The sequence below is a fragment of the Rhincodon typus genome, chromosome 34 (genome assembly GCF_021869965.1).
Source record: "Rhincodon typus isolate 14 chromosome 34, sRhiTyp1.1, whole genome shotgun sequence".
NCBI lineage: Eukaryota > Metazoa > Chordata > Chondrichthyes > Orectolobiformes > Rhincodontidae > Rhincodon > Rhincodon typus.
Window position 1 is genome coordinate 12780671 of NC_063365.1, and position 62330 is coordinate 12843000.

The following is a 62330-nucleotide window of genomic DNA, read 5'->3' on the forward strand; positions in this document are numbered from 1 at the left end:
CTCTTAACTTGTAGTTTGTTTCTTTTCCATGTTTTACTGCTATTTTTCTCAGATTTGTTTATCCTTTCATCTTCAGTTATTATCCTTGTCCGTAAACTTTAACAGCATCTGCCATATATTCTTAATAAATGATCAATACCTTGGAATTAGCCTTATCTGGAGTTACTAAACTTGCCTTATCTGGAGCATTACAGACAGTAATGGTCACCAGATTTAAGTAAGGATATAAATGCATTGGAAACAGTTCAAAGAAGGTTTAAGAAACAAATATCTGGAACGGCAGGAGATCAGAAGAGTAAGAGGTGACTTCATTGAAACAGTGCAAATCCCGAATGGTCTTGACAGGATATACGAGGAAACATCCTCTCCACGTTTGGAAGAATTGTGAACTGGAGTCACTGTTTAAAAATCAAATGTCGTCCACTTAAAATGGATAAGGATAATTTTTTATGATGATTTTGACAGCCTTTTGAACTCTCTTCTTGAAAAGATGATGGAAAGAGAGTTCTTGAATATTTTTAAGGTAGTTGTTTAAGTTGTTACTATTTTGAATATTTTTAGCCAGATAGTTGTTGAGCAAGAGGGTGAAAGGTTATTGGGAGAGGTAGGATTATGGATTTGGAGTTACAGTCAGATCGGCCGTAATCTTATTGAGTGACAGAGCAGACAGGAGGAATTGAATGTTCTTGCTCCTGATTTATATGTTCATATTACTGTTGTGATGTTTGTGTCAATCCTTCTTGCTTTGCTCCAAGTTGTCATGTAAATCTAAAGCACCCAAAATCACAAAGTAATGAGGTGGAGTGAAGCTCCTTTGATAGAGAGAATCTTGTCTATTCATTTAGTTAATTAGTTAAATAATTCACATTTTCAGTCCAAAGGTAGATGCTACGTTATTTCCACATTGCATCTGACTTGTGTGATGATACTATGGCTTTAAGAGGGACATTTTGTCATGTTTCTTTTTATGAAGAGGGACTGAGAGAGAGGTACCAAGCGGTTGCTCCAATCCAATAAACTAAACAGCTTGTAAAGCCTTGGGTTTTTTTTTAAAAAGTGGGAACAATAGAAGCAGCATGAATAGGTGGGATCAGGCTCCCCCAGAAACAGGGTTTTAGTTTAGCATTCAGTAGTTGTTGGGGATTTGAAGCTGCTGTACATCGCTCCCTTTCGCAAAACACTTGAGTTCTGTTTGCCAGATTTTGCTCTTGATGGTCTTTCCTCTTGGACTGGAGAAATATTGCACGTGAAATAACCTATTTTACTGAATTTACCTTTGCCCAGGGTGTGTTTATGGGATGTTACTATTTTGGAATGGTTGCTGTTTAGTAGCTAAACAATGTATAATTAAGTTTTTCAATAGCGTTAAGTTATTCCAATTTATTCCTTTTTGTTTCGTTTGCATTTTAACTGTCAAGTATGAATAAAGTGTGTTCTGCTTGAATTATATATGTATCACAGCACCTTACACTTGTCTGTAAATAAAATAAAAGTTAGGGTCTAGTCCATCTCCTTGATTATATTTGAAGGTTTGATCTGGTCCATAACAAGTGGACACATTGTATAATCATGCAGCAAGATGGATAAGGCTCAGAGAAGAACTGTCTATATTCATCCACAAGTAGTTTTTAAACTCATACCAATGGACATTCCAAGCATTCTTGAACTGAGTTTCAGCTGAAGCTCAAATATAGCCTTTTTTTTGTAATGTTTTTGACTAGAATCCTGCATAATATTTTTCTTTTGAAAGAAATGTCACTGGTAAAATGCGGTCAATTGAATAAGATAATTGAACTTTCTTTGGTACATTTGTATTATGAATTTTTAAGTTTTTTTTTTAAAATGCTGTTAAGATGGTTGCTGAAAATCGTACTTTTTTGGAATTTGGACTAGAGATCCTTTTCAAGTCTCTAGTGAATACCTAATTAAAAATGGACATGGGTGAGGATGCTTCAAAATGATCTGTGGAGTTCACACATCTCAATGTTTCAAGATGGACCAACACTTAGAGACTGAAGTTTCCAGGCTGCCTGATTGGGTGTTCCATAATGGGGGGGAGAAAAGGAAAAATTGAAACTCAGTTGCCACTTATCCACTTTCTGTTATCACAGGGGCCTGCCCTGATCAAAGTAGAGGAGATGAGCCTCCGAAGTAGTCCTGAAATTCAACCTATTTTCATGGAATTCACCCTTTATTATCCCAGGACCCAGTAGATTCTTCAGAGCCATCAGTTGTCATCCAGTCTAAGAATTAGTTTGAGTCAATCTGCAAGGCATCAAGCACCCAAAGTACTTAACCTATTCCAGTTTAAGAGTTCACTTGAGAACCAATTTCTTCAATTTACCCGATAACTCTCAGCCTGCTAAGAACTCTTTGCTTTACTGTGCCCTCACTTAAACTTTAAATTATCAAATCCTTTGAAGAAACCGCAAACTGTCACATGGTATTCCAGAAATCATTGTGTGGTTGAACTGTATGAAGAAGTGTACCATTGTTTTGTGTCCAGTCTTTGCAGGTATATTGTGTGAGAATGAGTGTGATTTTTTTGTTGTTAATTTGGGTTAAGTTTGTGGGAATCAATAATCTTTATTTTAAATTCACTAAAGCTTGCTGCTGATTTATCTAATTGGAATATGCATTCCAAGGCTAAGCAAAGGCACACTTCCTTCCCTACAGAAAACCAAATCTGCCCATAACCATAATAAGTTATAAAGATGATCAGTGAATGATACAAATATTCTGCCTTTAATTATCAAAAGATCTTCATTCAGGGAGTATTGTCTAAGTCTAAACCTTAGGGACAGTGTCATCTTAGAGGGAGTGCAGCAAAAGTTGATCAGACTGATTCATGGAATGGCAAGTGTGTTGTATGAAGTGAAATTGGGTCTATTGGGCATGTAGGGCTCTCATAGTGCAGTGATAGTGTCACTTCCTCTGATCCAGGAGGCGTGGTTAGTCCTGCCTGTTCCAAAAGTATGTGCTAATATCTCTGAACAGTTGAGGTATTTCTCATTAACCTGGCCTGTATTCAAAAGAATGAGAGGGCATCTAATTGAAAAATTAAACTCTGACAGGGCTGAACAGACTGGATGCAAGGATAATATTTCACTTGACCAGGCCAGCCAGACCAAGTTGTAATGATTTCAGGATATGCTATAAGCCAAAATCACATAATTGACTGCTTAACTACCAACATTGCTGATATTACCCAACATAATGGCTGCAACATCCCATTGTCTACTCTTTGTGAAACTTCAGTACTGATTCTGTAACTTTTTTAACATAAATTTTTGGATGCACCACTCCTTTTATAATCTGTGTATTGCTTTATTATTTTCTTCTTGCTTTGAGTAATTAATTAACTCACCCTTTCACTCATTCATGCCTGTTCAAATTAGTCATGATTATTGACAGTATAACCCCAACAGATAGCACAAAGAACACGCACATGCTCTGTCATGACTGACTGTTGCAGGAATGATGGAAGGAAATGGCACTGCCAAAAGTGTAAGCCATGAATGGGACGTATGATGAGGAAGGTGCCACCACATCTCCAAGTAAGTCTGCCTGGGAGCAGCAGCTGAACAATCTCCTGCTCCCATTCTCCTAATGAGCCTGACCTCCCATACCTGCGTCACAACAGGCTCCCACATTGCCTCTCCTGCTTACGCTCCAGCTCCTGGTGCCAGTTAGGACCCCAGACTCTGCGTAACCTCCCCAAACCCTCATCAGCAGCACCCAGGCTGATGATGATGTCACTGTGCACACAACACGGTGATGTCATTGATACATACAAGGATGCTTCCTGTAGCCTTTCCTATTTTGGCCATGTGAGGTCAATGGCTACATTTTTGATGCATGACCACCATCTTACTTTTGCCAAAATCACACCGTTCTTTATTAACATTGTTGTAATCAACAGAGAAGGTGAGTGATTGAAGAGGAGCCAGTTCATTCTTTCTTACCCCAGACTTGACTATTTGAGTTACCTGTCTGAAACAAGAAATTGGTGCATCTCATCCAGCAATTAATTATAACATTTTTGTTTTAATTTTAGATCTTAGTAAATTTTCTTTTGGAATTATCATATGACAGTGCCACAGTACACTACAGTATTGTAGTTCTGTAGGAGCAATGTTAAAAACTACAACTCCATTGATGTAAAAAAAGTAAGTAACTCTTGCTGCAAATCAATAGGAGCTATAATACTGCCATGCAGTTAAGTGAGGCATCCTTTTAAATCTGACTATCTTGGTGCATTTTCAGCATAATTCCACAGATGAAATAAGGAAATGGCAACAGAAAAGCCACTGAACGACTTGGGCAGTATTGGTTGGGAAAGTACATTTCATTGAAAAAAATGAGATTATAAACATTGAGAAGAAACAAAGTCTGAATTTTGCAATCAAATTTTGAGCAGTGGGATGAGAATCTCCCTAATGAGCGACAAGAAATCTAGTTGATTGCAGTTACAGCTCATTGGTATTTAATCTTGCGTCACTGATATGCAGTTTCCTATTCTCCCATGTGCCAGAGAGAAAATAGAGGACAACAATTGCCAGCATCAATTTTGGAGAGAGTACCGAGCAGCTCCAGCTTGGTGCTTGCTGCTTCAGGCCTCCATCTCGGACACGTTATGGTATTCTCCATGGGAAGCAACCACTTGCACCCATTCATCCACAGGGATTGGCACCACACACATGCCAGCCCTACTACATCATCATAGTACATCTCCAACCCATTTAGAATACAATTCTCCACTTCAGTACTGCATTTTGGAAATCACTGGCACCTTTCATTGTGATGCTGCTGCCAGGACTCTTCACATACTGGGACAAGCACTTATGGAATGAACCAAGATATATCTCGGGGCTCCTCACTTGCTATTTTAGCACTCACTCATTTTGCATTTTGTGTGAGCACAAAGCAATGCAGCTTGTCGTGGTTGTCTGCAGTGATCAATCAAGGCGTAGACATGTTCCTGATTGGCACTGTGACACAATAGTGTTCTACCTACGCCAGCAGCTTATACATGAATTTCACTGTATATGAATCAACCAAATGGCATGCCCTTGAAGGCAAAGGAGAGTAACCATCAGTCAAGTCTAAAGGAGACAGCCTTCAGTCTAGGAGTACTTGCAGAGTAAGACAAGGGCTATCTACTATCAGTCCAGGAGCTTGGACATAGTCAGTCAGCCAGCCATTAGAGGTTTCCAGGATCAGGAGGTCCATACCACCACAGTCCAAGGAGTGGACTACAGTCAGTCCAACAAGTCAGGGAGATGCACAGCTCTCAATCAGGGATCCACTCACTCATCAATCAGTGATACCTCTCTAGTTTGGTAAGTATGTGGGTCACAGTCAATCTGGTGGCTAATGTAGGCTCATTAGAACAGTTTCCAGTGGATCCTTGCACAGAAACTGTGGTCATCCCTCCGACCGCTGCAACAAGAGCTGATCCTCCAGCGATGTGGAGTTATCCCTGACTGCAAAGCTTGCAGCCATAGGTACCATACAACGGGGCAAAGACTTAGGAGAGCTGCAGTTGTTGTCTAATTTGAAATGTAACGCAAATAGGAGAAGGGCAGGGGTGTTGAACACGTCCAGAGACGGAGGTCAGAACACCATGTCATACTCTTCCACATCTCTGCACTGCAACACCTTCTTTCACTGGGTCTGAAGGGGACCATAGGGTGGACCTACAAACATCATTACAGTACATGAACAGGCCCTTCGGCCCTCCAAGCCTGCACCAACCTGCTGCCAGTCACAACTAAAACCCCCTAATCTTCTGGGGACCGTATCCCTCTATTCCCATCCTATTCATATTTGTCAAGATGCCCTTTAAAAGTCACTATAGTATCTGCTTCCACTGCCTCCCCCGGCAGCGAGTTCCAGGCACCCACCACTCTCTGTGTAAAAAAAATCTTGCCTCGTACATCGCCTTTAAACCTTGCTCCTCGCACTTAAACCCATGACCCCTGGTAACTGACTCTTCCACCCTGGGAAAAAGCTTCTGACTGTCCAGTCTATCCATGCCTTTCATAATCTTGTATATCCTCTATCAGGTCACCCCGTCAACCTCCGTCATTCCAGTGAGAGCAGCCCAAGTTTCTCCAACCTCTCGTCAGAGAATGCCCACCCTACCAGGCAACATCCTGGTAAATATTTTCTGTACCCTCTCCAAAGCCACCACATCCTTCTGGTGGAGTGGTAACCAGAATTGAACACAATATTCCAAATGCGGCCTAACTAAGGTTCTTTAAAGCTGCAACATTACCTGCCAATTTTTAAACTCAGTGCCCCGGCTGATGAAGGCAAGCATGCCATATGCCTTGTTGACTACGTTTTCCTACATTGCCACTTTCAGTGACCTGTGTACTTGTACACCCAGATCCCTCTGCCTATCAGTACTCTTAAGGGTTCTGCCATTTACTGTATATTTTCCATTTGGATTAGACCTTCCGAAATGCATTACCTCACATTTTTCCAGATTAAGCTCCATCTGCCATCTCTCTGCCTAAGTCACCAACCGATCTATATGTCTAGCTGAAGGGTCTAGGCCGGAAACGTCAGCCTTTCTGCTCCTATGATGCTGCTTGGCCTGCTGTGTTCATCCAGCTCTGCACCTTGTTGTCTTGTATCCTTTGACGGTCCTCATCATTATCCGCAATTCCACCAACCTTTAAGTCATTAGCAAACTTACTAATCAAACCAGTTACATTCTCCTCCAAATCATATATATAAGTACAAACAGCAAAGGTCCCAACACTGAGGAGCGCCACTAGTCATAGCCCTCCATTCAGAAACACACCCTTCCACTGCTACCCTCTGTCTTCTATGACCGAGCCAGTTTGTTATCCATCTTGCAAGCTCGTCTCTGACCCCGTGTGGTTTTACCTTCTGTATCAGCCTGGCATCGTGGACCTTGTCAAAGACCTTACTGAAGACCATGTAGACAACATCCACTGCCCTACCCTCATCGATCATCTTTGTCACTTCCTCAAAAATCTCAGCCAAGTTAGTGAGAAACAGGCTCCCCTTCACCAAACCACGTTGCCTCTTGCTAATACGCCCAGTGATTTCCAGATGGGAGTAAATCCTGTCTTGAAGAATCCTCTCCATAATTTCCCTACCACTGATGTAAAACTTACCGGCCTGTAATTAGCTGGATTATCCTTGCCACCCTTCTTAAACAAAGGAACAACATTGGCTATTCTCCAATCCTCTGGGACCTCCCCTGTAGCCAGTGAGGATACAAAGATTTCCCTCAAGGCCCCAGCAATTTCCTCCTTTGCCTCTCTCAGTATTCTGGGGTATATCCCATCAGGCCCTGGGGATTAGTCTACATTAATGGTTTTCAAGACCCCCAATATCTCCTCCCTTTTGATCTCAACATGACCCAAACTATCCACACACCCTTCCCCAGACCTATCATCCACCAAGTCCTTCTCTATGGTGAATACTAACACAAAGTACTAATTTAATATCTCACCCATTTCCTCTGGCTCCACACATAAATTCCCTTCCCTGTCCTTGAGTGGGCCAACCTTCTGTCTGGCTACCCTGTTGCTCTTTATATATGTATAAAAAGCCTTGGGATTTTCCTTAATCCTGTTGGCCAATGACTTTTCATGACTCCTTTTAGCCCTCCTGACTCCTTGCTTAAGTTTCTTTCGACTTTCCTTGTACTTCACCCTTGCTTCATGTGTTCCCAGCCTCCTAGCCTTGATTAATGCTTCCTTTTTATTTTTGATTAGGCTCACAATATCTCTTGTTATCCAAGGTTCCCTAAACTTGCCATACTTATCCTTCATCCTTAAAGGAATGTGCCGGTCCTGAGTTCCCAGCAACTTACACTTGAAATCTTCCCACATACCATATGTTGATTTGCCTTCAATCTACATTCTTCAGTTTCTGCCTAATATTGTTATATTTAGCCTTCACCCAATTTAGCACCTTCACCTGACAACTACGCTGATCTTTATTCATCGGTACCTTAAAGTTTACTGAATTGTGATCGCTGTTCCCGAGCTGCTCCCCTACTGAGACGTCGATCACCTGGCCAGGCTTATTCCCCAATACGAGGTCCAGTACGGCCCCTTTCCAAGTTGAACTATCTACATACCGACACATGCTTCTTACAAACTCTGCCCCATCCGAGCCCCAAGCACTAAGTGAGTCCCAGTAAATATATGGGAAGTTAAAATCCCCCATGTCAACAATCCTGTTACTTTTACATCTTGACAAAATCTGCCTACATATCTGTTCTTCTATCTCCCGCTGGCTGTTGCGAGGCCTATAGTATACCCCAAACATTGTGATTGTACTCTTCCTGTTCATGAGCTCTACCCATATTGCCTCTCTGTATGAGCCATCCAAGGTGTCCTCCCGCAGTACAGATGTGTTATTCTCCTTAACAAGTAGTGCAACTCCCCCACCCTTTTTATATCCCCCTCTATCCCCCTGAAACATCTGTATCCTGGAACATTAAGCTGCCAATCTTGTCCATCCCTTAACCAAGTCTCTGTAATAGCAACAACATCATAGTTCCAAGTACTAACCCAAGCTCTATGTTCGTCTGCCTTACCTGTTCTTGCATTGAAACAGATGCACTTCACTCCACCAGATCTGCTTTGATCAGCAACCTGCTTGGCCTGCTGTGTTCATCCAGCCCTGCAAGCCTCTCTGCTCCTATGATGCTGCTTGGCCTGCTGTGTTCATCCAGCCCTGCACCTTGTTGTCTCGGATTCTCCAGCATCTGCAGTTCCTACTATCTCTGATTCGATTTTAACCCCACCCTGCCTGCTCTTCCTTGGAGTCTTACTGGCCATATTCTCTAGTTCCCTTTCAGTCCATTCACCTTGGCATTGGTTCCCACGCCCCTGCCAAGCTAGTTTAAATCCCCCTGAGCGACACCAGCAAACCTCCCAGCCAGAATATTTGTGCCTGTCCAGTTTAGATGCAACCCATCCTCCTTGTACAGGTCCCACTGCCCTGGAAGAGATCCCAATGGCCCAGATATCTGAAACCCTCCCTCCTACACCATCTGTTTAGCCACGTGTTGAGCTGTACTATCTTCCTATCTCTAGCCTCACTGGCACGTGGCACAGGGAGTAATCCCGAGATTACAACCTTGGAGGTCCTGGTTTTTAACTTTCTACAAAATTCCCTGAACTGCTGCTACAGGACCTCATCACTCATCCTACCTATGCCGTTAGAAATAATATGTACCACAACCTCTGTCTGTTTGCCCTCTCCCTTCAGAATGCTTTCTGCCTGTTCAGAGACATCCTGGACCCTGGCACCAGGGAGGCAACACACCATCCTGGAGTCTCTTTTACATCCACAGAAGCGCCTATCTGTACGCCTAACTATAGAGTCCCCTATAACTACTGCTCCAGTGCTCTTCGTCCTTCCCTTCTTAAGAACAAAGCCAGGCGTGGTACCACCAGTCTGGCTGCTGCTGCTACTGTTACCCCCTGATAGATCATCCCCCCTAACAGCATCCAAAATGGTGTACTTGTTAGAGAGGGGGACAACCACAAGGGATTCCTGCACTGGCTGCCTGCCCCTTCTAGCAGTGACCCATCTATCTGTCTGCACCTTGGGTGTCACCACATCTCTAAAACTATTGTCTATGATGCTTTCTGCCACCCTTACGCTCCTAAGCGCATCCAATTGCTGCTCCAGCCTATCCATGTGGTCTGTGAGGAGCTGCAATTGGGTACACTTCCTGCAGATGTAGTCATCTGAGACACAGGAAGCATCACGATCTCCCATATCTCACAAGGGAAGCACTTAACCCCACTGACTGACATATCTATCCCCAAGCAATGTTTAGGAAAATTTATTAAATGCTTACCCTTACTTATCGCTGTGAATACCCGATGTAGGTCTTCCCTCACTTAGCTTCCCTGGATCACTCCTTTTCCCTTTGGTTCTGGTCCTCACAGCAGTGTCTGTGTGCTTTTTTTTTGGTTAGAGAATGAAGTAGGGATGGTAACACTGAGGAAGTGTTTAGCATTGACTGTCACTTGACAACAGCCCCTCAGCAAACCACCTTCTGAAAGCAGTGACTGCACTGATGCAGAGCTTTCCCCCACGTCAGCCAATCAGCATCACCACTCTGCTGCCCTTTTCAAGGTACTTGCCTTCACTTGAACACAGAGCGTGTCTTGATGAAGTTCACCTTCTGGAAGCAGTGACTGCACTGATGCAGATCTTCCCCACATCAGCCAAACAGCGTCACCTTTCCCATCAGTTTTCCACTTGGGTCACGTATAGATATTCGTACCATTACCATCCAGACAGAGGATGTCTCTTCTTCCTTGGAATATTTACTCTGGACAACTGAATACACACTGAGTCCACATGATGGACAGTGGGGATCCATGAGAGGTGTAGTATTGAGCTGAATAAGAACACGAGGACATTCTTCAAACAGAACAACACCTTCAGCATCCTACAGCAATGCACAGCAAAGCAACACAAGCAGAACTTCTTTGTCAACCTTGTTCAATGTAGCAATGAAGTCCTCTTTCACGGACAGTAAATGTTTTAATGTTCACGTGACCAGCCTTTTATGTCTGTTCCCAAATGCAAGTGCAGCTTAATGACTTTATATTTCTATGCAGTTTTACCCTTTCATAAAAGGTAAAGTTACATATGGATAGAAGCCTTCACCACATGTAGTATTCCCTCATTCAGTCATGACAAGGTTTCATGCTAGGGTAGGCACTATGGAAGGGATAGCTAATGTACAGGCAGAGTTAGATCTTCATGTACTACTAAGAAGGCTAGTCTCTGTTGCAGTTGCAGCTAAAATTGCATTTACTCACAGAACTGATGATGAAAAGTGAACATACATTTACAAATATGATAATATATTTACAACGATGTTTCACCCATGCCATATACGTGCTCTTGTAAGATCTCTTTCATTTCCCTCCCACTGCATCTATGTGCAATCCCAGTGCTATGGTGGAAATAGTTGAGGGAGACAGCCTTTAGTTAAGTGTTCCTGGCACAGTAAGGCAAAGTCATCATCCAGTATCGGTCCAGGAACTTGGAGGTTGCTAGCCCGCTTTCAGCAGTCAGTGTCAGGGGGTCCACATCATTTTGCTTTAGGTGGGATGTGGACCATAGTTAAGTCCTACAAGAACAGCCAGGCATTGGGTCATTTATTGATCGGGGCTTTCTGTCAAAGTCAAGTTGGGGGAGGGGGTGGACCACAGTCAGTCTTGGGTGTCAGTTCAATGAGAGTGTGAGCAAGTGGTTATCAGAGGCCACTGCTGTGGGAGGGAAGCAGGAGAAGTCAGTTGTGGGGTTTGGCGGCAATATTTTAGGATGTAGAGGAGATAACAGATTAAGCAAGTAGTGTGGTGATAAAGAGCTCCACCCTGATTTTAATGGAGGGGTGTTCATTATTATAGTCCAGCACAAATGCTGTATTCTGAGGGCTTAGGTGATATGAGCAGTTTAAACAACAAGATTAGATGGGAATGTGGAGAAGATCAAAGCTAATGGGGGCAGGGAGGGCAACCAAGAAGGGAATATAATGATTTCAACGGGTGGGGTTTCACCTAGACTGGGATGCTGACTGTGCCTCATGCCGTGATGGAATTTAGGCCTGCGTATAAGCTTAGCAGAAACTGAGACTGCTGGACCTGGCTTTCATGGCAGTCACCAATCTGTCTATGGAGGCAGCTGGATGCTGACATGACACAGGCAGCAACACACATTGATTGTCCTCCAACCTTCTCTTCAGTTTGCCCAGTGCCTCCAACATACATGCCTGCTACTCCTGTATCTGCTTATGCATTTATAGAAGTTGCTAATGACCGACACCATGAGGAATTGGAGGTGAGGGGAAGAGATAGAAGGCCACCGTCCTGACAGCAAATACAGCATAGATTTCACTGCTAACGGAGGGGAGACAAAAGAGAGAATGCGTTGCATAAGAGATATCAGAGATCAGGCAAGCCAAAGTCCTCACCTGTTTCAAGAAGACCACCATCATCCCAGGACCTAAGAAAGCATGTGGAACATGCCTTAATGTCTACCACCTAGTGGGTCTGACCTCCACAATCATGAAGTGCTTCAAGAGGCTGATCATGGCCCACATCAACTGTAACCTCCCAGCCTGCCTCGATCCTGTTCAATTTGCCGACCAATTTAACAGGTCCACAGCAGATGCCATTTTCCTAGCCCTGCACTCATCCCTGTAACATCTGGACATTAAGGACACCTACCTCAGACTCCTGCTAATTGACTATTACTCTGCCTTCAACACCATTATCCCTTCCAGACTAATCTCAAAACTCCGAGTCCTTGGTCTGAACTCCATCCTCTGCAACTGAATCCTCAGCTTTCTGACCCATAGACCATAATCAGTGAAAATAGACAACTGCACCTTCTACATGATAACACTCAACACTGGAGCCCTCCAAGGATATGTTCTCCGCCCCCTACTGCACTCGCTGTATACCCAGTACTGTGTAGCCAAATTTAGAATGAACACCATCTACAGGTTTGTTGACAATGCTGCCATAGTAGGATGGATTTCAAACAATGATGAGTCAGAAAACAGAAAGGAGATAGAGGACTTGGTGACGTGGTGAAAAGAGAACAACTTCTCTCTCAATGTCGACCAAACAAAAGAACTAATCATTGACTTAGGAAGAAAGGAGGACAACACAGCCCCATCCATATCAACAGAGCAGAGGTTAAGAGGGTTCAGAACGTCAAGTTCCTAGGAGTGACGACAGTAGGTACGACGATCAAGAAGGCACAAAAGCGCTATTTCTTCTTAGGAGGCTTACACAATTTAGCATGTCCATAAGGACTCTCAGCAACTTTTACAGATGCACTATAGAAAGCATACTGTCTGGGTGCATGATTGCCTGGTATAGCAACTGCTGTGCCCAGGACTGTAAGAAACTACAGAAGAATATGTGCACAGCCCATACCATCACCTTCCATCCATGGAGTCCATTTACACATCTTGTTGCTGCAGAAAGGCCGCCAACGATATCAAAGACCCATCCCACCCCAGTAATGTTCTCCTACAACCTCTTTTGTCTGGCAGAAGATACAGAAGCTTGAACACCTACACCAACAGGTTCAAGAACAGCTTCTTCCTTGATGTTATTAGACTGATGATTGGACTCTGTCTAACTTAAAATAATAATAATCTCGTTAATGTTGATCTTGCCTTGTGCACATCCTGTGCGGTGTAACCTGTATGCCTCACTTTGTCCAAGTTTTTTTCAACCTGTGATCTGTATGTCCCGCTTACTATACTGCCTGTACTGCTCGCAAACAAAGCTTTTCACTGTACTGAATCAATCAGTGGCAGCAATAGGTCAGCAGCACAGAAATGGGCAATGATTCTGACTTGGTTGCTGGGTAATGCAGGTTGTGACATCACCATATGAACGGTCACAGTCCTCTTCTAGGGCAAGGACCTTCTTCTCAAAAAGGGTGAGGAGATGAATGTCAGTTTGTTTTCTGCTGAATGAGAAGAATGAAGAGGTTGAATAAGATGCAAATAGCTGGAACAGCAGTTAGTGCTAGTGCAGGTGGGGTAAAGATGGTTAGGTGTTCAAGTGACTGAGCAGACAATGCAGAGGGCATGCAGAATTAGTCTGAGGGGTATGAGAGAGCAAGTGAGGAAAGATGTTGGATGTAATATTGTCAGTGATAGATCATGAGCCTTGGTGGGAGGTGGATGCAATAGCAGAGTTTTTTTTATATAACGTAGCAGAGAAATGGTGGTTCTTAGCCTCACTGAGTGCAGGATGTCGTTATCCATTGTACAGCATTATTGAGTGTTCCTCCAGACCATGGGCACCTCATTATCCCTGATGGCATCTGCAGACAAGACTGGGCAGGTCTGGTAGTGTCGTCTCCTCTGAGTAGAGCACAGCTTTTTTTGCAGTGGGTGTGAAGGGCTGAAGGGCCTACTTTTGTACCTATTTTATTTGTTCTCATGTGTTACAATATCTGACGTGTGTTGGTTTTACTGAATAGTTTTGTTTTGCTGAGGTTGCATATTTTGGGAAAAAAATGAATGTATACTGTAATGAAAATTCTATAGTTAACATTATTTATTCACATTATATCAGATGGAGTCTTCATCCCATGACAATTTTAGAAATCATATTATATTATTAAGCAGTATGTAGGTAGGAGATTTATTTGTGCATTGACACAAAAGATTTCCCAATATTAATTAAAATAATTGTAATGGATTGTCTTTGGGTACCTGATACTCGTCATTCAGAAATTGAGTTAAGGACTCCTGGCAGTGTTTCAAAATTTGCACGGTCTCTTTGGAATTAATTAATATTTTCAGGAGGTCCTCCACGCACAAGTGTTATTAAATGTGATTTTGAAATTCAGGATTTGTGTGAGAAATTATTACTTGGGAAAATTGCTGTACCCATTTTCAGAACAGGGAAGGTACTCAATGATATACAAGTAATTAAGTCATTCATCCGTCTAGAAAGTGTGGAAATGTTAAATCAAATGGAACTACTGTTTCTGTTCTTCCATACCTTAGAATCCCTACAATAAGGAAGCAGGCTATTCAGCCCATTGTGTCCACACCAACCCTCTGAAAAGCATTCACCCGGACCCATCCACCTAATCTATATGTCCCTGGATACTGTGGGCGATTTAGCATGGCCAACCCACGTAACCTGCACGACCTTGGACTGTGGGAGGAAACCAGAGCACCTGGAGGAAGCCCATGCAGACACGAGGACAATGTACAAATTCCACATGGTTGCCCGAGGCTGGAATCAAACCTGGGTCCCTGGCACTGTTAGGCAGCAGTGCTAACCACTGAGCCATCGTGCTGTGTAACAAAATGCTGGTATGCCTGCACATAATTTATTTCTAGAATGAATGTTGTGTCTGCATTGAAATATGATCAATATTTGACATCTGTGTTGGAAAAGATAGAATTCTGAGTTTATTAGTTAATTCCCCTGCAGAAACTTCTGAGGCAGCGTATTAAATCTGTGCATTTGAAATACAAATACTCAGTACAATGGATCCAGAGGATGCAGATTTCTGAGCTGAGCTGGAAAAGGGGATAATGAACAACATTCTGTGATTACTCAAGAATAGAGGGAAAATCATAGAATTTAGTGACTGGGATTAATAGATTTTATCAAAATCTAGCTTTTTTGGGTGTTCTGTTTCTTTCCTGAAACTCTCTTTTGATGTGATATCTTTCTTCTGGATGTATTTGAAGCTTTGTTGCTATCTTTTAAAAACAAGGGGCTGTGGAATTGAGTCATTTTTCAATAACTAGTCATTTTAATTTCATTACATATATGAAGAATTACAATATATTCTCTTTTAAGTGTGGTTAGTTATTCAACAGTTTCTGTGGGGAGAAAGTAATTTGACTGGACGAATGTAAGGTTTTTAGTTTTATTGTTTAATGGCTGAGGCTAATGTAAGCTTAGGGTAATGTGTGAGAATGCTTTGAGGTGGAAAGTTGTTCCTCAAAGGTACAGCTAAGTTTTAAAATAGTTCAGTTTCTCATTTAAAATATCTAACAGGCCTGTGTGTATTGATTTGAACTGTTTTCAGCTCTTAGTATCAAGATTTGGGTTACAAACAAAAATAGAAATTGTTGGGAAGGCTCAGCAGGTCTGGCAGCATTTGTGGAGAAAAAGCAGAGTTAACTTCTTGGGTCAACAGATTTTAGCATATACCAGGGTGGGAAAGAGTAAACAATAGGTTGGGATAGAGCCCAGAGAGAGAGAGAGAGAGAGAAAGAAAAACAATTGGGCAGACAAGGGGTTAAAATTGAATCAGAGAACTGCAGATGCTGGAGAATCTGAGACAACAAGGTGCAGAGCTGGATGAACACAGCAGGCCAAGCAGCATCATAGGAGCAGAAAGGCTGACATTTCGGGCGTAGACCCTTCATCAGACAAGGGAATGGGTACAGTTTAGCCTGGGAGAATAAATAGCTGTTAATGAGGACCATTAGTGGCTGACATTGGGTTGTTTGTGGTCAGAACTCATGTGATATCAAGGCCTGGAGTATGGGAGTTGGGGTAAGGACAATGGGAGAAGGTGCTCAAGTCCTAAAATTGTTGAACTCAACATTGAGTCCAGGAGGTTGAGGGTCCCCAAGTGAAGAGATGCTCTTGTACTGAGCTTTGCTGGAGCACCGTAACAATCCCGAGTCAGAGATGTTAGCCAGGGAACATAATAGTCTGTTGAAATGGCAGGCAGTTGGAAGCTTAGGGTCATTTCTGCAAAGTGGTCACCTAGTCTGCACTTTGTCTCCCAATGTAGAGGAGACCACAATGTGAGCAATAAATACAGTGGACTAGATTTGAGTAAAGTGCAGGTAAATCACTGCTTCACCTAAAAAGTGTGACTGTGACCTTGAATAGTGAGGAGGGAGGAAATAAATGGCTAGATGTTACACCTTCTGCAGTTGCAAGGGAATGTGCCACGGAGATGTGAGGAGCTGTTGGAAGTGGAGGAGGAGTGGACCAAGATGACATGGAGGGAACGGTTCCCGCAGAAGGCTGACAAGAGAGGGGAATATGTATCTGGTGGTGGCATCCTGCTAGAGATGGTGGAAATGGCAACTAGTGATCCTTTGGATGTGAATGCTGATAGGATCCACATACTGCAGTGAATCCAAGACAATGAATTGTTCATCATCTCTGTACACATTATTTTGCCAATGAAGAATATAATGCAACGCTTGAACATATCAGGGTTCAAAAACATATGAAGTTATGATTTCTGAAATGTTAGTAAGGTCTACTCTTCAGAATTGTTCGTGCAGATAAGATAATCAGAGTCTATGATGTTAAAGACAGTACAAAAATTAGTATCTTTCCAATAGAAAATTGGTTGTTAACAATTTAAAAAATGGAATTTTGTTTCTAAGGAAAGGCTTAGTTCAAATGTCAAAGGAAGTTTTAGTTTTTAAATAAATAGGAAGGATAGGTATAAGTATAGGTCAGTTATCTTAACATCTGTTAGGAAATATTAGAATCTAAGAAGTAACAGCAGAGCATTTAGAAATACGAGATATGATCAAGCTGAGTCAACATGACTTCATGAAAGCAATTATATCTGACAAATGTACTAGAATTCTTTGAGGATATAACAATCAGAACAGATAAAAGGAAAATTGTGGATATAATATGTTTGGATTTTTAGAAGGCATGTGATAGGTTACACACATTAGGCCAATTAATCAAAGCCCATGATGTTGGAGGGTGTATATTAGCATAGATGGAGGATTGGCTAACAAAGAGAAGACATAGATTTGGGATACGGAATGCATTTTCATGTTGGCAGCTTGTAATAAGTGGAGTGCCACAATTATTTACAATATATATCAATGACTTGGATTAGGAAAGTGAATGAACTATAGCCAAGTTCATGGAAGTTGTGAAAATAGGTGAGGATGGCAGAGAGATCGATATAGACAGGTTAAGCGAGCGGGCAAGAAATCTGCAGATGGAATATAATGTGGTTATGTAGTTATATAATGTGAATTTAAGTAGTTTAGCATGAAGAATAGAAGAGCTGAATATTATGTAAAATGGAGAAAGACTGCAGAAAGCTACAGAACAGTGGCATTTGGGAATTCTTGTCCACAAACAGCTAGCATCAAAGTTTAGCAGATGATAGGGAAGGTTAATGGAATTTTGATCTTTATTTCAAAGGGAATGCAGTGTAAAATGGGGAAGTATTATTAAAACCATACAAGGCACTGGTCAGACAATATCTGGAACATTTTGAACAGTTTTGGTCCTTTTATCTAAGGAAAGATGTATTGGCATTGGATGCAGTCCAGAGAAGGCTCACGCAGTTGTGATGGAGGCATTTTTGTATGAGGGGAGTTTGAGTAGATTGGGGCTCCATACTGTATTGAAGTTAGAAGAATGAGAGGCAACCTTGTCAGAGTCTTACACCAGAAAGCATAATCTCAGAATATTGGGTTGTCAGAGAATTGTGAATCTGAGGAATTTTTCACCGCAGAGGGCTGCAGAGACTGAATTTTGAAGCAAGTTCAAGGCTAAGATACATATTTTAATCAGTAAGGGAATTGAGTGTTCTGGGGAAAATGTAACAAAGAAGAGTTGAGGATTATCAGATCAGCCTTGAACACATTGTATGATGGAGCAGACTCAGTGGGCTGAGTGATCCCCTTCTGCTCCTTTGTCTTAAGATTTTATGGTGAGGAGACAGAAGAAACCTACAGAAGAATATAAACAGATTAAATGGGTGGCAAAAACTCGCCAAATGGATTTTCAATTGGGAAAATGTGAGGCTGTGCGCTTTGGCAGGAAGAATAGAAGAGCTGAATAGTATTACTTAAATGAGGAAAGACTGCAGAAAGCTGCAGCACAGAGGTATTTGAGGGTCCTAGTGCACAAATCACAAAAAGCTAACATCCAAGTCCAGCGGGTAATAGGCGAAGCAAATGGAATGTTGACCTTTTATTTTGAAGGGAATCAAGTCTAAGAATAGGGAAATCTTGCTAAAATGTTACACGGCACTGGTCAGATCAGAGCTGGACCACTGCAAAAAGTCTGGTCCCCTTATCTGAGGGAAAGATATATTGACTTTGAAGGCAGTCCAGAAAAGGTTCACTTGGTTGATTTCCTCTATGGAGGCATTTTCTTACGAGGAGGTTGAGGTAGGTTTGGTTTGTACTCATTGGAGTTTATGAAACTGAGAAGAGACCTTATTGAACCATAAAATGTTGTTAGGGGACTTGACAGGAAGGATGCAGAGAGGTTGGTTCCCTTTGTGGGAGAATCTAGGACCAGAGGCATAATCTCAGAATAAGAAATTGCCTATCTGAGACAGATTAGGAGTATTTCTTTTCTCTGAGGGTGATAAATGTGTGGAATTCTTTACTGCAGAGAGTGTAGAGGCTGGGTCATTGAGTATATTTAAGGCAAGATACACAGATTTTTAATCGGGGATGAGAATCAAGGCTTATCAGAAAAAGCCAGGAAAGTGGAGTCGAGGATGATCAGATCAGCCATGATCTCATTAAATGGCAGAGTGGAATCCATGGCCAAATGCACTACTTCTGCTCCTACATTTTATGCACTTATGAAACAAGAAGAAACAGCATCGTGGCCTCTTGAGGGTTACTATTCCAATTTGGAGAAGATAAGTCCATTATTTGACAAGTACCGTTTCTGTTGCATTTGTTTTGGTAACTTATTTGGTGAAATTGGTCTCATATTTAGTTGGACCATGAGTGTTATATTTTCAGAGTTTAACCAGAATTAAACTCAAGATTTGCAACTTGCGGTCTGGATCTAAGACTAGCGATATAGATCAGTCACCCGTTGTAGAAACCATCCCATTTTCAACATTGCAATGGAGCTGAAATTTACATTAACTACTTTAGATTAATTTTACAATGAACTGGAGTTGTAGCGTTTTAAACTTTTTTTACTTTACTGTGTTGCTTGATCCCATATTGCCCTCTTGTGGATAAATTGTTGCTGCATTTGATTTTTGATTCTGGCCCCGAATTTAAAAACTAAGCAAGAATTGTACTTGTCAAAAATAGCTGATATTTTGAAACATAATTTAGTGCAAAAAATATGGCTTTTTCACCAGTGTATTTATAAATAACTTGAAAGTTTGCTTAAAAGCAGATGTCTGATTTAAATAAAAGTTTGAAGTTGAAGTTCTGAAATGTTGCCCAGCAACCATGACGTACACAACTCAATGCCATTAGCTGCAAGGTGTGTAACCATTAACAAAATTGGTTGACCAGTTTTACCATTCCCTCTGTTTATTGTAATTTTCTGTTATTCTTAAATTTATATGATGCTGTTCATGCTCTTGGCAGTTTGCTTCTCAGACAACAGAGTAATGAGTGAGATGCAATCTTCAAATTTATGGTAGGACAAGGAATGAGATTCGTACTGAACATATTGACACTCATGGATGTTTATGAATTTTGTAAAATGGTTGAAAATGAATAGGTAAAACACGAATGCTCATGTATATGCCGTCATGACTATAATTGTTTGGTGACTGAACGTTAAAGTCAGTTCAGCATGTATTATATAAGATCCAGGTTTTATTTTAATGTAATGTTCTGTGAATTGCTTTATTTGATAATGTGTATTTATAATTGGGGTCACTTATTTATGATGACTTGCAAGTCAATTTTTTTCAATTATGACAGGCATTTCAGTAATGAAATTGAATTATTCTGAGAAAACCACAAACAGTGGTCATTATTTTAAGGGCACTCTTGTGGCCTATCTATATTTCATAGATCGTATCAACAATATTAATAGAAATGCACTTAACTGAATGTAGAACATATAAAACATTGCTATTTTTCTAATGATTTGAACATGGCTGCATAGACAAAAAGCAGAGCACTAACTCAATAAGTCAGTAATATGTCTATTTTTACTCCTGTAGGTGACATTTTTACTTGACATTTCACATTTTAAGATAGTTGTGTGTACCCTGTATGGATGCAGTTTCCTCATTGAACAAAGTACCAATCTTCAAAATAGCAAATGAAATTCACTGAACGTGAATTTCAATATTAGTTAATGGCTTCAATTATCTTATAAAGTTGAAACAATTTACAATCTTTAGACAAAACCAAAACCTTTGTATGAGGAATTGAGGTAAACTATAAAGTAGGTACAAGTCAAACACCAGTAGCCAAGCTGTGTCCTAACTGATTTATTTCATACTAAGCATTTTACTGGATGAGTGGTATTCTGTAATTGTCGTAAGTACAGGAACTATAAGTAAACAAATGTATTTCAAGAATTAACCTTATTCATCCATGTAAATATCATTAATAAAATTTATACAAAACATCGTTGGACTGTTAAAATACCATGTAATGCAATTTCAGATATTATCACTAGTATAGCATTAGACATTTCCTTTCGTTATTTAAGTGAACATGATAAATAAAGGCATAAATTTCCTTGGCGATATTTCACAGCTTCATTTGGCACAAAATGGAACTACCTCGAGGGCAACAAATCAACACTTTCTTTTAAAACATACAACAAATCCCTGGCATTCTCTTCAATTGCTTTTTTTTTTGGAAAAGCCCATGTAATTTATTTGGAATTTTACAGGATTATGCATGTACTCATTTAGTACTTTTTATGATAAAAGTTGTATAAACAATACCTTATTTAATACTATACATTAACTTAGAACACGTGAATTTATCCATAAAATACTGATACTGTCCCTGTAAATAAAATTTTAGTTAGTGGCCAAATACAGTGTTTAGTGATTAAATAAAAAATAACAATTGATAGGTTAAGCACAACCACTGGTTATTGAAACAACTGACAAGCATAACTGAAATTATCAGAAGAATACAAAATATAGTCACAATTTTACAAAGTAAAATTATATGATCTTAAATCCCAAACAAAATTTAAAATCTAGATAAATATCATAGCTCTGAAAAAGATCAAAATTTAGACATGGGTTTGATCATGTATAAAAGTTTTCAGCAGTAACATCAAAAGAGATAAGAGTAGTCTCACCTAAATATGTACAACAGGATTTCGTATGGCTTTCTGGGATCAAATTAAGTATAATTCAAGTGTTCAAAGTGAATAAACTTTTCAAACATTCTCTATTAATAGATAGTGTACATATCAATTGACTCAAATAAAAGTGGAAAAGAATTTGCACAAGATATCTGAGGTCTAATCTAACTTTTAAAAAATGTTTGTCAATGCTAACAAAAATGATCAGCATTCTTAACAAATTACACTGAATGGACAGAAAAGGCCAACTTAACCATGACAATATTAAATGGTGGAGCAGATTCTAAAGGCTAAAGGCCCTACTTCTGCTTCTATTGTCAAGTCTTATGACCCACAATAAAATGAAGGTCCAGTTTAGCCTGCTGAATTATGTTCCAAATAATGACTTGTACATACTTCATACAACCTGCTACATCAACCAAATGTATCAAATGATGACATTTGCTTTGAAAACAGCCTGTGTTTGTTGTTTGTTGCCACTATGATGTAGGCTGAGGTCTGATTCGGTATCTACCTTTTTGCAGTGCAAATAATCTGATAAATTGCATCTTAAAGACTTGGCATTTTTGTGTTAGGAAATAAACAGTAAAATAATTAACAGCAGATTAGCCAGCATTCGAATTTGTTTAAATTCAAGAAGTTTGCTTTTGGGAATAATGCAGTTATGCCTGATCTCCCTCTAATCACAAAATATAAACTGAGACTAATTCAAAGTTATAATGCACATTTTGCAAACTGTGAAGCCAAAAACAGTTGATAGCAAAACTTACAAACTGGCTCTTTGCTTACATATGTCTTGTTTTGTACATATTAAGCTGAATGTTTTTCATTTATTGGTAAAATATTATTAAGGTTAGCTATATTAAATGAAAAATTTAAAAGGGATTTGTTGTCTGACGCAGACAAGACTTAAAATGTTGCAGTTGTAAAGTGTGCTTTAAATGACATTTTTTTCAAAACTTCATCAAAACTATGGATTACAGGAATAAGAGGTAGATTGGATAATAGTATCAGATACACAAACTTTACTGCAAATAATTACGGTAACTGATCAGCTGATAATGAGACCAGTGATTTGAAATCTCCTAAATCATGTTTTTTTCAATCCACTGGATGTAGTTTGAAACTCTTGTATAAACGCCTGGTTTATTTTTTCGGGCACACCCATCTCCCCAGCTAGTTATTCCATAAAGATGCATTCGTCCATTGTTTTCACATACAAAAGGTCCCCCTGAATCTCCCTGTCATTAAACAGAGAATAAGCAGTTTGATTATTACTTCAGTCAATTAATTAAGTAAATTGCTATATTGTTGCTGCTTATATACATTGACACAGAAGATTAATTAACTTATAGTCTAGTCCAGAATCTGAGAATGAAAAGATGCATCGAATTAGCCTTACCATGTTAAACAACACAATATTCTAATGGGGAGAATACATTTGAATTATAATATTCTACAAAAGTAACATGGTTATTTTGATTTTAGTTGGTTTCATTAAATGGGTCACCCATTTTACATGACTCCCCCTTTTTTTATTCCATTGAAGTTAGAACAATTGCATTGTTTACTACTACTTGCAAAGTAAATATTGTATTTAAACACTGAATTATTTCTGACATGAAGTAAAACACTGGCTCAGATTTTATGTAAATGGTAATGATAAGACTAATTTTTTTTTGGCTATCAATATTATGGAGTAGTACAGCAATCTCTTCAGCATGCGTACTTAGGGTTAAAGACAGAAACCTGAAAGTTGCCCTACACCTGTAAAGTTTCAGCTACACCCATATCTCACTATTAATATTAAGTTATATATACAATGTGAAGTTGGAAACCTGACTACTAAACTGATTAACTGCCCAAGAAACAAGCTGGAGCATTAAAGAGTAAGTGAATATTTAATTGTGTTAAAATTACTTTGGACAACTTCACTAGCACAGATAACTTAATGTTAATTTCATTTCAGTTTTGGTGTTTAGTTCCTTCAGAAGTATGTTATGAACATACAAATTAGGAGCAAAAATAGACCTTTTAGCTTTGCCATTCAATTCAATTTGGTTGCATTTTGAATCCACATTTCCACCTGCCCCGGTAACCTTTGATTTCCTTGTATATCAAGAATCTACGTATCTGCGTTTTAAAAATATTCAATGACCTCGTTCCCACCATCATCTGAGACAGAGAGTTCCCAAGTTGCATAACAAGCAGAAAAAAAAAACTCTCTTCATCCCTGTCCTATAAGTGTGACTGCTAAGTTTTAACTTATTTTAAATATTTTAAATAATACTCTGTAGTTCTGGAATTGCCACAAGCGGAAAAATCCTTTCCACATAAACCTTTCGAGACTGTTCACTATCTTATATAGTTCAATCAAGTCACTCTTCTAAACTCCAGTCGAAGCAAGCCTAGACTGTCAAGCCTCTCCTTGATAAGTCAACTTGCTCATTCCAAGTAGTAATCTAGTAAACTTCCTCTAAACTACCTCCTATACATTTATATCTTTTTAAATAAGGAGACCAAAATTGCACAGAATATTTGATATGTGGTCTCACCAATGAAGCATAACATTCTTACTTTTAAGTTCAATTCCTCTCAGAATAAAGGACAGCATCCATTAGACTTTTCAATTACTTGCTGTAACTTCATCCTTATTTATAACTCATACTTGAACACCTAGATCCCTTTGCATTTCAGAATGCAGTAGGCATTCTCCATTTGAATCATATCCTGCTTTTTTCTGTTCTTCGTGCCAAAGTAACCAACTTCACATTTCCCCACATTGATACTCCACCTGCCAAATTTTGTCTACTCACTCACGTGATCTCAAGCCAAGCAAAGTCCTGTTCATGCATAATCTGTTTTCTGCCAGCCAGTCAATCTTCTGTCTGGGCCCATATGTTGCCCCTATATCATGAGCTCCTGCTTTGTGTAATAATTTTTTTAAATGGTAACTTATTAAATGCCTTCTGGAAGTTCAAGTATAATATAGTAGGGTTCCCTTTTACCACAGCACATGTTACTCATTCACTGAACTCTAAAAATCAGTTAAACATTTCTCTTTCACAAAAGCATGCTGATTCTTCCCAATTACCTTGAGTTTTCCAAAGACCATAAGAAATAGCAACAGGAGTAGGCCACTCAGCCCTTCGAGCCTTCAACAGGATCATAGCTTCCTCACATCCACTTGTCTGTGTTTTCCCCATAACCCTTGATTCCCCTACTGATCGAGAATCTGTCTCAAAGTTCTATATTTAATCTATTAAATACACACAAGAACTCTTTCCCCCCACAACTCTGTGGCAAGGAGTTCCAAAGACTCTTAACCCTCAGAAGAAATTCCTCCTCATCTCAGTCTTAAATCGGTACCCGTTTATTCTGAGACTATGCCCTATGGTCCTTGACTTTTCCATGAGGGGAAACATCCTCTCCACATTTACTGTCAAGCCCTTTAAGAATCTTATGTCTCAATGAGATCACATCTCGCTGCGTGGCTATAACATTCTTGATGATTGATTATCATATCTTGCCCATGACAAGTCCTATAGTTTTCTGCTTCCCTTCCTTCTTGTACTTTCAGACTGAACGAGTCTTTCTGGAATTGAGTGAATTTTGAACAAGTAACACCAACACATCTACAACATCAATAACCACCTCTCTTAATATCCTAAGATGAAGTCTGTCAGGACCTGGGAATTTGTCAGCCTATGGTTCAATCAGTTTTCTTAGTATTAGCTCCCCATTCTCACACTTTAGAGAATCAACAATCACTTACTCTCTTCCTTTTTAACTATTGATAGAATCCCTTGCTAACTGTACGTTTCCACCTAGATTCCCCTATTCATACTGTCATTTCTTTCTCCCAGTTAATCCTTCGGTAGCTTGCTGCATTCTTTATCTTCTTTCTAATTCTCTAACCTGACAGTCATCTTGTGACAATATGCTTTTTTCCTCAAGTTTGAAACCTACCTTAAATTCTTTATTTATCTTGGATGACGGGCTATGCTCTTAGACATTTTCTTTACAGCAGAACTATACTTATTCTGAGTATTCTTAACTACCTCTGCACTATTTCTCTATTGATTTACTCCCTTGCCTAGTATCCTGACTCAGCTTTCATAATCACATAGTTGCCCTTATTTAGGTTTAAAATAAAAGTCTTAAACCCACTCTTGTCTCTTTCATAGAAAGATAGATAATAGGGGCAGGATTATGCCATTTGACCCCTCAAGTCTGCTCCACCATTCCATATGATCATGGCTGATCATTCAACTCAGTTCTCACTTCCTCCCTGTACCTTCTAATCCCTTCAACACTAAGAGCTATTCCTAACTTCTTTTTGAAAACATTCAATGTTTTGGCCTCAACCACTTTTTGTGGCAGAGAATTCCACTGGCTCACCAAACTGAGTGAAAACATTTCTCCTCATCTTAGTCCTAAATGACCTACCCTTTATCCTTCGACTATGACCCCTGGTCATCAGGAACATCCTTCCAGCAAACTGAATGTAAAATTCATTCATATTGTGGTCCCTGCTACCTAGGAGTGCCTTTACACAGAACATTAATAAATCCTATGACGATACACGATACAAAATCTAGCATTAATGTTTCAGGTTCGGTGACCCTTCCTCAGAACTGATGGTGGCAGGGAAAATGTCAGTTTAAATGCATATAAACTGACGTTTTCCCAGCTACCATCAGTTCTGAGGAAAGGTCACCGGACCCGAAATGTTAACTCTGTTTTCTCCTTCACAGATGCTGCCAGACCTGCTGAACTTTTCCAGCAACTTTGTTTTTGTTCCTCATTTACAGCATTCGCAGTTCTTTTGGTTTTTACAAAATCTAGCATGTTGGTAACGTTCAAAAAGATTAAAATAAGTTCCTCTACGTTTTCAGTCTCTTATTTATCTCTGCTAATGCAGTCTTTCTTTCACAATGTTTATTGATTTTGCTTTCTGAACACGATTCAGATCTCATTTATACTCTCCAATTTAGACTTTAAATTAGCCGAAAAGCCTAATTTTTCCTGGCCTATTCAAGGTGTTTCTATGATCAGACGTTTAATTAGAGCATATCTCCACTTAAAAGCCAATAACAATGCTGCTGTCAGTACTGGGTACAACAAGTGCTCTTTTGCCGATGATTGTAAAGTCCAGCCCAACATATATATAGAAATATGTTGACAGGTTGCTGGAAGTTCTCCCAGTCTGCAGAAGTCAATATATATGCATTTACATTTAAAAATTAATTTTACAAATCCTAAGTTTAGAAAGAAATAAAGACTACGAGTGTCAAAAGCATTATATGGTACTGTTTATTTTTAAAATATATAAATTTTGTTTCCTCCGCTTTAGTGAATTTCATTAGAAAATTTCAATGGTTCTGTTTACTTACTTTACAAGCATCTTCCTTCCAGTTACGATGTGCAGCACACAACATGTTTTCTGTTAATTTCTTTCCGTAATATTCAGGAGACCTACATTTTTGCTGTGAAATCAAATTCACTCTTGCCTCCTTCAGGATTTTGGAGTAGAAGGGAGAAACTGAATTAAAACAAAAAAATGCAAAAATAAATATGTATGCTTTAAGTCTTGAGAAAGTCTGTTGGTTTGCAACACAGTTGAAGTAAAGTCCTGGAAATATTTAGGTTGACATATATAGACATGTTTTACAAAATTCATGAAACCTTTATAGAACAATCAGTTCAAATGCATCAACAGTACAAGAAGTGCAAACGGAAAAGACAGCCAAGGGTTCTGGTATATTTAGGCAAGTTACTTTCAAGGGAAAATGTAGAGTATAACCAGCCAATATATGTCTTGGATAGCAAAATAGGAAAAAACAAAAGAGCAAAAAGAGATCTGTGAAATATGTTCAAAGCAAGATTCAATTAGTAACCAGGAATAGTATGGAAATTACAGGAGGAAATTGGCCAAGTTGATATGGAAGGAAAGAGAGGTTACATGTAAAGATGATCTAGCATCATTAAATTCAAACCTAATATATTATTAAAATTATAAATGTTATGATCTCCTAACATTTAAAGAGAAATCCAAGCATCTTATTTTAACCAATAGAGTAATACTAGTTTTAACTTTATTGTATATAAAAATAGTGAACAAAATGAGTGCTATTAACAAAACAATATGGTTTAAAACTACTGATGTGACACATTAATGTTTACTTCTTAATCCCCCTAAGAATTCTCTCTTAATCTTAAAGTTGTTTACTTCCATAGGAATTACACATAGACATGTCATAGTTTCTAGCCATTGTCAGAGGTTTCATTTTGTCTTGACAGTAGATGCCTCAGTCTCTTGACTCTGTAGGAACCACTGTATTCTTTTAAGTTTCAAACCAGGCGAACTTCCAGTCTCTGATCTCAATAAAATCCAAACTTGAGATTAAGCCTCATCTGCTTTCAGTGATGAAGTTAGTTTACTTTTTGTTACTTTGCTTATAGTGCAAGCCAAGCTAACTATCATTTACTTTGGTCATCACTAATGTAAGTCTAGCTCCAAAACAAAATATTTCTCTGCAGAACCATTACTAAGGATTACAGGTATCCCGCTTCTAGCTTTTTTTAGCTCAGTAAGGCACCTGTCATTTTTACCTCATTCATTCTGACTTACACTATCATTTCTTCAGGCATTTTGATATTCTCTAAATTTTAATTAGCTTTTGATTACAAATTTAACCTACCCTGAACTTAATATTACATCTAAAATATTGACATGATTTGTGAACTAGATATTCCTTAAATAAAGCATAAGTGGTTAGCTAGGAAAGAGTTGGGCCTAATGAGAACGTAAGGGAAATCTTCATGTAAAGCTAAAGATATGGTTAATGTAGTTAAATTTTTCCTCTGCATCATAAAAGATGTGAATGGTGTGAAGTTTACACTAAAATATGAAAGAAACATTATGGACAGTATAATAGAGACAATGGACTAAGGGTTTGCACTACTCTAAGTTGTTGAATAAAAGTATATCATACAAAATTATCATACTGTAATCTTAAGTCATTGGAATTCAGTTACGAGACATTAGAAAAATTAAGACTGTTCTCCTTGGGAAAAGAGGTGAGGTAGCTGTATTAGAGTAGATAGAGAATAATAATTCTTTCTTTTGAGTTAATCAAAACCAATTTGAATATATTCAACATAATTGGCAAATTATCAAGAGGAAGATGAGAATTTTTTTTAATTCAGTTGAAACGTTGGTGGAAATTGATTCCATAAATTAAGAAAAGGATTGTTCAGGCATTTGAGGATGTGGTGGGGAAAGGGCTGTGAAAGAACATGCGAAAAAATAATGCTACTCTTTCCAAGATCAGCACAGGTGTTGCTAGAGGATTAGCCTCTTTCTTCTGTGCTGGACATGTCTACATTCTACTATAGGCTTATAGCTTGATATCTCCAAGAAATTAAAGTGGCAACAAAATTTCAATTGACATCCTGCAAGTAAGTTGCATTAAGTAGTGTTATCCCTGATGAACATATTATTTCAATCATTTAGCTTCAATCATCTGCATTTTTTTTTTTTTTACAATAGATGAAACCATAAGGAGTTTTTTTTAAGCTAAGGAGGATTGTACTTTGAAAGTAAAAAAAGCATGACAAATAAATCAGAATTTTCAACTTACATTCAATTTCCATCCCATATCCAGAAATTTCACACTGTGTGTTTTCAGGAAGTATAAGGTGTTTAGATGGCAAACAAATGGGGTGGACAAACTTAGACTCTATTGCACACATCCCATTTTGAGATTTTAACTTCAGCAGAGCTAAAAAGAAAAAAAGAAATTAATCAAAACTTTAAGTTTTTCTTGTTTAATTTCAAGAGCTCTAATTTAGATTAAGGAATCAGTTTGAGATTTGTGATCTGAATCTTATTTAAAAGCTATACTAACCTAATGCCAACAACAGATGCTAGCTTACCTATGTCATTGTCAAAGGTATCACCATTGAAACTTTCATGGCTTATTATTTTTTCCACTGCAAATGTTTGATCATTCTTACTAGTTTCATTTATTGAAGATTTCCCCAGTGTTACGTAGTACAGTGAGTGAGAAATTCTGAACAGGAAAAGAAAATGTTTTCAGAACACTTAGTAAATTTTGTGCAAAGTTATAAGCATTTTAGAAAATTGAATAATAAAGGACAATATAACACTGAATATTCTCCAACTCCTGTTTACACAAGAAATTCATGTTTGTATCAGATTTAGAAAGATCAATATTATCACTCAGTTCTTCAATCTTTGCTCATTAGAGGAGTTGCTAAAATATAATCTGTCATCAATGAACAGTTTATAAAAACATGTTTAGAAAACATTATTCTGATAGCCAACTGTTTGACTGCCTACAATGTTGCATATAGTGAGGAAACTTCAAGTGTAAAAATTGAGTAAAGTTCACAGGATAGGGATAGCAGATCCAATTTATGTTACTTTTAGCCAAATATCTAAATCAGCTTTATGAAGACAGTGAAAGAAACATGACATTCTAGTGACGGTTGAAATTAATTTTTGCTGTGACAATTCCATATGTTCGAACTCAATGGGATAATTGCCAATTTAAACTTATCGCTATTTTCTGAATGGGAGGAGGAATCAGCTTTGACTGACAGCTGATGCTAGCATCAAGTTTTATGTGCATATATTATATAATGTAACAAAAACAAAACTACTGGTAGGTAGCCAGTTTCTGTGACAAGCGTAAAAGATTTCAGGGAGAAAGATTCTGTAAAGGCTATAATATGGAATATACAAGAATCATTCATTCTGTTTAAGTCAAGTTGCAAAAAGATAACTGTCGGTTTGAACTAAATAAGCCTGATCTGAACAATGATTAGATTAAGGCATTTTAACTGTACAAACCAAATTTTATCTCATTGACACGTTAAATTTTTGAATATATTAAGAAATATGTGCAAAGAATATTTATGTTCACATGACAAGGGAAAGTTCCATTGTTCTATCCCCGAGTTCCTCCATTGTATAAGTTGATGTTGAGAAATATAAGTCAATACCAAGAAAGTTAGGTAGATCAACTGAGGAAGCAACTGATTTGCTGAATATCTTAAATATTCTCTTATATCCGAGTCACATGAGTCAGAGGTGTGGGTATGGTACTATCGCTTTGGTTCCTCAAACCACATTCTCGACTGCAATACAGGATCAAAGACGGAGAATAATATTTTCACTTTCACGTCACAAAGATATGCATAGCTGTGGGCATAAATGGTTGTGAATATAACCAACCTTGGGTCAATACAGTGTGCAGCTGTCAGAACCCAGCAAGATTGGATCAGACTTCCTCCACATTTAAAATATGGACTTTTGGATCGTCTGTCAATTAAGTAGAGTGCTGCTTGCCAAGGGTGAGATTCAATGGCAGCTTTATTTCCTCCAACAATCTTGTTAATTTTATACTCCCTCTGGCCACACTTCGACTCTATGGAGATAAATTAATGGGTTAGCTCAACTTTATTACTTAATTTAGATATGAGTTTTAATGTCCCAAACTACCAATAAGAATAGCATCAGTCCCTGCAAAAAAAGTAGAGTTGTTCACATGATTACAAGAATATTTAACATGGCAGAAAGTTGAAGGATATTTTAATTATATATAATACGCCACATGTTCTGCCAAATTAATAGTGTGGAAGAACAGGTTTTGCAAATAACACATTATGAACAAATTATTAATGAAGGTGTAAACCTGATACGTCGACTTTCCTGTTCTTCTGATGCTGCCTGACCTAGTGTGTTCCTTTAGCTTCACACATTAATTCTGACTCCAGCATCTGCAGTTCTTGCTTTTTCTGTTCATTAAATATTTTCTTGTGCAGTGGAGGCCCTTAGTTGTGTTCACAAATCAAATTTGTTGAACCAATTTATCCCAAATGCCAAGTAGATATTTTATAATCAATGTGTCAGCGATGTCATCACATTATCTGTGCAGCACGTGGGACTTAAACCTGACTCCTGTCTCAGAGGTAGGGACACCACTACTGCTCAACAAGAGCCTCCTTAAATAGCCAAATAACATTCTCGCCCAAATAGCTGGTCTATGTCAAGGTATCTCATTTCAGTTGAGTTGTAACATTTGTGCTACAATTGGTCACCTTATCCCCGTGTTCAGGAATGCAAAATAGGCTTATGTGACCACGCCTCATCACCTTCCAGAGAGCTTTAATGGAACCACATATGTTTGACTTTTTGGCATGAACATGATTGAATGTTATTATAGAACAACCTAATACTTAATTTCTGGATTTAGATATTTTCTAATCAACTTGTTGAGAGATGTTATTACACACCTCTGGAGCAAGTGGGACTTGAACTAGGGACACTATCACTGTTCAAGAGCCCTAATTTATGGGTTTACATTTAAACAATGACTAAATAAGTGCAGTAGGGAATCAATTCTTGCACAGTGGGGGAAACAGAACAATATGGCAAAAATCATATGAAATTGCACATGCACGAATCTAACAAGCAAATAGTTTTTGAAACAATTGGGCAAATGTTTACACATTGACAGTGGTTCTATTTTACATGACAGTGTGCTTTGCTGGTGAACCATATTTCTTATTCCTTAGGACCAAAAAAATGAATATTTTAGCGCAATTTAAAAAAAACAAATTGGTTAAAAATAATTTTGACTGTTTCATTGATGAAACATTAAGAAGAGGGAGCCAAGGGATGGGAAGATGGAGATGCAATAGCTGTAGTTTTTTTCTAAATTTTTAATGGCATGTGGACATCCCTGACTAGGCCAACGTTTATTGCCTCTGCTTAATTGTCCTTGGGTGGTATTGTGCGGCCTTTGCTGTTGAGCTGCCTTCTTGAATCTCCGCTGTCTTGAGGTGTAGGTTGTTCCTCACAGCACTGTGGGTGTACCTGAGTTCCAGTATTTTGATCCAGTGAAAATGGAAGATCAGGGATATAGTTTAAAGTGAAGATGGTGTGTGGCTTGGAAAGGAACTTGGCAGTGTTGGTGTTCCCATCTGCTGCCCTTGTCCTTTTAGGAGATGGAGATCGGGGATTTGGAAAGAGCTGTTGAAGATGCCTGGGCAAATAGCTGTAGTGTACCTTTTTGATGGTATATCCTACTGCTACTGTGCATCAGTGGCAAACAAAGCAAACACCAAAGGTGATGCAGCACTAATCAAGCAGGCTCTGCTTTATCCTGGGTGATCTCAAGCTTCCTTGGTGTTTGGAGCTGCACCCTTCCAGACAAGTGCGAGTATTTCATTATGTTCCTGACTTGCACATTGTGTATGGTGGATAAGCATTGGGAAAACTGAAGATGAATTACTAGCTAAAGAATTCCTAGCTTCTGACCTGCACTTGTAGCCAAGGTACTTACAAAGCTGGTCCAATTCAGTTTCTGGTCAGGAAATTGATAGTGGGTGCATAAGTAATGGTCATCTCATTGAATGTCAAGGGGAGATAGTTAGTTAGACTCTCTCTTGCTTGAGATAGTCATTGTGTAACATTTGTCTGTCATGGATGTTACTTGCTACTTGTCAGTCCAAGCCTGTTGATCAGGATTTGCTACATATGGTCAAGGTAACTTCTTCAGTATCTGAGGAGTTGTGAATGATGCTGAACATGGTGCAAGCATCCCCATTTCTGACCTTGTGATGGCGACGGGGGGCTAATTAATGATTGATGAAGAAGTTGAAAATGGTTGATCTGAGGATATTATTGTAAGTGACTTCTGCAGTGATGTCCTTGGGCTGAGATGATTGACCTTCAACAACCATTATCATCATTTTAATGCTCGGAATGTCTCCAACAGAGAATTTTCCCATGGTTCTCATGATTCCAGCTTTGCTGGGGCTTCTTAATGTGATACTATGTCAAATGCTGCCTTGGTTTTGAGGACTGTCATCCTTACCCTCACCTCGCGAGTTCAGCTCTTCTGTCCATTTTTAGATCAAGGTTACAATGAGGTCAGGAACAGAGTGGCCCTTGTGGCCCCTACCTGAGTGTCAGTGAGCAGTTTATTGCTGTGCAAGTACTGCTTGATTGCACTGTAGATGAACTATTCCAACAATTTGATGATCCAGAAAAGACCAAATAGATTGGTAACTCATTAGTTTGAATTTGTCCTAAATTTTTGTGGGCAGGAATATTTCAGCAATTATTCACGTGAACTAATAGATGCCAGTGTTTGGCTTTATGTGCAGTGAATTCTGGAGTACAAGTCTTCTGTACAGTTGCCAAATGTTGTCAGAAGCCATAGTATTTTCAGTATCCAATCATTCAGCTATTTCTTTATATCATGTGGAGTGAATCAAATTTGGCAGCTGTGATGACAATCTCATCTGTATTAAGGAGATAACAAGGTGTAGAGCTGGAGGAACGCAGCAGGCCAAGCAGCATCAGAGGAGCAGGAAAGCTGACGTTTCGGGTCTGGACCCTTCTTCAGAAATGGGGGAGGGGAATGGGATTCTGAAATAAATATTGACAGAGGGGGAGGCAGATGGAAGATGGATAATGGAGAAGATTGGTGGAGAGGAGACAGACAGGTCAAACAGGTGGGGATGGAGCCAGTAAAGGTGAGTGTAGGCAGGGAGGTAGGATGAGGATAGGTCAGTCCAGGGAGGACAGACAGGTCAAGGAGGCGGGATGAGGCTGGTAGGTAGGAGGTGGGGGTGGGGCTTGAGGTAGGAGAAGTGGATAGGTGGGAGGAAGGACGGACAGGTTAGGGAGGCAGGGACGAGTTGGGTTGGTTTTGGGATGCGGTTGGGGGACCTAACTCAACTGTATTAGTTGCCTAGAGTGATGACAAAGTATTGTATTGTCAACAAAAACAGAAAATGCTGGAAATACTCTGCAGGTCAGGCAGTACTGGGAACTAATACAGATGCTGCCTTATCTGCTGAGCTTTTAAAGCATTTTTTGTTTTTAGTTTAGATTTACAGTATCTGCTGCATTTAGCTTTTCAGTTGGTTTAGTTGTGTAGATTTTTTTATTTACAGTGTTAGTCTTAAAACTGGAAACCTCATCTAATTCCTTAAAGTTGATCACTGGGTATTCACATTTCTTGTTTAAAGTTATTGGTCACATCGGGTTGTTAACAGTGCAGTGAGGTTCAGAGAGAGAAGACGGTAGTATAAGGCTTTGATATTCATAGAACATATCATTCTTCGTGACTGTTTCAGGCTATTTGTGCTGTGGCACAGCAGAAACTTGATTCAAGATTTTAAAGCATACCTTGTGAAAAAGCTGAGTGTGTATTTAAGCGATACCAATTTGTGTAAAGGCATTAAAAAAGAAAAGGAAGTTGGAAATTGGCTAAAATGGTAGTTCTAAATAAAGAAGAGACCAAGGTTGATGCTGTTGATGGCATTTTTCAAAAGGAGAGGGAATGTACCAAAGAAAAGGAAACAACTTACAATGTTATCTGGCGTAGTAATTAAGCAAGGAAACTTAGTTGGTCAGCAGTTTAGTATAGAGGCATCAAAAATGCAGGTCAGTCTCATGGAAATTGAGAATGGAAATGCAATGAAAGAGAGATAAGAAGATTTTGGCAAAGATCTGTAGCTCGGGTTTTGGGTGAGGTTGTTGACTTGCTTGCCAAGCTGTCTTGTTCTCATTCAGACGTGTCATCACCATGCTAGGTGACATCATCAGTGGAGCCTCCGATGAAGCAATGTTATTCCACTCCATTTGGAATTTATACTGTCTGCTCCGTTATAGTGAGTAGTGTCCTTTCCGGTTTTGATCTGTATGGGTTTGTAGATGGGGTCCAATTCTATATGTTTGTTGATTGCATTACGGGTGGAGAACCATGTTTCTAGGAATTCCCATGCGTGTCTATGTTTGGCTTGGTCTACTATGGTTACCTTGTCCCAGATAAACTGATGGCCTTCATTGTCCGAGTGTACCGATGTTAAGGAGAGTTCGTCATGCCATTTTGCTGCTAGTTGATGTTCATGTATTCTGATGGCTAGTTTCCTTCCTGTCTGTCCAATGTAGTGTTTGTGGCAGTCGTTGCATTTTGTAAACGACATTGGTTCTGCATGTTGTGGGAATTATCAAATCACTGATCAAATCCTCAACTTCCACAGCAACCACCCCAACATCCACAAACAAAGCTGCATGAGAACACTATTAAAATGGGCCAGGACACAATGCAGCACTCCAGAACTATGCAGGAAAGGGGAAGAGTGCCTATATAAAATCCTCGCTATAAATGGATATCCTGCAACTTCATCTGCAGATGCCTAATAAACAGAGAAGAACAAGAGGACACAGTACGCCCTAACACACTGGCCACAATGTCCTACATCAAGAACATATCAGAACTGACAACAAGACTCCTAAGACCACTAAGAATCATGGTAGCCCACAGCCGCTCTACGACAAACACTTACAAGGACTAAAGACCCCATTCCCACAACATGCAGAACCAACGTGATTTACAATATGCCATGCAACGACTGCCACAAACATCACATCGGACAGACTGGAAGGAAACTAGGCATCAGAATACATGAACATCAACTACAGCAAAACGACATGACAAACTTTCCCTAATATCAGTAGGCTCGGACAATGAAGGCCATCAATTTAACTGGGTCGAGGTAACCATAGTAGCCCAAGCCAAACATAGACACACACGTGAATTCCTAGAAGCATGGCTCTCCACCTATAATGCAATCAACAAACGTATTGAATTGGACCCCATATACAAACCCATACAGATCAAAACCGAAAGGACACTACTCACCATAACGGACCGAACAGTATAAATTCCAAGCGGAGTAGAATAACATTGCTTCATCGAAGGCTCCACTGATGATGTCACCTAGCATGGTGACGAAACGTCTGAACGAGAACAAGCCAGCTCGGTGAGCAAGTTAACAACCTCCAAGATGAGAAGAGAAACTAGGGTGGGCTAGAGTGGGTAAGGATGATATGGAAGCTCCAGCAGAAGTCTTTGGATGGTAGTCTCAATCTTAGCATCAAAGAAGTCCATGCATTCCTCACAATTATTGTTGAAGGTGAGCGTATACAATGAAGGAGAGAGGGGTTTAAGAAATTGTTTGATTGTGGAGAAACAAAGAAAGCATATATTTGCTGTTAAGACGATTGCCAGCTAGTGAGAGGTTTGGCATAGGTGATCCAAGTCTGTTTGTTCTTGTCCGATGTGGTCTAGCCAGATGCAAATTATTGATGAAAGATATGGTCAAGTGTACAGTCCTTCAAATTGGGAGGAATGGCCGTGGCAGGGGATAAAAACAAGTGTTAGGGGCAAGGGTTTCAAAGCTAGAAAATCAGCAATTTAGTTCAGTAGATTGATATCTAGTAAAGCATCATAAATAACCAAGAACCAAAGTTTAGATTGTTGTGAGTCTGAAAGTGGAATTTCTTGGCTTAATGGAGAATTTATTCTGGGCATAGTGAAGCTCAGTGGGAAAGTTTTACTGGGTTGGATGTCCCAGGGACAGACAAGTGCAGTAAAGACAAGAATTTAAAATGAATGGTGAGAGATTTTGAGCAAGTGCATTATGAGTAAAGGTTAGGTGTTAGGAGTGAAGGACAATCAGATGAGTAGTGGGAGAAATCGATGCGTGATAGTCAACTAAGGGATACATCCAGCATCGTGCAAATGTATTCCATCCATCTTAACATACAAGTAGAATGGATTTTTTATTACTTCCTGTACTTAAATAACAGGCAGTTTGTTAATGTAAAGATTACAAGTTATTCATTTCCAGAAAATTTTTACAAATTATTTTAAATAGTTTTCCAAGAGCAATTCATGATAAAGTTTTCGCTTACCAACTTTTTCACATTTGGGGATATCACAGTATTCCCTGTACATTGAACCCTGAACATAACACCAAGGCTTTTTATCACGACCTGGATTCCTTTATAATTGAGATATTTAAACAGTCAGAACAGATTAGTAAACTGATAGTAAACAAAATGAATTTCACTTATCAGATGTAAACAAAGCAGAAAGTGAGCAACACTTAAGTCAGTAACTGACAGAAAACGATAAATTACTGTTTCTGAGGCACACCACTCATCAGAAGATACTGCAAATTCATCAGTTGTTTTCACTTTCTGCGTGAGCTACTGAACAATTCCAGATTCTTATGGTATTATTTCACATTATCAATTTTCTTTCTATCTGGAAAGATATGACCAAAAATCATCTAGACGAAAGTTTGTTAGGAATTTTTATGAGGAATATTTATTAAGTCAAAAAGTCATGGACCTAAATGTAAGCTGTTGTAAATGTTGTATTTAGATATTTATGCAAGCTCAATTACTCTCACTTAATTCTCATATTTAAGCATTTTGACAATTTGGTATGCTTTCTTACAGCTGCCCAAATAAATTGCAGATGAGAAAACAAGAAGCAGTGGTTATGTTTGACCAGCACTGTAAAATAACTAGCTATTTCAACTGTTTTAGAAATCTAGTTGTAAAAGGACATGTTACTTTATTTGGTATAATTAATAATATTGCAAACATGGCAGCTGACTTTTCACACTAACATAGAAATTTAGTTTTTAGTAAATAATTTGAATTTAGCTTTTAAAAAGTGGACCAAGAAGTCATTCATGTTCATCTGGCTGGTTACACTTCAGATTATCTCTGCCCTTATTTGAATTGTGATTTGAAATACGAGTAAGTCATTTCGGGGTGGAGGGGAGAAAAATCACCAAAGTACGAAAAGACAAAATCTACCTGCAGTAGTTGTGACTTCCAAGACCCAACTTTAATGCATTGTATCTCAGTGCATTGTATTTTCTTCTTAGAACAGCAAATGAGTCCCATGGCAAGCATTCTTTGCCAGATACTGTATAGTCCCTTGTACCCCTGTAATCTTTTCCCTTGTCATTAATGCAATGGGATTTATTGTCTAAAAAGAAAAACAAGATATTTAACTAAATAAAAGCAAAACACTAGGGTTGCTGGAGACCTGAAATACAAACCAAGCTCTCAAAAAAAAACTCAGCAGATCAAGCAGCATCACTACAAAGAAACACTTAATGTTTTGAATCCAATAAGGCATCTCTTTGCAGATATGAGTAAAATAAGATAAATTATATTTTCTTCAGAGTTAGAGCAAAGTGGATTCATGAAATGACAAGCAATAGGAAGTAGTCTAATCAGAGGTGTTGCAAAGCAATAATCCAATCTGCATTTGGCTCCCCAATATAAAGCAGGCTATATTATAAGCAAAGAATGCAGTACAACTAAATTGAAGGAAGTACAAGCGTGGTAGACTAATTAGTAAAGTTAGATCACATGGGATTCGGGGTGAGCTTGCAAATTGGATACAAAATTGGCTTCATGGTGGGAGACTGAGTGGTGGTGGTGGGGGGATTTTTTGGGACTGGAGGCCTGTGACCAGCAGTGTTCCACAGGGATCAGTACTGAGTCCACCTTTGTTTGTCATCTATATAAATCATTTGGGTGAGAATATAGGAGGCATGGTTAGTAAGTTTGCAGATGACACAAAAATTGGTGGTATATTGGTTATCGAAGATTACGAAGCGATCTTGATCAGTTGGATCAATAAGCTGAGGAGTGGCAAATGGAATTTAATTTGGATAAATGTGAGTTTTTGCATTTTGGTAAAACAAACAAGGGCAGGACTTATACAATTAATGGTAGGGGCCTGGATGGTGTTGTAGAACAGGGAGAGCTAGGGGTTCAGGTGCATAATTCGTTGAAATTTGCGTCATAGGTAGACAGGGTAGTTAAGAAGGCATATAGCAGGCTTGCCTTCATTGCTCAGACCTTTGAGTATTGGAGTTGGGATGTCATGTTGAGATTGTACAGGATGCTAGTGAGGCCTCCTCTGGGGTACTGTGTGCAGTTCTGGTCGCCCTGTTATAGGAAGGATATTATTAAACTGGAGAGGGTTCAGAAAGATTTAACAGGATGCTGCCAGGAATGGAGGGTTTGAGGTAGAAAAATAGGCTGGATAGGCTGAGATTTTTTTTTACTGGAGCGTAGGAGATTGAGGGATGACCTTTTATAAGTTTATAAAATCATAAGGGGTGTAGACAAGATGAATAGCAAAGGTCTTTTCTCTCGGGCGGGGGAGTTCAAAACTAGGGGGCTTATTTTTAAGGTGAGAGGAGAAAGTTTTTAAAAAGACATGAGGGGCAACTCTTTTTTCACATACAGTGGTTAGTGTGTAGAATCAGCTGCTAGATGAAGTGATAGATGCAGATACAGTTACAAAAGACATTTGGATAAATGCGTCCATAGGAAAGGTATGGAGGGACATAGGCCAAATGCAGGCAGGTGGGATTAGTTTAGTTTGGGAATATGGTTGGCATAGATTAGTTGGACTGAAGGGTCTGTTTCTATGTTATATAACTCCACAAGTAAATCACTGTTGAATTGGAAGTAACTTTTGAGCCATAGACGGTGAGAAGGAATGAGGTACCAAGATATCACGTTGCTTGCATTTGAAAGTTAATTTAGGCATCGAGGTAGTATCCTGCAGTGTGCTTTTGCTAAATAGGCAGAAACATTGTTTAGAATGTTTTGAATGAACACAAGAAAACCTACTTTAAAAATCTGTCAATTGTCTTAGATATATTTCATGCAAATAAAATAATGCATATGATTATTAAATTCCGATTCAAAAGAAATTGGAAACATATTTGAAAACATAGAACAAAGCAAAAGAGTAGAGGTGCGGATCTAACCAAGTAGCTCGTTAAGGAACTGACTCAGGCACAGTGGCTTGAATGGTCTTCTGTTCATGACGTTAAATGATACATTTAGCTGATCAAACTCGTGTTACTTTTCTACCTTTTAATCTTATTTAAATAATCCATTCTCCCCTGTCGTCCACACTACAACCCTGAATTTCTCTGTAATAATAACTGCAAACAGGCAATCTACCCTTAGACCGCACCAATGAGGTTTTCAACTGCTTATAAATTGTATAACTGCCTGATAATGCCAAAGCACACAGTAGGATACCGACTATCCATGACTTCCAAATGTAAGCAACTTGATATCTTGGTACCTTATTCCTTCTCACCATCTATGGCCCAAAAGTTACATCCAATTAAACTCCACCTTGAGAGCTCTCTCTCACCCTAAGAATTTGCTGTGTGCACGGCACATTATCACATTGATGCAAATGAGATTTGATATATGTTACTGTGATGTAATGTGACAAAATAGCGATATCTCAGCTGTATGCCATGTATGCACTTTTGCCTTTATTTAACAGTATGCACCATTACTAAAAAAGCTATTTCAATCGTTAATTTTCTGTCAAATACTCAACTTAAAATGATCAAAAACAAGACTAAAATGATTTGATTTTTGCATGGAATTCTGTGTTATGTAATCTTTGTTAGTTTTCTTTTTGCCCACTGTAACATTTGGGCAAATAATATAGGCTGATTTCCCACGTAGTTTAGAGCTTACATTGTCCAAGATCCCTTTTACATATTATATGTTAAGACCCTGTCTGTCAGAGACATAAAAGGTGCAATGGCATCATGTTAAAAAGGGCACTGAAGTTCTCTTGTTAAGATGTAGTTAAGATTCCTTACTCTACCCGCAACACTGAACATTGTCCCATAATCTTACTAGGTTAAATGCAAATCATGAGTTAGTTTCCTGGATAGTGACATACCTATTTCGCAGCGTTTACCCAGATATCCCTCAGGGCAACGACAGATATAATCTTTTGAATAAAGATGTTTTGCACAGCTTCCTCCATTTAGACACTTGTTTGTGGCGCATTCTATAATTATAAAAATTTGCAGTTAAAAATAGTAATCAAAATTCAATATCAGAAAAGATTTGTCATGAGTTATCACCAGAAAAAGTAAACCTTGCATTCTTAGCGTTTATGTTTTAGCTGATGGGTATTCCATCCAGGTTTTACATAAATTTAGGCACAACCAACATTCTGCTGATCATTATCTTGTCACCAAATGTCATTCACCTGTCACCCATGCTAGCTGACTCAGTGAATCATGATCTGATTTTAAAATCCTCATACTTATTTTCAAATCTCTTTGTGACCTTGCCCTCCTTGTCTCTGTAATTCTCTGCAGATTTAGAAGTCTCCTTCAAATCTGGCCTTATGCTCATCCCTGATTTCATCATTGCTTCATTAGCAGACATGCTTTTGAGCTGCCCTGGTGCAAAACACTGCAATTCCTCCCTAAATCTTTCTGCCTCTCTACCCCCACCTCCCTTCTTTAAAATACTCCATAAAACAGACCACTTAGATGAAGAATTTGAACTTCAGTGCCAAAAAAATATTTTTATAGTGCTGTTGTTAAACATCTTGGGATGGATTATGACATTAAGTATGCTATATGCTCACGATTTTTATTTACTTCGTGTTTTTAATGTGATAAAGTATCCCAAGGAATTTCAAAGAAAGCACTGTTAAACAAAATATGGCAATGAGCAACAGAATTTGGATGTGAATATAGGAGGTATGGTTAGTAAGTTTGCAGATGACACCAAAATTGGTTGTGTAGTGGACAGCAAAGAAGGTTACCTCAGAATACATGAGACCTTGATCAGATGAGCAAATAGGCCAAGGAGTGGCAGATGGAGTTAAATTTAGATAAATGTGAGGTACTGCATTTTGGCAGGGCAAATCAGGGGAGAACTTGTACACTTAGTGGTAAGGTCCTGAGCAGTGTTACCAAACAAAGAGACCTTGGGCTGAAGGTACATAGTTCCTTGAAAGCAGAGTCACAGGTAGGGTAGTGAAGAAAGTGTTTGGTAAGCTTGTCTTTAATAGTCAGTGCATTGAGTACAAGGGTTGGGAGGTCATGTTATGGCTAATCAGGACCCAGGTTAGGCCACTTTTGGAATACTGCGTTCAATTCTGGTCTCCCTGCTATAGGAACAATGTTATGAAACTTGAAAGGGTTCATATAAGATATACAAGGATGTTGCCGGGTCTGAAGAGTTTGAGCTGTAGAGGCTGAATAGGTTGGGGATCTTTTCTGTGATGTGTCAGAGGCTGAGGTGTGACCTTTATAAAAGTTTTTTAAATCATGAGGGGCATGGACAGGGTGAATAGCCAAGGTCTTTTTTCCCAGGGTAGGGGTGTCCAAAACTAGACGGCACAGGTTTAAGGCGAGAGGGGAAAGATTTAAAAGGGATCTAAAGGGCAACTTCTTCAGGCAGAGGATGGTGCGTGTATGGAATGAGCTGCCACAGGAAGTGGTGGAGGCTGGTACAATTACAACATTTAAAAGGTATCTGTATGGGTATATGAATAGGAAGGATTTAGAGGGATACAGGCCAAATGCTGGCAAATGGGACTAGATTAACGGAAAATATGTGATTGGCTTGGACAAGTTGGATCGGAGGGTCTGTTTGCATGCTGTACATCTCAATGACCCTATAATAGATGTTATGTCAGATGACCAAAAGATTAATCATCTGACATAGGTTTTATGGATCCTCTTAAAAGAGGAAAGCAAGGTTGAGAGGAAGACCTGAAATGTTAACCCTGATTTTTTCTTCACAGATGCTGCCAGACCTGCTGAGGTTTTCCAGCAACTTGTTTTTTTTCTTGAGAGGATTCTAGTTGTGGGGAAGGGATAGAGCTTTGGGCCTAAGGAAGTGATGCTATGGCAATTAATGGTAAAGTGATGAAAAGCAGGGATGCCCAAAAGGCCAAATAAGAGGAATGCAGATATCTTGGTTTTAGGGCTGGAGGAGATTACAAAGACAAAGAGTGGCAAAGCCATAGAAGGATTTGAATCAAGGATGAAATGTTAAAATGAAGATTGTGTTTGACTGAGGGCCAATGTAGGTCAATGATCAAAGGGAATAACAGGGGAATGGGGCTAGATATGACTTAAGACATGGTAACGTAGTTTTGGATGCCCTTAAGTCTGCAGGGTGGAAAACCAACCAGGAGCTAGTTTAAAAATTCAAGTCTAAATGCTATAAGAGCATAAATGATTGTTTTAGTTGTGGTTCAAGTGAGACAAAAATTAATTAGCATAGTGGCATGAAAGTGGTAATAGGGGTGTCTTGGTGATGTCACAAATGAGGTCAAAAGCTCATTTTGGAGTCAATTGTGACAATTGTGGCTTTATCGCAAACTGTTCCCAACATAATGTGTGAATTTATGAACTAATAGCAAGAAACAATGGAGTTTGCAAGAACGATTGTACCTTTTGTGCGTACATCATAACAAATTGCATTCCTTTTGCATTTACATTCCTGTATATTGTTTCTGTGAATTCGCAACCAGATGTCACCTCTTCTGCATGCGTCTGATAGGGATTAATTGAAACATTGCATTTTTAATATATCTTAAATTAATGAATTCAGCAGTTTAGCTGTGGCAAAACCACAGTTGAATTGAATATTAAAAACTCTAGTCCCACACTAGTGTTCTGGTGTTAAATAAAGGTAATTACATAAGCATGAGGACAGATTTGGCGCTAGTGGACTGGACAGAAAGCCTAATAGGTAGGACAGTTGCAGTAGAACAGGGGCAGACATTTTCTCCCAACTAAAATATTTTCTAGAGAGAAAAAAGCATCCAAGGCTAAGCAGGGGAGTTAAAGAGAACATACAGGCAAAAACTTAACTTCAAGGCATTAAATAATAATAGCTTGGATAGAGAATTGGCTAACCAATAGAAAACAGTCACAAAAAAATGTTTTTTTTCTGATTGGCAAGCTCTAACTAGTGGGGTGCCACAGGGTTTGTTCCTTAGGCCCCAGCTGTTTACAATCTATATTAATAAGTTGGATGTAGGGATAAAATGTACTATAGCCAAATTTGCAGATGACACAATGATAAGGTGGGAGTGTAAAATGCAATGAAGAAATAAGAAATTTACAAATGTGTATCAACTGATTAGGTGAATGGACCAAAATGTGGCAGATAGAGTTTAACATGGATAAATGCAACATTGTCCATTTTTGTCAGATGAATCAAAAGGCAACTTATTATCTAAATGGAGAGAAACTTCAAAATGCTTTAGTGCCGAATGATCTGGGTGTTCTTGTACATGAATCACAGACAGCCAGTATGCAGATACAACAGGTGATAAGTAGGGCAAATTGAATCTTGGCATTTATTGCTGAAAGAATGCAGTATAGAAGTAGCAAAATGTTATAGCAACTGTTCAAGACATTGGTGAGACCACATCTGGAGTACTGCGTAAATTTTATTACCCTCAGTTGAGGGAGGAAGTACCTGCATTGGAGGCAACTCAGAGAACATTCTCGACATTATCTTTTATAAAGGTTTCTGCCTATATTCATGAGAGTTGAGAAGAATGAGAGGAGATTGCCTACTCTTGCTCCTACTTATGTTCTTATTTGGAAGAGTTTTGAAGGGCTAACTACCTTAAAAATCTGAAGGTCAGTGAGATAACTTCGTAGAGGCCGATATCCCCTCACTGAGTCAATCTTTATTTACACATGAATAGTCCTTGGCTTTAGTACTGCTTCTTCAGAGTCAGCTCCGAGTGTCAGTAACTCCGATACTCCTCTTTTTATATGTCAGCCAGGAGCCCCTGACTGGACTAGATTAACAGCCGCAATCGGGGAACTCCTATACTATGATGTCCAGCTGGCTGACCTCATTACAATCATTACTTTATATCATATTTATATCATTCAGCTCTATGAGATTTGAATCAGACATTGACAGTTTAGTTGGTTTGCAAATAGGTCGTTTGCAGGGTTTTGTGATATTGATATTTCATTTTAAGAAATCAGAGGCAGTAGAGAGTGGTAGAGAAAATGTAACTTTGCCAGCTTCACCTCAGGACAGTAATGATACTAGGGAAAGCTTAAGGACATGGCAAAGGGCCTCATAACCTAATAGGTATTATGAATCTACAATCTCTGTGGTAATGGAGTAAAATACAGCAGCTAATCCATACACAGCTAGATCCCAGAAATCACTACAAAGAAAACTAGGTCATCTGCTTCACATCTCAGTTGTCCTTAAGAAAACATACTAATGTGGACTCACTTTTTTAATGAAAGGAGATTTTGCTTGTGAATGTCTGTATTGGAATGGGAGGGAAAATTTACCAGCAAATAAAAATACATGTTACTTTTGGGCTTTAATTCAATTCTCTACTTCAGCCAATGTTTAAGGCTGACTTTGTAGCTTATTCATATCTGCCCTTGACTACTGACCCTATATACTTTCCATTACCAATGCCATCTCTTTCCTTTGCATTTGTCCACTTAGCCCATCCACTGTACATGTCTACATATCACCTAACGGGATCGCTAGACTACAGTTGAGAGTGAAAGCATTGGCTGATCTTTTGTCCTGTTTAGTTAATAGGTTCATGAGATTAATTGAAGCAAACATTGTGATCATCTCACTTCAGACTACCTTTTGCTAAATTGAACATTATTGTCTGGTGAAACATGTTTCAACATGCCCCATTCTAAACACAGTGAGGGTGCCAGATGTTTTAAATGGTAGCTTACCTATTCTGCTTGAAGTATGTTTGTTATTTGTACGCAACACATTGCCCTGCAAAGACTGAAAGATAGAAAATATGGTTAATGACAAATCTCTGAGATGTGAATAAGTATTGCAGCTATTGTTCTGAATATATCACACACGTTATGAGAGAAGAAATGGCATGCTTTAAGCCAATACGTGAAAGAAAATGAGTATGAGTATTTTGTCAACTTTATATCTTACTCTGTAAAAGTAACAGCACTCCTGAAATACAGTTTACAATAAACTCCCTGCAAATTCTCTGATGACTCAGATGGCTTATCCCAGGAGTAGCTGAGGCATGTAGATCAGTAAATTCCAGGTTTAATTTTCAGTCTGAGAGAGTTTTCAGCCTTTACGAGGGGAAGCAGTAGTGTATATAGATTCAGTGCCTTTGCTTTGGGGGAACAAATTGTGTGTCAATCCAGCATCTAGTGAGGCTAGATGTGATAGATCCCAAAGTTGAATAACCTGCCAACAATCCCTATCAAAGATTAGAGGTAAATACTGACAAGTGCAGAATATATCCAGAGGGTGACTGCCATGCTAGAATTAGATACACCAAGAGAGAAAGTGAAAGATAAGAGTACAGAGACATTTAAAAACATTTACATAAAAACAAAGCCAAAGCCTCAGCAATTCTATTATAGGCCTAACTATGCTTGATAATTTTCAAAGATCTGCCTAGTAACTACTCTATTTGAGAATCGAGATCCTCTCCAACCATGTTAGTTCAAATAAGTCATTTTGCTGTTACTTGAATTCTAGTATTTGAGGTAGGAACTTCATGAGGATCCCTCGGGACTGTTCAAGATCAACATACCAACCTGATTCAATAATGAACCCTTACATGTTAGATCTGCTACTGCAGCTTTTATTGTTTCAGACAGTCCTGGAATACAATGCATACATGAGCAGCAGAAAACTTACTATGACTGTGTGCTACTATTTTTCCCAGTTGTAGTTGATAAAACGCCACTTGTGCCTGTCCCATTATTGGATGTCCCTCAGATCTGGCAATCCCAATGTAAATTAAATATAAACAATTAAGGTGCGCCCATTTTCAGAGAAATTGAACTCTTCGGATCAGCTGATCATAAACTCCACCCATATATTTTTGAATCTTTGAAGTGCAATGAAACCAATCATGTTGGTCAAAAGACATTGTGAGCATCATAATGTTACAGGATATATATATAGTGATTACATCATTTCATATCTCCCAGTTGAGTTTCTGCTTTGTGAATTGTAAAGCTAAACATTCCTATCCTGATGAACATTTCTCAATCGTAGGTTCCTTTGTCCGACTAATGGAGCCACTGATGGTGTGCACTCTATAATACTGGCATCCTTAGAATTTCAGACATCACCTACCCACTCTCATCCTTGGGGTAAATGACCCATTTATGTCTATAGTGTTCCCCTGACCCATATATCACTAAAGTCCTTCACTAGATTATGATTTCTAGCATTTGCAAGTGTTCTATTCATGATGTCCCTTTGTGTGTGTTAGGGTGATTATCTTTCTATTCTGTTTATTGTAGCTAGTCTAGTTTCAATGTTAAATTATTCATTTACAATATAAACATTCTAGTTCTCCTTTTGCCTTAACAGTGTCTTCAGCTGTAGGACACCTATAATTATTTGACTCTTAATTTCTATATCTAATCTTTTTATTACAACAACAGTGTTAAGAAGCAAATATTAGTGATCCCTCCAATATTTTCTTGAATTCAATTGCATTGAATAGACAGGAAATTGGTGGCTTTCCGCAGGAATGCAGAAATCAAAAACGACATTCTCTCTCTATTGTATTAATCCATGCACCAAGGAAAATGAACAGCATCTGTGGACTGTTAATGTACTGTTCCCACGCAAAGGAAATATGTGCTCTGAGAGTAACTATGAATAGGAATATGAGGAAAATTCTGTTCATTTCAAGATAATATTTGTAATTTATATAGTCATCTTGAATTCATAAATTTAATGCATATTCATCATGTTTGCAGATGGTCCCAAACTACGACAGACAACAGATTCTACAAAGGCAGCTCAGAAATTAGAAAATGAATTGCACAATTAACTAAAACCATGGCAACCAAATTTATGCAGAAAACATAGAGGGCTGGTAAGGAAGAAAAGGTAAATGTCATGCACATTTCATTATCGGTGATGAAGTAGCTAAAGGGAAAAAATAAGGATACGTAGGACTGTCATAGACTCAATGCTGAACATATTCAATCACAAAGTATTCAACAAAACCAAAAGATCACTGAACTAAAAACAGAATGTGGTGGAGAAACTCAATAGGTCTGGCAGTATCTATGGAGAGAGAAACAGAGTTAGCTTTTTGAGTTAAATATGACACTTCTTCAGAATTCAGTTGAACTTGGAGAATCAGTACAGACATGATGGGCTGAATGGTCTCCTTCTATGTTGTACCATTCTGTGATTCTGAGCTTTGAACGCACAAAGAATTTTTCTATGGTCTCAACTACATGAATTAGGTGGTTATAATAAGTTAACCAGAAAGCTATTTAAGGTGTTTGATATAAAATTTGCAGATTTGTTTTCTGTTAGAGAAACTGCCAATGTAGGAGAAAGTAATATTGATGTTAACATCTTAGTCATAGCAAGAATTCAGGTTTTTTAATGCCAAAACCACTGTGTAAGCAACTGAAATCCAATGCTTTGTTGCAACAAATTTGATGCAATTGACTATTAATGACAGCTTCTTTACTTGGATCATAAACCTTTGTGTTTGCCTAAGTCCTTCCGGACTGTTGAAACAGAAGTGTCAGCAATATTTCTTTCACTGTGAAGGAAACTAATAATGCTGATTATTCAAGAAAAGACTATTCAAAAATGTAACGTCTCTGAAAAGAACATTATTAGTACAGTCTTATCATATTTATTCCATTTTCTATTCTCTTACCATCTCAGTGCAAATGCTGAATAGTGACAGTAAAATCAAATGTAGGGTCTTCATTTTTTTTCTTTGACGAGAACTTGTTTTCTTGATGTATATCTGCAATAGAAAGAAACACTTGGGCTTTCAACTCATTGTACTTTTGAGCAAATGCTATTGAACAGATGAGAAAACACTACTATGTGTTTATTTGATGAAATGATTGTTTTTCTGGGCAGTTGGAACAGGGAGGTAAATTAAGAACAACCTGTAATTCAACAATTTTAACAGGTGCAAAGGTGGTATCTTCCTGTGGATTTTTTTTCGTACAGATTACATTTACAAAATGGTTGATTAAAAGCAGGCTTACAGATGTATAGGCAACTGCTGTTACAGTATAAAAAGCAAATTTTAGAATTTTACTTTTTAAAAGTTTTACTTTGAATATTTTTTAGCTCACAGGATTGTTGAGCATCTCTGTAAAACACCACTTTGAAAATATTGTTGGGCTGTTTGCATTGTTAAAATTGGTACTTATTTACTAGGTAGATTGTTGCTGCAAGCTTGTTATAACACACGTGAAATTTTTTTAAAGTTTGAAATAATTTATGTGGAACTATTACTGAAAATAGAATGCTACAAAATTCTGATCATAACTCAGCCTTTTGAAGAAATAAAGTCTTCTGGATTTCTACCAAATCACAAGATACCAAAATGATGCAAAGTTTGTCTGCTAAAAGTAAAACTCCACTGAGAGAACAGTTACATAAACCAAGACGGCTTAGTTAAAATAATTAAATTGACTGTGGAAAGTTGTTAGTTTGAAATAAAATATGCCCTGTGGCATGAAATAATTTTTGATTGAACACTCAAAGTACTGTATATAGTGGAATACTTATATCATGAAATGGTCCTTCACATTAAAAAAAGCCCAAGATTTATAAACATAACAAGGCACAAAAAACATGAAGTTTAATTTATGAGCAGCATTTGTCTTTGTCTGAGAATTCTCGGGGTGAGAAGGGTTTCATTGATACATTCTTGGCAAGTGACTAAAGTCTGTGATCCAGTTTTCAGCATTATCCTCAAATCTTCATGCCACAAAGATTTCTCAAGATATCTACATGAACTTTGATGAAAGAAATTTGTGTTCAATTTATTTCCACCTCTTTGAAGTTAATACAACATTGTTCTCATCCATGTTTGAAGTTAATGTCTTTCCCTGGTTTTGACCACTGTAGATTGACAAAGGGAAGTAACTGATATGTGTCCTGTGAGTAGCTATACAGTAGGACAGAATAAATCAAAAGATAATGACAGAATGTAAAGATGGCAGTACATTAACTGTGAGTTTATGTACATTAGGAAAGTCAAATTGGCAGAAGTAACCCCATAAGGAAGAATTCATACAGGAACAGTTTCCTAGATCAATACATTGTGAATTCAACCAGGGCTCAGGCTATTTTGGATCTGGTAATGGGTGATGAGGCAGGTTTAACACATGATCCCAGGGTAGAAATTCCCCTGGGAAACAGTGACCCTAACATGATAGAAATTAGTATTTAGTTTGAGAGTTAGAAACTTGAGTTGAAATCAACTGTGCTAAACTTAAATACGGGCAAATACAAAAGAATGAGGTCAGAGATAGTAGGAACTGCAGATGCTGGAGAATCCGAGACAACAAGGTGCAGGGCTGGATGAACACAGCAGGCCAAGCAGCATCATAGGAGCAGAGAGGCTGACGTTTCGGGCCTAGACCCTTCATCAGAAAAGGGGGAGGGGAAGGGGGTTTTGAAATAAATAGGGAGAGAGTGGGAGGCGGATAGAAGAGGGATAGAGGAGAGGATAGGTGGAGAGGAAACAAACAGGTCGAAGAGGCGGGGATGGAGCCAGTAAAGGTGAGTGTAGGTAGGGAGTTAGGAAGGGGATAGGTCAGTCCAGGGAGGACGGACAGGTCAAGGGGGCGGGATGAGGTTGGTCGGTAGGAGATGGAGCTGCGGCTTGAGGTGGGAGGAGGGGATAGGTGGGAGGAAGAACAGGTTAGGGAGGCAGGGACGAGCTGGACTGGTTTTGGGATGCGGTGGGGGGAGGGGAGATTTTGAAACTTGTGAAATCCACATTGATACCATTGGGCTGCAGGGTTCCCAAGCGGAATATGAGTTGCTGTTCCTGCAACCTTCGGGTGGCATCGTTGTGGCACTGCAGGAGGCCCAGGATGGACATGTCGTCTGAGGAATGGGAGGGGGAGTTGAAATGGTTCGCGACTGGGAGGTGCAGTTGTTTGTTGCGAACCGAGCGTAGGTGTTCTGCAAAGCTGTCCCCAAGTCTCCGCTTGGTTTCCCCGATGTAGAGGAAGCCACACCGGGTACAGTGGATGCAGTATACCACATTGGCAGATGTGCAGGTGAACATCTGCTTGATGTGGAAAGTCTTCTTGGGGCCTGGGATGGGGGTGAGGGAGGAGGTATGGGGGCAGGTGTAGCACTTCCTGCGGTTGCAGGGAAAAGTGCCGGGTGTGGTGGAGCTGGAGGGGAGTGTGGAGCGGACAAGGGAGTCACGGAGAGAGTTGTCCCTCCGGAAAGCAGATAAGGGTGGGGAGGGAAAGAATGAGGTCAGTGTTGGTTGGAGTGGACTGGGAAAGGATTTAATAGAAAAGACAATAGATGAACAAGTCCGACATTAAGAAAATAATTTATCCCCCTGAGGAAGAGGGTTCTAGGAAGGGACTAAGCCAACCATTAGGTTGAAAGTTAGGGATCATGGCAAATCAAAGTAAAAACATACAATGTGGCAAAGATTAATGGTAATTCAGAGGACTGGCAAAGTTTTAAAAGCCAACAAACAATGGCTAAAAAAGGAGAAAATAAACTTTGAGGGTAAGCAAGTAATATTAACACAAACAGTAAGAGCTACTTTCTCCCTTTGTATACAAAGGGAGAAAGAGGCAAAGTGAACAAAGGATCCTTAGAGAATGTACAAAAACAAAGTTGCTGGAAAAGCTCAGCAGGTCTGGCAGCATCTGTGAAGGAGAAAACAGAGTTAACGTTTCGGGTCCGGTGACCCGGACCCGAAACATTAACTCTGTTTTCTCCTTGAGGTGATGATTCGCATCTTACTGTATGAAAGGAAGTAGCTACAGAAAATCAGTAACTGCTATCTCTACCAAATAAGGTATGCATTTGGATGAAACATTCAGGATTGGTCACATGCACAGATAATTCCATATAAGGCATACACTTGGCACAAAGACTTGCGTAAAGAGGCTGAAGAAATCCCTTTGTTCAGCATTACTTGCACGATTCATGTTGTAAGAAGATACAGTCTGGAGGCATGGTGAAGACATCAAGCAGAGTTTGAGACTGGACAGCTGTCAACTCTCCCGGGTAATAACATTTGGATTAGTTACAGAAATCAGTGAAAGACAGTGAGAGAGATATCTCCAGTAGCTAAAAGTGTTATTTGTTTAAATACTTAATAAATTAATTGTATTTTATAGAGCACTAAGTGTCTCCATTGTACCCTCGTCCTTGTATGTACACTGTTGAGACCAACACAGTAATCTTCCAAGAACCCATAGATTTTAGAAATGTCCCAAAGGATTGGAAAACTGGCAATGCGACATCCTATTCAAAAAGGGAAGGCAACAAAAAAAAGTAACAGTTATGCAGTTAGCTTAACATCTCTCAATGGTGAAGTGTTAGAGCCCATTACAAAATGTAGGAACACAGCATTTAGAAATACAGAATTTTATCAAGTAGAATCAGCTTGGTTTCCTGAAGGGGGAATCAAGACTGATGAAGAAAAAGCAGGCTTATGGATTAGCAGATGAACTATGACCTCAATGATTGGGGGAGCAAGCTAAATTGGCTGAATGAATGACTTCTGCTCTTATGGTTTTATTATCTTAATGGAAGCAAATTACAGCAACAGCATAGAAACATGTCTTATGACCTTTATATTATCCATAATGCAGCAGTTCTAATTAAAGAAATGTATAATTTCCCATGCATAACCCTGTGAGAAAAGAACCACTTCTCCATATTGATAGGAACTGAAAAACTGGATGCTGAAATATTCTAGGTCACTTTCCCACAACTGTTCAAGGACAACCTGCATTGTACAAAACAAAGGAATAAGCTTTAATTCTCTGGTGATAATACTTGTAATCACTCATGGCTGGACCAGCATTTACTGCCAGTCCCTAGTTGCCCTTGGTAAGGTGCTGGTGAGGTGCCTTCTTGAACTGCTGCAGTCAACTCACGATGCTGTTAGGGAAGGAATTCCAGGATTTTGACTCAGCAATGGTGAAGGAAAGCAATATAGCTCAAAGTCAGGATGGTGAGTGGCTTGGAGGGAAACTTGCAGGTAGTGATGTTCCCAAGTGTCTGCTGCTCATGTCCTTCTAAATGGAATTGGTCATGGGTTTAGCAGGTGCTGTGTAAGAATCTTTTGGAAAATTTATGCAGTGCAACTGGTAAATGGTACATACTGCTGCTACTAAGGCTAAATACCTTTTAAAAATTGGAAAAGGCAAAGGAGAGGCTTATTCAAAAATTAAACGTTTAGTTCATTCACTGTCACTGGGTCAAATCCTAGAATTGCCTCCCTACTGGCATTGTTGTTCAACCACAGCAGGTGGACTGCAGCGATTCAAACTGCCAGCTCACCACCACCTTCTCAAGGGCAACTAGAGATGGACAATAAATGCTGGCCATCCAGCCACACCCACATCCCACGAATAAATAAAATCATTTGTTCATGCTTCTGGATCTAGTCGAGCAACTACTTTCACTGAGTTATTCTATCCTCAATGTCTGAAAGCATTTCACAAAAATATATCCATATTTCTGAATTATTTCATAACCGATTGAAAGCAACACTCCACAAGCAGCAATTTATTATGCTGGAGTGAGAAACCTTGGCCAAAACACCAGGAAAACTTGTTTGTTTAGGTGTTAAGATTTCAAATCATCCAAACCCTTATTCAAAAAGCATAAAATATATTGTTTAACAATTATCTAGAAGACAGCGTTCCCTCAATACTGAAACATTAAGGTGGATTACGTGCTGACTCCGGTAGAGGAATTCATTAAAGTTTCTTTCTTCAGTGAAAGTGGTAGTATTCAGTTAAACGGATACCTTATCGTTTAAAACAGGCTTCTAATCTGAAATCAAATTCCCCAAAATTATGGTGTTCACCCATGACTTAACGTCGGACAAGCTCTTCGATCAGAAGGGGTCATTAAGTCGGAGTAGGTGGTGGTGGAAGAACGCATACGAATAGAATGTAAACTGTATTAAAAACCGAGGAAAAGAACTAGATAAATCTCTTTCCAGAGGCAATTCCATCATCACAACTTCATTCTTCAACTTGTTCAAACGTTGCCTTTCTTTCAGAAACAGTTAATTCCTTTTTAGTTCAAACTTACTTACTTCAACCTAAATTAAAACGAATAAATAAAGTTCTTCACAATGATCGTTTGACTTTGCTGTGTCATTTGTGACCTGCAATTTAAATTGCACTAAATTTGAATTATCAGTTGACTGTATCTTGGAACATGTAGTTAGCCGTCTGATCCAGTCTCAGCCTCCAACCGAAAATATTTAATTCCACTACACAGCTTACACGCAGACAACAGTTATAAGATTTTCCTAAATCCCCACAGGTATTGCATGTCTTGTTGCAACGTGGTCACTACGCATCAGATGTAAGCAAACCATCTATTTTCGGGTGCACGGTCATGTTTTCCGCGCATCGGAATAATCTTATTGTGCTGAAGGATGCACATCGCTGATATTTAGTAGAAGTGACGAACGGTGTTCATATATTGTATTTTATTACATATTTTCAAACTTATAGAGAAATGGTGAAAGATCAAACCTGATAAACGGGGACGCTTGCTCTGGTTTGCTACCTTCGGCGACTGGTCCTCCGACCCGAGCTCTGTAGTGACTTGCTGACTCTGCGACACGATATAAACACTGAGCGGCGGAAGTGAACTGCAACACCTCGATTTGCTGGAAAATCCCAGACCCCAGGAAATCAGCGTACTGGTATTGATTTCATTGTTCGTTGCCTCTACAAACCACACCCCGAAACCATTATGTGAAAATACAAATCGTCAAAAATTGTTTTTCCAAAGGAAATGAACTTCAGCTTTGTTGTACATCAACATCCGAATGTCGCCAGCATTTATGAATGTGTTTAATAATATAATGAGTAATCTTTGTCATATTGATGACAAATAAAAATTTACCCAGGAATGACACTCATGCTCTTTGAAATCATGGGACATTTTACATCGTTTGTGGGCTGAGGGGAACTTAGTTCAACATTTTATCCCAAAGACAGCAACTCCGATAGTGTAGTGCTCCCTCAAGACTACATTTGAGTCAGCATTAAGTTTGGGACTCGAACTCAGAATCTAGTGTTAATGCAGACCTGAATGTTAGAAATAAAAACACAAATTGTTGGAAAAGCCGAGCAGGTCTGACAGCATCTGTGCGGAGAAATCGGAGTTAACGTTTGGAGTCTGGTGACCGTTCCTCAATTTCTGTCAGCAAATTGAGTTTTTCCAGCAATTTCTGTTTTATGCTTCTGCTTTCTAGCATCTGCAGGTTTTTTTCGGTTTTTATTAAGACCTGAATGTTAAGTACTGAGTCACGGCTGGATTCTTTTATTCTTAGAAAAATTATAATTATATTCCAACTACCTAAAGACACTGCAGTCAAGAAAGCACACCAATGCTTCAACTTCCTCAGAAGGCTATGGAAATTTGGCACATTCACAATGACCTCTCACAATCTTTATAGATGCACCACAGAAAACATCCTAACCAGAAGCATCACAGCTTGGTATAGCAACTGATCTGTCCAAGAACATAAGAATTTACAGAGTTGTGACCGTAGTTCCATCACACAATGCAGCCTTCCATCCATTGACTCCATCCATACATCACACTGCCTCAGGAAAGGAGCCAACATAATCCCACCCTCTTCTATCGGGCAGAAGATACAAAAGTTTGAAAACACATACCAACTGATTCAAGAACAGCTTCTTCCCCACTGTTATCAGACTTTTGAAAAGTGAATTGAAGGTTATTGGCGATTCCCATGAATGTGAGAAAGCTGTTGACAGTAATTTTTGTTCTTGTTGGCACTCCGGGCATCCAATCCTGGGCACCAGACAATAACGCCTCACCAACAGCTTCATTTTGGAAACACCTGGATGACCCTGGTGGAGTTCAGCCAGTATCTTGCAGTGACCTTTGCTTGGGACAATCATTCTTGCTCCCCATAATAATATGCCATTTTCCATTGTGATCTGGTCTCTTTGAATTCAAAAAGGTTTCAATTCTGATTGTGACAGCCCTCTTAGAGTGCCAACATCTTACAGGATGATCACTGATTCTTCAATTCCCTGAAAGCTTTGGTTTAGCTATTCGAACATTTTCAAGGCTTGTTTTTTTAAGAGTCGATGCAAAGCTGCCAGGATGGAGGCCAGGTGATCTATGAACTTTCTGTAATAATTCACCAGCTCAAAGAAAGACCTAAGCTCCAGTACAGATTTGGGAGCCAGGGCACCTCTGATCACTCCCAATGTATCTTCCAAAGGGTGTAACCCAGTCTTCTCAACTCTAGTCCAAGTAAGTCACTTAAGGTGCTGGGAACACACTGTTTTCCCTTCTAAAGCATACGCCTGCCTGGGAGAAAAGTCTAAGGACTATGTCTAAATTCTCTCAACGCCACTTACTGGTATTCCCTATTATTAGCACGTCATCTAGATACATGACAACCTGGGGTGGACTTTGTAAAATGTTCTTCATAAGCCACTGGAAAATTGCACATGCTGACGATACCCCAGATGGCAGCCTCATATATTGGAACAAATCATTATAGGTATTAATTGTAACATACATCTGGGAATCCTCATCTAACCACAAGTGGAAGTATGCATGGCTCATGTCCGGCTTTGTGAAGGTCAGCTCCACCCATCCACCCGCTCACCATAACCTTTAATTCCTTTACTGTTCGAAAATCTAGGCAGATTCCACAGATTCACAACTTTGGGAGAAGAAGTTCCTCGTCATCTCAGTCCTAAATTTGCCCCTCATTTTGAAGCTTGCCCCCTGTTCTAGTTTCAGCCACCAGTGGAAACAGCCTCCCTGCCTCTATCTCATCTATTCCCTTCATAATTTTATGTGTTTCTAATTCTTCTAAATTCCAGTGAGCAAGTCCCAGGCTACTCAATCTCTCCTCATAAGCCAACCTTCTCAACTCCAGAATCAACCTAGTGAACCTCCTCTGCAATCCCTCTGGTGCCAGTATATCCTTTCTTAAGTAAGAACACCAAAACTGATGGGTTGCAAATGGTGGGCTCTTTGCAACTGACAGAGATAAAACAAAAACAAAAAGACCTCCCACCCCTCCTTGCCCATTTGCTTTGACTCACAAATGTACAGTAAATCCATTCCGTCCCACTGCACTTCATCTGTGAAAAGCTTTAGAGTACTATATATCTGAAACTCAGCAGCTGAATTTCTCTCTAGTTTTAAAAGCATTTGCCATTTACAACCAATTTGAGTCTGTGACTGCATGATGTGCTTGAAATTTATTATTACTTCAAAAGTTCTTGTGACTGTAGGTTGTTTTTACAAGATAGTCATTCGGATAATTTGCATAATTTAATATTTTTAGCTTCATAAAATAATATTGAAACTTCAGAAATAAGTATTAGAGTAAGTACTTTACTGTTTTCTTGGGAATCAGAATAGAAGCAACATACAGACACACAGTCTCCATAGGAAGGAGAGTACATATTTGGGGATTAGTAAGTAAGTATAAACCATAGTTCACAAAGGACCATAGTAAAGTTACAGTAACATGTCCAAGACCAAATCTACTAGTTGCAGTATGGAGTCAGCAGATCTTGGTTAGATTGCAGACTGGGCTCAGTCAAACCAATACAAACGTGTGGCAAGATTTAACCAAAATGAGTACTTCGTTATAAAGACAAATTTGAAGCACCACGCCCAATTTGGGTGATTAATCATTCTCCCACATATGAGTTGTAGAAAGCGTATAAGCCTGAAATTTAAAAATATGTTTACTTTTCCAGGATGCTTAAAGCAAAAGAAAATTTATCTCATAAGAGTGTTCAGTATCTGGGCTAACAGCAGGTTATAAGTTTGCATCGTACCAGTTTAATTGTATCACCGACAGTAATATAAAATCTTTTTGGCTCAAGTTGAGGAAATGTTGTCTTCTAAGTAAATCTTTCCTGTATTTAATCGTAGGAGCAAACACTATTACATTTCGTCAATTTTGGTTACAGCCTAGGAGCAAGAACAGTTCCCAACCTAGTGAGGGAAGTGGTGAAACCTAATGCTAGAGATAATCTACATATACCTCAGCACTTAACTATGTCCAAAGTTATGTCACAACTTCCATATTCTGGTAAAGTGCAGTAATTCTTACATATGTAAATGTAGTGTTAACCTGAGGAAATGTCAAAGAGAAGGGATTTGGTGGGTAGCTGAAACCAAATTTGAATTTCTCATAGGAATGTTACATTCTCATCTCCATGGATATATGAAGCTCAGCTGCATGAAAGCAGGCAATATGTGAGAGGTTATGCTACCTGTAACTTGAAAAAAAGAAACGAGTATAACAATGTGGCAATAAGGAAAATGCATTAGTTTGTCCAGTTCTGTGATTATAACTTTTGGAAAATATGTCATTTGTTACTTTTACAATAATCTTCAGATTTTCAGCTTGATATCTACAAACTGTGAGTAAAAGAAATCTACACAATTTTTACTCCACACATTCAAAATGGACATAGAGTATTTTTAGTACACAATTTCAGCAGTTAAACATAGACCGTCTGAGTCCTAAAATACCTATTTATTACAGTAGTCACAATCAACAAAAACAATGCTTCCTGGTGTGAAATGCTTTCCAGATATTGTACAACAATTTTAGACAAGTACCACTTACCATGGCTAAAGCAAAATCTACTATATAAATAGAATACAGTGGTTAGGAACACTGGAGTATGGTTTATACCTAGTCGATTCTACCCAAATAATACAATAGAAATAAAAGTGTAAAATGTTGGTAATATCAGCAGGTCTGGTGATGTCTGTGGAGAGAGAAACAGAGTTAATATTGAGTTCACAATGCCTTCTTCAGAATTGAGGGCGGCTGGAAAAATGATGATTTTATGCAGTGGAAAGAAAGGGGAAGGAGGAGCAAATGGAGAGGATGGGAAGGGTATCACAGGGCAAAAGACAAAGGGATTGCTCAGAGGTTGTAGAGAAGCAATGTGAAGTGTAAATTTTTATTTGTGGTATGTCCAGGACATGATCGTTCTTTTTCATCCTCAAACATTTCATACAATTGCAGAGACTCTTGTTTTGCACCCAAAATGCAGTTTAAAGTACATTGGTTAGGTCATACTTCAAACTTTTAAAGTTAATTTGTGTAATCATGAGGGCAATAGATGCATGTGAACACCACCACCTGTAAGTTTTCCTCCAAGCTATATTGCTGTTACTTAATTGTCACTGAGTCAAAATCCTGGAACTCCAATCCTAACAGCAATGTGGGTGTTCCTGCACTTCAAGGAACGCAGTCGTCCAAGACGGCAGCTCATAACCACCTTCTTCAGGGAAATTTGGGATAAGCAATGAATGGTGTCCTAGACAGCCACATCCCGTGACCAATTGTAAATTTCACAACATTTCCAAGTCTTTTTCTGTCTACAAATTTTGAAATTGTGCCATGCATAGCTTTCTATTTATAGTCACACAACATTGGCCACTGCTGTAAAATCACTGCAATATCTCCAACTGCAAAGATAATTCAGGTCATGTTGGCTCATGAGTCACAACGTGCAATGTAACAGCTTGGCAGCAAAGTTACAGACCACAAAATAAAAGGGAGGTTTTTAAAATTCTTTCACAGGATGTCAGAGCCTGATGAAGTGGTAGTGAGCTGCCTTCTTTAACCACTGTAGCAAATGGACTGCAGCTGGTGTGTAGGTCCCTTGAAATTATTTAGAACAAGTGTGGAAGGTTCTGGAGAGTTAAACTCCCATAGTCCATGGTCAATAGATCCCTCAAGCATTATCAGTAAAACAAATTATGTGGTCATTATTACATGAATGTTTGTGGCAGCTTGCTGTGAAGAAATTGGCTGCCATGTTTCCTTAATTACAGCAGTTGACTACACATAAAAAGAACAAGTGCTTCATGATAAAGAATGATGGCGTTTCAGGAGTCGTGAAAGGGGCTATTAAAATGCAAACGTTCTGAAGAAAGTCACATTAGTTCTAGTCATTCGAGAGAGTGACTGGTGGTGGTTTAACCTGAGGGTCATTACCTTTCAGGTGAAGAGACAAGTTGAGAAGGAGGGTCCTTCATCGTAACCTCAGCCGGTGCTTGAAACGGATATCATAGATGCTGCCAGACTAACCGAGTTTCTCCAACACGCTTTTTTAAAAAATTTCAGATTTCTAACATATTATAAGTGGAAAAGGCTGATCAGCACTCAGTCTGTTCACTTTTGCTTTCGGGTTTAGGAGTTTGTTGCTTCGCCCCATCCACAACTCTCCTGCGAAAGCACGTGAAAAGATACCAGCTGCGCCCCAGACCCGATACAGATCTAGCTGTCAATTATAGCGGCGGGTGGGCCTTCAGGCCATGGGGGCGGGGTTTCACACAGTGCACAGGCGTAGTGTCTTATTGTGAAAGAACTACAACTCCCAGCATCCCGTGGGCGCTGTTCTGTGTCGCAGCTGCGGGAAATGTCTCTGATCAAGGTAGACTGACTGATTAAAGAAGCAAAGTATTGTCTTTTCTAACGTGTTTTTATTTGTTTTTCCGTATCGCAATTTAATCATTTCTGCCTCCAGGAAGCGATTTCTTCGGTTAACTTTCGGCTGCAAGGTAGGATTCCTAAAGGAGTCCCCGGTTTGACTGTGGGAAGTTTTCTTAAAGTGAGGCCTAAAGTGTCACTGTGCCGTTAACGACTTGTGTCTGTAATCGGTTGAGCATCAGTTGATGGCATTGGAAAATGTGTCTTTGCGAAGACAGTTTGGATAACATACTTTTAAGGCAGGCTTTTTTTTTCCTGATGTTCTTGGTTCTCTTAAAAATGTTTTTAGGTTTTATGGTTATTTTGAGACAGCAGTGTGTATGATGTCATAGTCATGCCATCAACTTTTTGCCAGGACTTGGCCTAAGGTCGATTTATGTCAGCTAACCAGGGCAGGTTTCCCTTGGTTTTATTAGACCCTGGGATTTATTTTTAATCAGTACTTCAGTATGGTATTCGTATGATTGTTTTAGTTTACAGCTCGTCCATTGGATTGAGTGGCATGTCAAATTTTTGAACCTGGATGACCTACTTAAAGGAGGTTGGGGATGATTTTTCTTTCAGAGATTTTTGAGACTAGAATCTGCTTACTTTTGAATTTGGAGCCAAAAAATAATCACAGTAAAGATCGAAATGGTTGGGCATCCACCTGATTTATATTGCTTTATGATCTGTACTGCTTTTTCTAGTCGCTGCAATTGTCAAAGACACCAAAGAATGCCATTATCGTGAACTGAAAAGGTATACTGAAGAACACCCCTTCCCAGTTCTTTCCTCCACTTAGGCAAATTTTGTATGTTTTCAGGATGTTGGAAAAGGTCTTAAGCCTGATGTCCAAACCATGTCAAGGGGAGGCAGACAGTCGCTTCAAGAAAAGTCCACTTCTTATTTCTTGAGACCACAGGAGGCATTCAAAACACTGCAGCAGTGATTGATTTTTCTCCTTTGCTCCTAAATGCTATCTCTATCTACAGCACTTATAATTGTAGCGGAGTCCTAGCCAGTGCAGTTAGAATGAATATAGAAGTTCTGAATTAGATCCCACATTAAAACTATTTTTCTTCATAGATACTCCCAAACCTGCTGAGTTTTTTCAGCGTTTTCTTTTTTTTTAATTTCAGATTACCAACATCCGCAGTATTTTGCTTTTATACAGGTATAATGTCTGCTTGTGCGCAGGACAATAGGAAAAGTTCTAATTCTAATAATTCCACATTATGCAAGGAAGCACCAAAATTTGAAATTTAAAGACTTTGGAATAAATATTATAGCTTAGATTCTCGCAACAAAACTAAATGTTCATATGTAAATGTATAAGCATCGTCTGTTGTACCCTTTAAATTTATACATCAAAAAGTGACATATTTATAAGTAATTGAGGGAAGAAGTGGGACGAACAAGTTATCAAGTGATATCTTTTCGACTTGGGTTTTGCACCTTTTTAACATTGTAGTTTATTTATTTTTGTAAATGT

General features: G+C 39.0%; 1 protein-coding gene across 2 annotated transcripts; it reads right to left on the reverse strand.

The window, feature by feature from the left end:
* Positions 1–20723: 20723 nt before the first annotated feature.
* Positions 20724–60616, reverse strand: LOC109923740 (tissue-type plasminogen activator-like). Of its 2 annotated transcripts, XM_048616328.1 has the most exons (12): positions 60362–60616; positions 49004–49096; positions 46053–46107; positions 43758–43859; positions 41234–41344; positions 38305–38479; positions 37387–37475; positions 30844–31036; positions 29520–29656; positions 29225–29365; positions 26975–27123; positions 20724–22819 (listed from the first exon to the last, which is right to left on the reverse strand). In XM_048616328.1, the coding sequence occupies exons 2-12, from the start codon at positions 49055–49057 to the stop codon at positions 22664–22666; spliced, it is 1362 nt and encodes a 453-aa protein (XP_048472285.1). In that variant the 5' UTR covers positions 49058–49096; positions 60362–60616; the 3' UTR covers positions 20724–22663. The 2 variants fall into 2 exon arrangements, with proteins under 2 accessions (XP_048472285.1, XP_048472286.1); XM_048616329.1 differs by lacking the exon at positions 43758–43859 and having other exon boundaries at positions 20732–22819.
* Between the last annotated feature and the right edge of the window lie 1714 nt (positions 60617–62330).

What these genes read in the sequence shown, in the direction of transcription:
- LOC109923740 (XM_048616328.1), bottom strand. Translation starts at nt 49,057, where the DNA reads ATGAAGACCCTACATTTGATTTTACTGTCACTATTCAGCATTTGCACT. An exon ending in GGGTAAACGCTGCGAAATAG is followed by an intron (nt 38,480 to 41,233) that starts GTATGTCACTAT and finishes TTTTCTTTTTAG; the next exon opens with ACAATAAATCCCATTGCATT. An exon ending in CCCCAAATGTGAAAAAGTTG is followed by an intron (nt 31,037 to 37,386) that starts GTAAGCGAAAAC and finishes TTATCTCCATAG; the next exon opens with AGTCGAAGTGTGGCCAGAGG.